Genomic DNA, 72,089 nt, shown 5'->3' with positions numbered 1-72,089 from the left:
AATCAACTTCAGCATGTACAGAATATTGTACTTAAACTGATAGATGTATAAATATGAGTTTGGTTTCTTGCTTTTTAGGAGTACAAACACTTTAAAAATGCAGCTTGGCATGGCACACATGGCATGCAAATGTAGACTTAAATTCCCACCTTATACTGAAATTTCTCTCCCTCTCAAATTTGGTCCAGCACAAGAGAGGATGAAAGTTGAGCTGAGAGGAAATTATGGTTTGACCTATGCTGTTTTTGGCTCAAGCTGAGCCCTACTAATCTTAATGTGGTGTGTAACATTGCTATTTTTATACCACATCAGTGATGACAAAAGGACACACACTCCTCCATGTTTTGGCTTTTTATTTATAGAGAATGCTAAACATAGAGCTTTCAAAATGGTGATGAGCAAAACATAATTCCAAATCAACACAAAAATGGTAAAAACACAGAATTTTTTTCCATAACTGTATACACATGCACAAAGCTAAGAATATAAATGAACTTACATTTTCTTGATGGAGGAGTGGGTACATGTCATGGCTCTTACAATCACCACTGAAGATTTTCTGGTGGCTTTTGGTAGCTCAACACCAGCTTATTTATATAAGGCGTTAGTCTATTTGGGACCTGGGTGAAGCTACCTTATGAAACAGATCAAGAACATGATAAGTGAATGCTAAGCTTTATCAGGAATATTGTTAAAAATGTAGAATATATATGATTTGTTTACTGCTTTTTTCACACTGCATGATTCCATTTGTTACTTCATAGTATAACATTTATTAGTCTTTTTTTTTATAAAAGAAATATAAAATTAAGAAAATCCTTCTATGATCAGATGTATCCATATCCTATTTTAATGTTATCGCCAACTAGACATCTTGTAAAAGTTAAAAAGCATTAGGGGAGAGAGAAAACAAGCCCTTTTATCTTTGTTATTACAAGTGGTCGTGTGCTGCAGATCATTGTCTGCTAAAACTGTCCTCACACACACCTGAGTCCTAGTTAAACGATTTGCAATAACATTAACCAAAAGAAAACAACCAGGTTGAATTAAATCCAGGCTCAAAGACTCTGTGAAGTGATTCTGTGTGTGTGTGTGTGTGTGTGTGTGTGTGTGGCTCTTGTGCCTGTATAAACGGGCTGACCTTTGGCCCTCCCATACCCCCGAATCCTTTGCAGCTGTTGGTGAGGCCCCATCTGTCACTAGCCTCCTGTGGTGAATGGGGCAGGGTCTTCAGTCTCATTTGATTAACCTGAAAGATACAAGCATTTTCTGTGTATCACAAGACACACTTTCATTTTACATACACACACACACCCACACACACACCAGAGGTACATACAAAATTCCACAGAGAGCCCCTGATTAATTAATGTTCCTGTGTTTGATACAACTAAATAAAACCACAGTTGACTATGCTTTTCAAATGAGCAAAATACCCTTGTCTGGTTTTGCATGTTTGCCTTAATGAATGAGCAATTTGGAGCATCACCTTAAATGTCACTTTTCACAATTAGCATTGCCAAAAACATATATTTGTTTTTGTTGGCAATTCTAAATTTTTAAGATGGTACACCTATACCCTGCATGATGCAGTGGATTAAGCCAAGACATCTCACAATTATCATACATTTTGGTAACTTGGTAACACTTTATTTAAACCATGAGTACCTACATTGGGCCTTTATAATACATTCAGAAGCTCAGAATAAATATTTTCAAAATCATTAATGGTGAATTAATGTCAGGCTTATGTCAAAACCCAAATATAAGGAGATCATTATCTTTAGTGTATTCGAAATTTATTATTTTATCTTTACTAACAACACATTCATGAAGTATTTACTTTCTGTAGGTGTATGGGATTTAATTCTCTTCTGCTGAATTGCTGGATGTACTATTATGAAGCATGTTTCCTTTACCAGAGCACTTACTTAAGACACCCGCACGATGGTCAAACTAATGATATCAAAGTGGTAAAGTATGTAGATAAATATGGACCAAAGCATATGGACACCTAACCCTAAAACCTGTATGAGGGTTTAGATAAGATTTTTTAATGACAGTAACATAATCAGTTTTTCCTACTCTTCTGTCTTACATGTAAAGAAAAGTGACATAGAAAGTGACATAGAATCACAAGTGTCAGCTCATAGGTTTTGACATAAGCTTTGGAAAACATCTCCAGCATTGTTTTAAAAATAATTTATGCAATACTCATTAATGAGCTTTAGAAGCAAATAAAGTTGCTAGTAATTTCCTAGTAACTTTAACTGTGTATGTGTGTGAAAGCTCAGCTCACTTCATGATTCTAGCAACTGGTTGTGAGGTAGTAATGAATGTGTGACATGTCAGAAGATGCCGAGGAGCTCAGAGGCCTGTGGGTGGTTGTGAAATGCCAGAAGAGACGCTGTGATGACGCACAGAAGCTCAAGGTGTGAGGAAACCCCACTCACAGAAAACTGCTGCATGTGGTATGATACTTGCAGTTGCTATGGATACACACATTGTCATACATTTCTTTGCACGTTCAGACTTGCCATAAACACATGCAATCACACAAACAGTCACATGATTAATATAATTTATCTCTAACACACCTAAAACTGGGTGTGTCTGCTTTTTGTTTCCTTTCGATGAAACATTTCGTACACTTTTACGTTTAGGTCTAAAAGGTTACATGTTACATGTCAGCTGATTTTAGGGATGAAAATATTAGGAATTATATTTATATTTACAGTTCTTAATCTAACAAAGACTGTAGCAGAATTACTAATCTAATCATAACCTATTAAGTCAGATGAGAGTTTTACAGACAAAAATCAAAACACTTGAAGAAAAGACAGCAGGTTTGGAGGAAGTGCCAGGATAAACATTACTCGCACTGAAGTCAGACTCTGAATATGCTCATGTCTGCTACCTTTGTCCTTACCTCCTTACTAGGAACACCTATATTATTAACACCTTATACCATGACTATCATGAAATTCATTGTATATAATAAAATGCTGATATACCTTCTTTTTTCCATTAGATGCAATGGAATATATCTTCTATGCATTCGTTCCATGCATTCAAAATCAGAGATTTCTAAATTCAAATGTTTTTTTTCTACACTTATACAATTTTATGTCATTACTAAAAGCAATCCTTAAATAGTGATTAGTTAGTGCAGGCAAAATTGATATTTAAGGTAAACCATTTATACAGAATTACATTTTTATTTGCTCATAAAAACTCATGTTTATGAGCAAATAAACATTCTCTGACATTAATTTATTATAGGATGTTTAGTAGGTGCCATGGAAAATTTAACATTTACCTTAATAGCCAGCTTTAAATAAGTTTATTCATTCACCTCACCTATCAGCAATTAGGATGTGTTAGGAAAACCTCCTAAAGGAAACACACACAAAGTATGGGAGAACATGCAAAACTCTGCAGATAACCTGACCTGAGCTCAGGATTGAACAAAGGAATATACAAGGAATACAATTTGTAAACGTAAACCACAAATTTAATTGTAGTTATTAAAGCAGACTGTGCAACTGTGAGAGTTAGAATAAAAATTATACTTATTGCATAACTAAATTTCCTCAAAACCTGTTCAGAATACTTTTCCACTGCTACAAAAGTGCTGCAGCCTGGCTACTAAAGCTATACTATAATGCTTCATGCAGCACTTACTTACACTTACTTACTTACTTACTTACTTACTTACTTACTAAAATTCACTAGCAGCTATGTGTAACCGTTATGTTTATGAGCACTGACTTCCTGTATCAAAACCACCAAAAAAGCAAAACAGGTTTTGTTTTGGCTGAAGACATTTGTGGTTGTGGTTCACTTTCCAAAAAAATATTGACATTTCATACATGCCTATCTAGGTGTGACTGACACCACAAGCAGATCTAAACAATGTCTGGCTCAACTGTGTGCGTCAGAAAGCTGTGAAGCTGTGAAGCTAACGAAGATGCAGCAGTGTAGAGCTTCCTGAAAATAACTAATACACTATAATATAAACCTTCGTCATATTGTGGCGAAGGGGGGAGGGGTAGTCATATTGTTTTAAAGGGGAAGTCATATTGTTTTAAAAATATATTCAAACTTTTACATATTGTAACAAATTTGTTTCTCAGTACTGTTGGAAGATGTTATAAATATCAATATTAACTGATCAAGAATGAGGAGAAATTCTGATCTGATGGGTTCATAATTAGAGAGTTATTGTTTGGATCTATATTCAGATCTCTGTAAAGCTGCTTTGTGATACTTTTCATTGTTAAAAGCAGTTTGTAACATCACCAACAACTTCCACAGGGCAGGGGTAAAGGTATCACAGTCTACTTTGTCTGTCTGCCAATTTACAGAGAAATGTACCAATCTAATGTACTAATGGACTTCATTGAGAGAAAATGGAAGGTTTTCATTTTCTTTAAAACTGTTCCTATACTTTTGCTCACCAAAAACCCGTCTGGTCTGCCCACTTGGGCCATGGCTTGGGCAGTGCAACTGCAGGTCTGTAGCATGTTTAAAATAATCATTTTAAAACGATTAATTTAAAAAAAACCATATTGATTGATTTCAATGTTTTAGTGGATTTTATGAAGAAAGACTTAATTGTAAAACAATATCTGAGCTATATAAGGCATACTGTTATATGATGTAGCACACAGTCTACTGTACTTTTTGGCATGTGAAAACGTGTGGAAACAAGGACTGAGTATTGTGAAACAGAACAGGATGGTGAGCGGGGAAAAGGTGCAGGAAGAGGAACATGTGGGCCTGGTTGAGGTTGTCATTCATCCTGATGTAGAAAGAGATGTAATTTGTGGTGCTGCTAATTTGTGTGAAGCTTTTTCCAATGAGATGTCTACGATGTTTCTGGAAAGACAATGTCCATGCATTGAACTGATGCATACTTGGTCAGAATTGGTTTTGTGCAGTGAAATTCTATTTGTGTGTATTTGATCAATGTTCCGGTAGTAGTAGTACTAATTATCTTAAATAACATTTGATATTAAGATGACAGAACTGAGAGCTAAGAAGCATCCCTCATCTTCTAGCTCACATCGGACCCTGTCCTATGCTAGGGACAGCCCTGTCTGACATGTTCTAAGTTGTTTAACATATCTAGATGTAAATATCATGAAATGAAAACTGAAATTTTATTCTATTGTCTCATATTCATCTTTTGATCTCAAATCAAAATGTCTTGAGAGTATAGCAAGAACTGGCCTTGTCATTGAAATACTAAGATCTATCCTGGCTATCCTGCTGATTTCACACTGGTTTCTTTAGTGGAAATGAGTCTGTCAGAACCATGCCATAACTTTTGTTGCCCTTCCAGTCTGGTGTCACCCTGAGCTAAATGTACAGGTGGTCTGAAATGGAGGGTAAAAGTATCAGAGTGGCAATACAGATAGATTAGCATGACAACAAAAGCCCCTCCCCCTCAAGCCAAACATCCCCTGCTACTTAATAAACATCTATTCAAAGTCTAACAGATGCCACCTGAGACTGAGTGAAAGTCTTCAAAGACATGAATTACTAGAAGTGCCCAGTAAAATACATCCAGTATTAGTCTGTGTTGAAGTCTTGACTGTATAACAGGTAAGACATGTTAAGACATAAACTGATTAAAAATGGTAACTGGCAGAGAGGTGCAAAACTCAAAACCTTGGGAATCCTGTCTGAAATGTCCTTACAGAAAACAAAATATATGACAATATATCACTGTACATTGAATTGAATAAGAGTAATACAACAGTATATTACAAATTCATGTTGCCATTTACAGACAGCAGCCACTTATTTTATGTTTACAATATTTTAATTACCCTATTATATTTGTAATATTTATCACAACTTTTAACTGTTGCTGTTTTGTAATTGCCAAAATGTCACTATTTAACTTACAAGAGAAATTCTTAACCTGAGAATAAAATCCATTTGCCTTCCTAATTATTAGGTCTGAGCAGCATATTATTTCACAAGTTTCCTTTCAAGTGTTATTTACTCAACTGTTTCTGAATGTAAAGTATTTAAAATATGTGCCTTAACCACATGCTATACGTTCCTAGCATTTCACTCTATCAACTGAAAATACCTTTGATAATATCTAGAGCTAGAAATTATTTTCAGTTGCACAGGACATAGAAGAATAAAAAAGTAATTAAATACTGTTTTTAATCTGTTATCTAGTATTGTTCATGTGATGAAGTGAAAAACACAAGTCTGTTAATTTTGCTGGCCACGGTGCAGAACCTACACACACACACAGCCTCTTTAGAGAGAGAGACACACACACTCTTGAGAGAGAGAGAGAGAGAGAGAGAGAGAGAGAGAGAGAGAGAGAGATGCAGAATGCATGTGTTCCACGAGTCAGGCTGTCAGTGTGACCAGTTTTCTCTCAATGCTGATGGAGTGCTGCACTGCGCTAACTTAGCCTGATTTGCTAGGATGAGAGCTGAATGTGCCAATAAAGACCCACCTGCCAATTTAAACAAAACACACAGTGCTGAGTTTGTTTGTGCATAAAAATGCATGCTCTTAGTGTGTGAAAATTACAGCCCCCACCAGTTATCCACTATATAGCCAAAAGAATATGAACACCTGACCCTCACACCAATACGTGGGTATAGAATTACTTCTTATGCCATAGCATTACACTTTTCTTTTACTGGAACAAAGGAACCAGAAATGTTCCAGCCTGACAATACTGTGCACAAAGTGAGAAATTTCAAGACATGGCTTGAAAACCTGGGCCTGCACAGAGCCCTGACCTCAACCCCATGAGCCATATAGTGTATATACTTGTAATCACACAGCATAATATTCTGCAGATCAGCATGTTACACACAGTCATGAAAGTACAGCCAATATAGTACATCAAACTGTGACTATAAATAAAACTGACATATTCAGTTGTAACAGTGCATGCATTGGAGTTAAACTGCAAGTTCATCTATGTAGGCTTTATGAGGGGTAGTTGCAACTTGACCCCATTTCTAAAGCATTCCACTGGAAACTGAAAACAAACATCCAAGCAGATTTATTTACAATCTGTTTGATAAAGTAGTTGCTTGTGTACCGTTTCCCGCCCACATAAGAGTTTGTACTAGTGCATTATTTTCTGGGTAGTCAGTTTCCTGTTGACGTCTGTGGTTGTGCAGTGTGATCTGCATTAAAGCAACATTCTTAAAATAGCATGTTATATTTTTCCGACGACTACCAATTCCATCAACACATTTAAAAATGGGGTTTGATGATGAGAGGTAGACAACTTTGCATTTGGATGTGAATAATTTGAAGCCCATTTATATCGATTCATGCATGTTAGGACCACAGATCGGTTAATAAGAACAAAACATACTATTTGTATTAACACAATTCTGACTGATCAAAATAAAGACATGTTTAATTAGATGAGTTAAAGGTAAGCTGAAAAAAGTGATGGATGTGATTCTTTTGACATCAACACCTATGAGTCTATTTTACCAACACCAAAGATTTGAAAGTGTGTGATCTCAGCTTACAAGAACACACACAGCAAATGAATATAATAGTGTCAGTCCCTAAGTAGGACTTCAAAGCTCTCTACAGAAATGAGGAGGTAAAGAAGCAAAATGCAATGTGTTAACGTCACCCAAATGAGACATGAGACAAATCAAAACCTTGCACATATTAGAATTTCCTACCCTTTGATAAGCATCTTGTTCCATGACTCTGAATGACTGTTTCATGACACATGTTATAACTTGGTACAAAAACCAACTTTTCATAACTGTGTTAATACAAAGTATACTGTATTTTAGCTGTCATGTTATTAGACTAACATGCTAATTACCTGGCAGCAGAAAGTACAGAGTGACATCAGGGATGATATATAGATGAAACAACTGCCTAACTAAAATGCTATTAAAATGGTCTTCTGAAGTATTTAATTATTTATTACACTTGTATACATTTATAGCGGTTTCTTGCTTTCTTATGTGTAAGGCTACTTTACTATTGCTATTTGGAGTTAATAACTCAGACCTCCTCTAAGAGTTCAAACAAGCTTCCCTTGATCCAATAAAGTATGGGAATGGCTGTGTTGGAATGCAGTCACTGATGTAAATATTAATGCAACAGGTTCATATTGACAGAGTTTCACACTGGTCCTGTTTATTCACATACAGTATGGGTTTTCATTCCCAAATAACCTGCCTAGTGTGTATTGGAGGTGGTGGGGCATTTTAGTCCATAGTCCATTTTAGTGGCTGAAATTTTCTTCTATTATGTCATTGCTCAGCACAAGCCCTGTATAATGAGAATCACTGCATTATCATTGTATTTCATAGTATACACACCAGTTAGACATTACAGGCTCTAATCATACAGTTGTAATGTAGAGTAAAGAGAATGAAATTATATGAATGAAGACTGTGGGGTGCCAAGCTTTAATCACTTTGTTGGTTCTGATCATCCTTCTCATAAATATATTCAGAATGTGGTGAAATTCAGCCAGAAGTCTGGCTTAGGACAACATTCATTGGAATGAAGCTAGTAATTACCAACGTGGAAGAAAAAGGGAAGCTGTGGGAGTGTGTGATGTCAACCCTGGATTCTAGTGTAATTAAAAGCTAGGAGGTCGCCTGAGAGCTCTTGATGTGGGAATCACTGTTTGTGTTGAAAAGGGGGGCTTTTCTATTTCCTGACCGCTCAAGTCTTCCATCAGAGACCCTTGTTCTCATTTATATTTTGTGTATTTGAGGTAAATATGTTTACAAGGGTGTTTAATGCTAGGGCCTCAGTGGATATAACAGATTAACAGCTTCTTTACACAGAATACAGAATAATGAGTCGAAGATTTAAGAGACTAAAACAATCTTTTAAAAGAGCATTTAACAATTTACTTTAGTGATAACAGTGAAACTGCAGAATCAAGACAGACATAACATACGATTAAGATCCTCTATACTTGAGCCTGCTGCTCTGTGTTTGTATCAAATCTTAGGTCTTGGTATGCCCAGCACCATTAGTTCTCCTTGGTTAAGCACAGATGTTGTTTTGTAAAAGCAGTCCAGTGAGGTGAAACATGGCTTTAACAGTTGGAGGAAAGACAGTGACATTCTGAAGCTGACTGTTGACAACACAGGGGATACAGGTGCTGCTTCTAACTGACACTGAGGCACAAAGGACATCTTGTCTAACAATAATGACTGGATGAATATTTTCTTGGATAAAAGACTTTTTTGCTGCTTTATATGAATCTAGTTTAAGGGATGTATCTTTAGAGACATTCTTTCTGTGGTTGAGACTTTTTAACATTTTATTTGAAGTATTTTTAGGATTAAGAGTGCAATATACATGTGTGTGCAATTGAAAGACATTTCTCAGACCCATGCATTTGTAACTTTCTTTCTCTGCATTTCTCCCTTCCTCTCCCTCCATTTGTCACTGCCTGTACTTTAGTTTACAATAATTACTGCCTTGCAACTTCAGATGCTACAAAAAGGATTCAATTACAGTGGTAGCTGTGGGGAAATGGTTATATGTTGACAGTTATATGGGGAGACTACAGGCTTCTACATCCCAGCTAAACCTTCATATTTTTATTTTAAAACACTCAGTGGGTAATATCCACATTCAAATGCTCAAACTAATTTCCAACTGCTTGAAAAATGTAGGAAATAATCTTATATCCATAAAAAGTTATTTGTAGTCGAGAGGAGAAAATGTTTTTAGTTTTGCTCAGTGGGTTCCATTTAGAGGTGGTTATCTTCACAACCTATTCTCTACATTCAGATGATCTTGTATCATTTTTGGATTTTGGAGGATTTTGATAGGTGGATCTGATCCTAGGTGAGCAATGAAAATCAACATCTGTCCAAATATGACTAAGCCCATTACAATGTTTTTCTACTCTGTAATTTCATATACATATTTAACAACAAATATGCAATTCAGTTCAATGCAATCTTTTTATAGCACTTTTGACAATAGACTTTTGTCACAGAGCAGCTTTACAGAAATCTAATTTAAATAGATTTAAATTCTTAACAGTGGCAAGAACTAAAAAAACAGAAAAAAATCTTGTGAAATCTTGTGAACCAGAATCCTTGTTAGTATGACAGGTTCATACAGCTAGGGTCCTTATGGTACTGTTTATAAAGCCCTTGCCCAAAAGCATGACTCATCTGTCCATGGACATTTTTTTGTTTTATAAAACAATACTGCCCCCACCTGGAGAACACGAGCCTTTCTATAAACACTGTGGAAAAACTTACTGTAAATTAAGTATCACCATGAGAGTCCTATACATTTACATAGTAATGTCTGGAATTAAGGTTTCAGGTGTCAGTTTGTTAAATAAATAAATAAATAAATAAATAAATAAATAAATAAATAAAATAAAAAAGTGTGAAATGTCTGAGCTTGTGTGGGGGTTTCTGCATGGTCAGGTGATGCAATATCACATAGTCATATAAGATGTAACGTCTCTCTACAATTGTACCACAAATATTATCCAGTGATAATATTTTTAATATGAAATAAGCAGATAATAGTCTATCTAAAGAACAAAGACTAGAAATGTCCCTAAGATTTTTGAAGTGAGATTTCTCTGTGGACCTTGAAAGGACATCAGGGTTTACAGACGCATTTTATAAGATATATTTATAAACAATGATAAACTGAGTGTCCAGAGAGGAGATATCAAACCTAGGTTTTATGTTAGAATGGAAAAAAAATAAATAAATAAAACATATCCAGGTAAAAGTCCCCAGAGGACTTGTCCACACCTGTGTCCCTATTCCCTATGCCTCCATCTCATCAGCCTGCCTATGCTTTTGCCACTGCTGAGTTACTTCTCAATCATGTATTCCATTATTTTGGTATTCCTGTGGACATTGTGAGTGATGGGGAACCCCAGATCACCTCCGAGATGTGAGCTAGCTTCATGAAAATGTTGGAGTGAATGGCAACCTACCTCCGTGCGCCATCCAGCTGGGAACCACAGGTCACTTCTCATCACACAGACAATCATGGCTGCACCTGACTCCACTTCCCACAACACCTGTACTCCCATGTTCACAGTTACCAGACTTCTGATTGTACTCACCTATTCCCAATCTCTCTCTCTCTCTCTCTCTCTCTCTCTCTCACACACTCACACACACACACACAGTGAGTGCATTTTAAAAGCCACTTTTAGGTGCAAGGTATATGCACAGTTTCTGTCATGTTATGTCATTTACCAAGCTGTTTTCTTGTCACTGTTGATTCTGGTATTTATGTTTGCACTGCTCACTGTTTTGATCTTACCTGCCCTTTAAAAGTCTATTTGTAGATCACCTGACCTGTGCCTGTTTACCTTTTGAGGTTGGCTAACATTTTGGAATTATCTGTACTGGAAAATAAACTTGAAGCTTATCTACACCTGCATCCTCCCCAGGGGGTTTCTGTTCAAACAATATTCGAATACTGTATCAAGAAAGTAAAGTAATTTGACTACATAAGCTGGCCTAAGTAGAATTGTGTAATTCATATCTTCAAGCAATACCAACAAGATAAGAGCTTAGAAAATCTTTTCTAAATTCATTATCAAGGGTTTCAGTATAATTCAGTATAAGAGAATTAAGTAGATAACCATCACTAGAAGGTGAGTCACATCATAATTTATTTCATGTAGTAACAGCAGCATTGTACATGATTAATATAAAAGAAATGTTAATAAATTTAATGAATGCTGTGCACTAAATAAAGTATATGTATACAATAAGACCTAATAATGCTCTATATTACCATTTACCTTATTGCACTGCTTATTAAGATGCTTGATAAACCTTGCAGCTCCAAATTATCAAAACATGTTGGCAAAATACACATATTGAAAAGATAGGTACTTTACAGGAACTAACTTTTATTGCTTATTTCACATTAGTTCAAGCGTTGTAAATATCCATCAGTAAATATATGTGAAATTAATAATTATAGTAAATATATGTGAAAATATTAATAATTTTCATAACTTTATGAGGGAAAAAAACCTAACCAAATCATGTTTTCCCTTCCCCAAGATGATTGGAGTCAGCTCCCTGTTTGATATGGATCACATCAAGCATGTTATTATGTTATGTATTTCTCCTCAGGTGTTTCTACTGAAAGCTTTAGCAACAAAGTTTTTTTCTTTCACTTATCACACAAAGTAAATGCTAGCTGTTCCAAACTAATTTCCCAATTCACCTTGATTATGCCCCACGTTTTAATACAAGGTTAACATTAAAAACACTAGAAAAATATGCAGACACGAAATTGTATTGTCGTGCATTCAGTTATTGTACTGAGTGTGTTTTACTGAAAGTTTTCAAAGTAGGAAACCTGATAAAATTAAATAACGACAAAGTGCTTTATAACACTTATCCTACCTAACTGTTCTGTCTGCTTCCTTTCTAATCTGAAAATCAAATATTTTGATGTTGTACAACCTCGCTATTATTTTGATTACAGCGATAAGCTGTACACAAGGTAAGAAAAGGCTAGCAGGACAGCTTGTACATGTTTTATTTTAGCCAGCAGGTGTCTCAGGAGTTCAATATCATACAGCTTTGTGTTGTACCAGCGGTGAGTCTAAAAATATTACAAATAAAATAATCAGAGTCAAAATAAGCAGATTTGCCCAGAGGTTTGGCAAATGCCCATGCTTTTTTTTAAATAACAAAAATACCGAAAACTGATTGATGAATACTCTCTGCGTACCCCTTAAACATCTGTCCGTGTTCATCGACTGTTTCGGATATCCTCTGATCGTCCCTGAATCCTGAGCAGAGCCATGTGATCGAGCTGGGAAAGCGGACTGGCTTTTTAAACCGATGGAAAGCTGAAGTCTACTCTGATAGTCACTGGCGTGAAAAAGCAAGAGCAACTTCAAACAAAGTCTCGACTTGAAAATGCAAGCGCACATCTCGACGGCTTTAAAATAGCTACATGGACAGAAAACCCGTCTTGTCGTCGAAGGCGAAGGAAGAAGAAATTGCCGTGTGGATTTGTTCTGCTGAGGAAAGTGCTGGTTTATGAATAGCAGTAGGAGTCCTTTAAGCTCATCAGTGTCCGGCAGACGGGGCGGAAAACTTTGTTAGGAAAACTTTTGACGTTTTGTATCGATTGTGAATTGGGTTAGAGTTACATTTGAATAAATCTTAGATCGAATCAAGACGTTTGCGAACTATGTTATTTTCAGACAAAAGTAATAATAATAATTTTGTTCAGCACCAGTGCAGCCTCTGAGTTTACACTGTACAAATCGTGTCTTTTCTTCCTTCTTTCGTTCTGTGTGTTGTTATAATACTAAGAAGATGAAAAGGACTGGAAACTTTTAGTTAACGTTCGGACAACGAAAATACTACCTCCTGGGTTGTTTTACGCACATCAACAAAATCGCCTTTTTGATTTTATATATCCGTCCTGCCTTATCAACCGGATGGTCACACATAGCCTAGCTAACTGCTAGCTACATTACTTATCCATGGTAAATAAACACCAACCGGTGCTGACGTTAGTTAAGTCGGCGTTGGTTCTTTTCTATGGAAAACGCCTTTAAAAAACAGCTTGTCCCGAGGATGGAGTCTCTGTCAGGAATTTACAGTGGGACGGTATCCGGCATGGAGACGGACTCGGTGACCGGAGACGTGGACTCCGTTCAGGGAGTCTCTTTTTCTGTAGACCCGGTGCTCGACGGCATTTTGATGGACTCCTTTTGCCAGCAACAAGGATGGATGCGCGTATATGGTAAGTTTCGTATACCGTCACCTCACCGTTACAAATTCGCTCTGTTTTCTAACAGTCTGTCAGTTTCTAAAACCCTGATTTATTTCTGACCTCTTCACCCTACGTTTCATGAAGCTGGAATACAGGGAATGACTTCTGACCTAAGGACTTGAAAATAAATTAGGCAACAAAAACGTTATGCTTTATTCACTAAAAATTGATTTTACATAAATGCTAGCTGGCTAGTCACCATATCGCTGATTGTGAAGAACAGTAAACAAAGCAACATGTTAGCGTAAAGCTTTTCCTCCTTATGAAGATCAGCTTCACTGTAACTCTTCACATCTCTGATTAGACTGTAGTGTCATCATCTGATCTCTTGTCCACTTCCAGATCATATGCTATTGATGTGCTTGACTGATCTATGTGTGTAATATGATTAAGAAAGACAGTGCTATAAAAAAAAGTGCTGGAGTGGATGGCTATCAGTGAACTCTGACACCGTTTAAGTTTAGGGATTATTGATTCATTTTTATTAAATGACACCTAGAGGGTTGAATCAGTCACTTTACATGTGTTTTATTTTGTCACCTATTAGATCCCATTTTTTAACCTGACACTGAAATCCTTACATTAATCAAGCATTGCTGTTTTCAAGCATTTGTTGCCAAGTAATGTGAAACATCAGAAGCAGGTTCTTATGATAAATATAAGATCTGTTGTCAATCAGCACCAAACACACAGCTTAAAATAATGGGCATGGTAAATCTTCTCTGATCCAGGATTTAAAGCCAGTATCACCCCACTGTCTATGCCTTGTTCTTATTTTATATATTTATTATTTGAAATAATATTGCATGGTTATAGCATGTAATGTGTTCTAAGAGTGGGTCAGTGTTGGTTGTAACCATGTGTTTGTAGTCCTGTTATGGAAATTGCGTTATGGAAGTCATATGTTTAAACAAAAAAAAAGTCTACCTGCAGATGCCCTCAGTCCTCCAGTGTTTAATTTAATCTCCTAAACCTACATACTGGAGAAAAGAAGGCAGAGTTTAAATAATGATCTTAATATTGTTTTAAAGTTTTGAAGGCATTTTCAGCAATGCCAGATTTGTTTTATTTTCTTTTTCTTTCTTTCTTTTCTTTTTTTTTTTTTTTTTTTGAAGATTGGCTTTATGTTAACCTGCTTCCTCATATTGCATAATACTTCTGTTCATCTTTCCAGATCCATTGTATTGTTATAACAATGGTTTTATCACTCTGATTTTCAGCTGTATTGGTGCTGATTGAAACTGGTATAGTACTGAGACAAGGATGATGAGTCATAGCCAGATCATACCAGTGATTACAACCTTTTCCATGTTTGCTTAGCTTTAGTAATTCTACTCAGTGACAGGACCCAGGAAAAGTTGTTTTATTGTGTTCAGAAAGGAAGCTAAATAAATGAAAGATGATTATCTAGAGCATATTGTTCTTAGGGGAGATATGAATGTCACATAATGTCCATTTCTATTTATAGTCTTGTTTTTTTTTTTTGTTCCTGGAAAACTGATAGAACAGCTTCATTAAAGTAGACAGCATGATCTTTTGTAGGATTCTAAGGCTAAGTGTTTGTGTCTATGGGCAACTGTTTGCAAATGGACAGCTGTGTTGAAACTCTCTCCCACACAGCCCTATACAGACCTGGATATTCAGTGTACCTGATTTTACAATGAAAAACAAAAGGTGATATGACAAATTCAAGTGTCCTCAAAATCCTGCTTTTTAGTTATTGGCACATTCCCAGTCCTAGTCATGTTAAAAGCATGGGCCAGTGGTCTTCTAGAGATTTAAGGTGAATGCCTTCCTCTGTGCAAACGTATGAGTCTTCCTGCTGTATTTAAACCATCATTACTCATGTGTTTGGTCTTATTGATGAATCTAAGAAAGCACTGGGGGAGGAAAGTTTCATTTGGTACAGATGTGAATAGTGTGATTGTGTAGATCTCCTGCCCCGTCATCTCTCAAGATGAGTGTCCCTGCTGTTCCCCCACCTTCTTCCCATCATCCCTTCCTCCACCCTTAAAACCCCATCAGACTCTCTGTTCAGTGGGAGTGTCATAATCCAGGATTGAGAACTATGATGTAAGCAACCCGTTCTGTCAATGACCTCAGTGGGCAGGCACCGATGGGCTCGTCACTGCATTCCAGAGCCAAAATAACTCAATAAGGCCCGTACAGCAGCTCCCTCACTCTTGCTTGCCTCTTTTGTATGTCTCCTTCCTCACTTAGGAAAAGCATGGCCCACCTCTTGGCTCATCTTGTCAACATGACTCATGTGAAGTCATACAGACATGCAAAAGGAATGTTTTTTTTTATTTTTTGTTTGTTTGTTTTCAAACCTAGCTTGGAATTAATTTTGTTGCTCTTAACTTCATTGTTTGAAAGTAAAGATTCTGTGGGAAATTTTGTTAGAAAGTACGTTTTTATTTGGAAAACATGTTTTTATTCACCAATATCATCTCTTTTTCAGGCTATTAAACACTGAATGGATCCTTAGCCAGCATGTCAATCAATATTAGTCAAGTTGTGCTTATGCTTTTGAATGGCACATTATTCTAACAAATTTATTAATGTCTAATTAAAAGAGGCAATAGGTGGATTGACTTCATTTAACTGGGCACAGGTATAAAAAAGTATGTGAATGTGTTTGGGATTGGCACCAGATCCACCATGGCTCTAAGCATTATGCAGTTACTGTAATAAATGAATGAATGTATGAAAGTATGGGCATGGGTTGAATTTGTGTTTTTCTGCTTTGTACAAGTGACCATAGAATTATGATCACAGATATTGATGCAAATCTTGATGATTTGAAGTCATCTGATGTTCTACAAAGGCTTAAGGTGAAAAGGCCTTAAGCAAGTAATTCAAGGATTTTGCCTCATTGTAGTCACAAGAACTTCACATGGTCTCATACCAAGTTTAGACCTGCTTCTTCCCAAGTCCGGTCTCAAACGTTTCTTTGTTTCCTTTTATAATCGTCAACAGAGTGTGGTGGGATGTAGGCTAGATTACTTTTTATGATAACTTTGTTTCCAACTGAGCAATGTTTTCAGTTCATCAAGAAAACTTAAGGTCTTTGCTGAGTTCTGTCTTCTGTAGTGAAAAAAATTCAATTGTCCACTATCTGTATGCATCAACTATACTTTATGCTTTGGCACAAAGCAGCTTCATAGGCTCGAAAAGAGTGCCCTAACAGTGAACAGTGAGTGTATTTATACTTATAATTACAATGGACTAAAACCTAGCATTTAGTATTCCTGGCTACTTGGACACCAAGTAAATTGACTATCATACTAGATTCAGTAAAAATTAATGTTGTTTTGAGTGGGGTTATTTGAATGAGGAGGCTCTCTGGAAGCTCACATAGCCTCCTTAGGCTACTGTTACTGCCATCTTTGTTATACAGACATTTATTTCTAATGAGGCAGGTCTCAAAGCAAACATAATGGTTATGTTTGCTATTGATAAGCTGAATTCAATGACAAAAGAAGCACATTGTGTTCTTCCTGTATACTTTCTTGCAAGCAAACCCACTAGCCTACCTCTAAAGACCCATGCTTACACTTTGTATAATGTTAGTTTGTTCTGATTTTGTTGGTTTATCTGCAGAAACGCACCAAAACTCCCATTTCTCATTTCCCATTTTTTACCCATTTCATCTTAAGTACAGATTTGCCAGGGAATTCATATTAATGTATGTCTATAATGTGATCACACCAGTTAGACACTGAATTGTAGTTATAGTTTAGTATAAGTTATAAGTTCAACCAGTATTCTCTGAATAGTCTTCAGCATTAAATAAATGTAAAAATTTGTATCTGATTACAGAATGTGGAATGTTTTGTAGGCGGGGACTGCATGCAAAGATACTGTCCAATATCATCAAGACTTACTGAACTTCTTTCAGAGTTCATATGTGCTACAGAGTGGGGAAAACAATGGATGCCTCCTTGTTCCTCTCTTTGTTAAGCTAGCTGATGTATGTGTTTCTCTTCAAAACAACACACAAAATTGTACAGTATAATCAGGGACACACCAAACAACCTCTAATCAAATGCAGATTTAGATCAATTTCACATGTGTACTTTCACATGTAGTCTATTAATCAGTTAAAAAACTCATTGTAGTTTTAGCAAGAAAATGTATGCAGTAAAATATGGGGTAAAACTTTAATCAAAAGCTGTATTTATTGTTTTATTCCTAGATGGATGGATGGATAGATAGATAGATAGATAGATAGATAGATAGATAGATAGATAGATAGATAGATAGATAGATAGATACTTTATTCATCCCAAAGGGAAATTCACATTTAGTGAAATAGTGACATTTAATGCTATTAACATTAAAAGATATGTAAAGTTATTATGCACCCACTAAACATTTTAATATGAACGCTATACTAATACTTTGTAGGGCCTCTTTTGCTCTCAAAACAGCCTCATCATGGCATGGATTTCATGTTGGAAACATTCCCTTGAGACAGTTCTTAAGTAGACAGTTTAAGCAGTTTAGGTTTTTTTTATATAGTTATGATTGATCTCCGTCAACTTAATAACACATTGTTTTTTTTCCTGCATCTCCATCATCCTAATGAAATATGCTGATTGGAGAGAAAAGCTCTCAGGCATCAGACATGTCTCCATTGCATCCAGACTTTCAGATGGCACTGGTTTTAACCTCCTAATATTAATCTAGTTGAGCTCCTTGCTAGTCATTTTGGTAGTTCAGTATTGTTGTACATCTCCAAAGAAAGAACATAGGGTTACAAGTGTAAAGCATGATTTTAATTTCTTTTTTTGTAAATGTGAAAACGTGTTTAGCATGTTCACACGTACATATTTGCTCTATATATGTAGTTAAACACACAAAGTGGAGCAAAGCATTAGGACATGGCACTTGGAGATGAAGACTGCTGCCAAATTATAGCAAAGTGATAGGATGGAGACAGTCCTACTTTTAGGCCATTGTAGATTTAGACGAGAGCTCTGCAGGAGCAATCTCACACACACTCACTCTCTCTTGTCCCGCACATCCTTTTCCCATTGCATTCTGACGCCATGACCGGAGAAGCAATACTGCACACAAAGGCTCATCAGCCACTTTCTGGAAGAATGAAGGTCCTTCCTGCAATTCCCTCAGAATGTCTGTCTCTTATAAAGAGATGAAATACATATTTTAATGTTCTTGTGCTGTTTTTCTCTCTACCTGATTCCTCTTAATTAGGAAATGTGGGACCTGCTATTCTGTTTAAGCAACTATTTTGTATAAAACCTGTTTGCTTTGGCTTGGCTGTATAAGGAAATGGAGATCTCAGTGTGTCCCTCCCTTTGCCTCTGTTTAGGCCTGATGGCCTCTGTGTTGGTGGGGGTGGCAGGATTTCCCTTGGCTGAGCTAGGAAACAAGAGTTTTAATCTCTTGAGTTGTTTAAAAATACACTCCCACATATTTTTGGGGAGGAGGTTTCCCCTTGTTAATGAGAAAAGCATATGGTGCAACTTCCTCACATTTGTGTGATCACTACTACTGTTCCCTGTCCAGCCATGTAACTGGTAACAAGTCATCTTAGTTATGCTGGTGACGGCATGCTGGTTTTGATTTCTGCATGTGGGTTTGAATCAGAAAAATAATTCCCATGTAAGAAATTATTCACTTAAACCAGATTAGATATAACATGTTTCATTCCCTTCTAATGCTGATTTAGCCAGTCTTAGCATAGCTTTGATCCTCCTAATGTAGTCTTTATATTTGTCTGCTTCACCTGACTTCCAGGATATGTTTTTGTGAAGAGCCATTTACAACTTGCGTATTCGAGCTCAGCTAAGAGGGATTTCTCTCTCAGCTGGAAACATTACAGTGTGGAAATTTAATTCTGTTAGTGCTGGATTGGCCTGCAAGCATACCTTTTAGCCTGTTAAATGCAACCTGCAATGCATTCTCTCTCTCTTTCTCTTTCTCTCTCTCTCTCTCTCTCTCTCTCTCTCTCCCTCTCTCCTCATATCAGGATTCTTAGGACACATTTGGAAATTGGGTAAAATAATAGTTTCTTTCTTGAATAATTTCAGTGCATGAATAAATACATGAAATATCATTATTAATCATTTACATAGATATAGGCGTCTTTGATTTAGGCATCTCTGAAGCAATATAGTGCCTCTACACTAGAGCTTTTAGCATCCATAATATTTAGTGTTTAAGTGCATATTAGTAAACCTAATATTTTATTTTTCCACTCAGAACAAACAGCGTAGTTTAAACAAAGAGAAGAAAATATTAATATATTAAACAAAAATAAAAGTTCAAATTTTTAATTGAATCTTTGACATTTTTATCTTGTGAAAATTGACAATTGATAATTAATTGCATTATAGTCTTCAGAATCAAAATTTAGTTGATATGTGTGTATGTGTGTGAGGTCCTATAAGATTCCCCTGTTCAGGAAAGATTAAAGGATGTGAAACACAGAGATTTGGAGATTTTATGATGCTGGAATGCAATAAAATGGTGATTAAAAAATCTAGACATTTTATGGATAACTAATCCAAGCCTACATAAAAATAAAACACATAATGTAATACTAAATGGTGGTACTGTACAATGACTTACTGTTTAGCTGTGTATTGTAGCCTGATTTGTTTAAGCTGGTGTGGTACTCTTGCCATTTTATTCAGCTTTGTAGTATAAAGTTCGTGACCAAGCTTTTCTAAATAATCTTCGTGAAACAATAAAAAGAAAAGTGACCTTTAGCCTGTATTGCTTTAGATCCTGTGGGTAGGTGATGTTCTTATTGTTCCTGAGCACTGGAGCTAGAACTATTTCAGTCCTGCAGCAGTGCTCAGGGGGTGCTGGTGTTTAATGACCAATTTCACACCAAGCTTCTGGGGACCTGGTTGGTGCTTCAGCTGTAACAAGGTGTTAATTGCTACAATCCATACACAGCTCCACCTCAGGGCTTTCAAAGCACCAGAAATGCTCAGTATGACAGGCAATCATGTTGTTGAAGATAATGTTCATGTTCTAAACAATAGGATACCTGAATTCACACTTAAACTAATATAAACAATAGATAAACATTTTCAGGAGTGAAATATAAAAATATATTTTATTTTTACGTCCACATATGTGACACGTTTTTTGTTTTCAGCCAACTACTCAGTCAACTACTTGCGTTAGGGTTTCTTCAAGGATATCATCACATTCCCAGCAGCAGATTTGTGTTGGTATCTTTAAAAGGTGTAAAGTGCATGTAAACAGGAAACAGGAGTAAGGAAATAGCTGTGTCCCTTGCTGGGGGTCCTACATTTGCACATAACAGCTGTTTCCATTCAAAATCCTCTCAAGATTAACAAAGAATTAGATTAGATTCAACCACATTTCAGTTAAAAAAAAACCTTCAAGGGCTATATTGTGACATGTGGTGAAATATAGTTCTTTAAAATAGAATTTCCCTCATGTTTTCCCAGTTGCTTCTTGCATAGGTTGAACATTTATCTTGGTTAATAGCATCTGAGTACATCCAAATGATTGTCAATCCAAATGATTGAAGTTTACCCCCAGAGTGGTGAAACTAGCATAAAAAACATTCTAAATCTAAAATATCCAGGGTGTATTTGGCCTGTAACAAAGGTAGGTCAAAATAACATCCACATGAATGCTAGGAGCCATGGATTCCCAGCAGAAGCATCACACTGTTCCCATCCAGGTGCCTTCTCTTACCCAGATAAGCGATACACTCTCACCTGGCCATCTAATAGAAAACCTGAGTCATCAGACCAGACCACTTTCTTCCACAGCTTCATGGTCCAGTTCTGATGCTCACATAAATAAATGTTAGGGATAAATAGTAACTTTAAACTTTAAAAAAAAAAATTTATTATATGATTCTGTACTTTTGTAAAGCTGCTTTTAGACAATGTCCATTGTTAAAAGCACTATAGAAATGAATTGAATAGAACATACATATTGTAGGTGCTTTAGGTGGTGGACAGGGGCTCAACATGGGCACTCTGATCTGTTCCTGCTCTTGGCTGACAAGAGCAAAACCCAATGTAGTCTTCTGTTTTGTGCATGTTTAGATGCTTTTCTGCTCATCACAGTTGTAAGGAGTAATCATTTGAGTTTCTATTATCTTACTGTAAGCTCATGATTGGCAGATTTGATAACAGCATAAAAATGGAGATGTACATTTTCCTATTAAAGTGGACGGTGAATGTATTTTACAGAAGTTGCTATTGAGTTGTATGTTGTTCATTGTAATGTAGTGATTGACTAATGTATGAATCTTATTTTCATCTGCTCAATTCCAATCATGTGTTCTTGTTTTTGTTATCTCTGACATGTGGATTCATTTTGGGTTTAGATCCATTTTGACCCTGGATCCCAATTTATACACAATAGCTCTAAAAATGAGATCAGATAAGTGAGAGAAATAATCTGCTGTTCTGTCAATGACAATATTATACATTCAAATGTATACAAGTAACTAATTTGATAGCAAATCTACGTTTAAGTATAACTGTGATTTGTTGTAAATATTTTTGAAAATTCACCTTAGGAAACACTCTGAAATTAATAATCACAGTACAACTTTGAATGTGATGTGAATAGTATAAGGTTGGGCTTAGAGTTTCCCTTATAACAAATAAGATTGTTACGGGGTTACTGATTGAAACTCAGTATTTTTTTTTCCAGATATTTTTGACATTGCTGAGCAACTTGTATAGCTGCAAATGTCAAATAGTATATTTTATACAGGCACATATTCAGAGCTTGCAAAGTACACTAATATCTTTAATACAAGTTTGCATCGTTCAAAAAATAAAAAACAAATAAATAAATGAGTAATTTCTTTTTACATGTATTTAATATGGATTAGCTGCATGCTAAATCTATGCTGTCCAGTAGGGGGATTTTTTGCCAATTATTATTTTTTATTTTTATCACTTCTTTTTACTCTTTCTTCACATTGTTTTTTCTTAACCTAAAATTCAGAAGAATTTCATCAGTATAAGGTATAAATTATCTAATCCAGTGGCACTGTTGTGGGGTTATGCTGTCTGATTGGATAGCATGTGTAAGCGTCAGTGTCTGTATTTACTCCATTTCCTCCCAGGAAGCAGCTCAGCAGTACTCAAAGTAGGAAGTGATAGCGGAAGCAACACGTAGCAGACGTGTCCTTCAACAAAGTGGAGCCTGAATCTTCCTTTAAGATTTAGTCATAAATAGGCAACAGTGGTTATACCAGTTGACTAGAAAAGAAAACTCTGACAATATTGACTGCAACAAAGGTATAACAATCAAAGATTTCTTCATTTCAATTTAGAGACTTCCTTGTCTTGCTTGTATATTGTGAGTCTTTCCACCTTGTGCGTTTATCTGCTGGACTTCTCTTTCATCCAAATGAGTCTGGAACGAAGAGCTACTCTTGGTGATCGGATATGGTCTAGCAGAAAGCCCTCTGTCTACTTGACTGACAGAGAAAGTCCTCATCGATGGGGCATCCTCAGGAGGCCCTGGCTAAAACATCGCTCCAACTCAGCCCCCATGGGCACTCTAGAGAGCAGAATTCAGTCCAAGCAGCCTCTGCTCATCCAGGATCTCACCTGTTTTAACAGGAGCAGCTATACCTTACCTGCCAACCTGCCTGATGTCAGTAAAGTCACTAGCTCAGGCATGCTACTGGAACATGTTCCACCTGACCTGCACTGCACAGCCTTCAAAAGAACGCCATATTTACGCTCAGCTTCTGAACCAGGTACAAGCATTACAACAGAATCCCAGCCTCTAAAGAGGAAACAGAGAAGCCTCCCATTTTCTGGGATAGTCTTGTCAATGTCTCGTCGCATAAGTAGGATCCTGACAGCCAAAGAGGAGCCAGAATCTGTGGAGATGGCTGAAACTGGTAGGAATTTTTTATCACTCAACACCATGTACCAGTGGCTTTGTGTCTTAGACCCATGTTAACTTTAAATTCAGAGAATTATTCTGGTTATATTGTAGATCATGGATTACATTAGTACTCGCTGATATTAATTGTCCATGTGAACTAAAAGACAACACATTTGTCTAAGTGACAGTGCCATAAGAGAGATTATTTTATATAGGTACTTTTTCGCAATAAGAGCTGTCCATATTACAATGCACAATCTTGGATTACTTTGTTAGATTGTTTTGATGAAACAAGCATTTTAAAAACAGAACATGCATTCTGTCTCTTCAACAGTCATATCTGCATGTGAATTTTGAGAGTTTTGAGACAGGAAATGAGTAATTCGTATACAACTATTTGGATGGACTGTAACTCGCCACAAAATCCATCATGTGAGTGCATTGTCATCAGAAAAAAAGGGGCTTTTTCTGATGTTCCACATAGCCACCTCCTGAGGTTTAAAAATGAAAGCTTTATTTTAATCCGATTTCACAACTATTTTTTTTTGTTTGTTTGTTTTTTTTTTTTAACTATTATGCTTATGGCGTTATCATTGGTGTTTCACTTCACTGTAGGTGAGCCCTCTTCCTTATTTGATGTCAGTGTTTTCTCCACAGCAACTAACTGGATTTTCCCTTCTGATTTACCAGAAATAAGAAGTTCCTTAAACAAACAACAAAAATGTCAAACTTGCTGAAATTGAAATGTCTCCCAGTGCCATGTTTGATGCAATAAATTTAATTTGGAGTGACTTGGGTTCCTCAGAGTACCTAGCAAATATCACTGAGCTTTAGTGGGAAATTAGCCTGAGGTTGGCTGTCCATTCCATCCCCCAAATCTGCTCATTGCTCCATTTCTCTTTTTTTCCTTGCAGAGGGAGGAGGGAATGTGCTCTGCTCCTCTTTTTGTATGCAAATAACTGTTTCAGCAGGCACACAAAGAATAAAGCCACACCACCTGAAGCATTATTATCTTTACAAAGACTGGTCAGCAGAAGTGATGACAAATCACAAAGCTCTCTGCTTTTCAAAGAGGAGCCCTCTCAGTCGCAGCAGGATGCTGTTTGATTTCAAGAAAAGAATGGATGTGAAAGTGTTACTTAAGATTTTTATATTTAGCAAACATGATTTCATCAGAACAGATTGTTGGGAATAGGAATGTCCCTGAGTTAAGAAGAGCACAATGTGAAAACTCTGCAGGAAAGTGCTTATATCATCTCACTGATCTTGCCCTCATACCACTTGCCTAGTTTTAGGATATATAATGGAGCCACAACACACAAAAAACTACCAGTGTTGATTCACTGTACAGTTCCTGATTGAAGAAACATGGGGGTGGTGACACAGGGAAAAGAAAAGCTAGAGAGATGCAAATATGCTGGGTGCACTCAGCAGTATATTTAAATATTAAACGATGTTGCTGGTGAAGTGTTTAGGTGACTTTAGGTGAAAACCAAAAGGCACTTCCCTCTCCCTGGCCTCAGCCACTCAAATCAGAAACACAATGAAGGAAATGCTTACCAAAAATGCAATTTATTTAGCATAACAGATGTTCACCTCTATATGAAATACATGACTCATTTTTGGCAACACAGGTTTAGAACCATCAAAATACATCCAGTGAATGACATTTCTGCAATTAGAAACACCCAGTTATTGAGAGAGGTTAGAGGAGATTAGACAGGTTCAAGATTACTAGAAGGGTAGAGTAATAAACATCTCGAACCGTGAGGCAGATTGGCTACATCAGAACAAGATTACATCAGGTTCACCTCCTGTCAGTCAGACAATTCAAACTACTTTATAAATAAATAATGATAAAGCCTAGGCAAATTTCTGTCTTAGGGAGATTCTAATGAGCAGTAAATAATAATGTTTGTATTATACAGCATAATGTGTGTAACCACAAATACCAATTACTAACTTGGTTCAGTCATCAGAAAGTCCATGTCTATATCAGTTTCCTGTGGTTTACTCCATTATATGTACCAAAAAGCTAATATGCACAAGCTGCACAGGATCATTGTGGTGTATGTGACATGTTGAGCTTTGGTCCTTTATGAAGAAATTTGAGCTGGCTGACTTTTCTCCCCCTGTGGTGTCTTACATGAGTGTCTTCTCTCGGCACACCTTTCTACTGCAGCAGCCTGTGAAACATACACACTCTTGCACTCTGCTGAGCTGTCGTACCACCAGCTGAGCTGTAAGAGACAGCAATGTCCACCTTATCTAATTATTTATTTAGTAAGGAAGCCAGTCTAAAGCCATTGTTAATTTTAGGTGTAAATTCATGTAAATTGAATGTAAAATGTAAATTCATTGATTTGTATAGTTCCATATAGGATGAATGGTTGTTTGTTGCTTTACATGCAGGAAAGTATGAGTTGGGGTGCACCATTACTCTTTATAGATCCCTCCCTCAGTTTACTGATTAACTAATCTGCCCATTACAACCATTCGCATCAAAACAAAGCCCAGTGTCCCTCAGCGTCCTCCATGTTCATTCTTAAGCTAGAGACAACAAACACACACACACACATTCTCACAGAGAAGCATCAATCTGCCGACCTGTTAATTGCAGCCATTTTCTTACTGTATACACATTGCCCCCCATCAAAATTAAAGCTGCTAACATACAGTCTGATAAATACACTATATTGCCAAAAGTATTCGCTCACCCATCCAAATAATCAGAATCAGGTGTTCCAATCACTTCCATGGCCACAGGTGTATAAAATCAAGCACCTAGGCATGCAGACTGTTTTTACAAACATTTGTGAAAGAATGGGTCGCTCTCAGGAGCTCAGTGAATTCCAGCGTGGAACTGTGATAGGATGCCACCTGTGCAACAAATCCAGTCGTGAAATTTCCTCGCTCCTAAATAATCCACAGTCAACTGTCAGCTGTATTATAAGAACATGGAAGTGTTTGGGAACGACAGCAACTCAGCCACGAAGTGGTAGGCCACGTAAACTGACGGAGCGGGGTCAGCGGATGCTGAGGCGCATAGTGCGAAGAGGTCGCCAACTTTCTGCAGAGTCAATCGCTACAGACCTCCAAACTTCATGTGGCCTTCAGATTAGCTCAAGAACAGTGCGCAGAGAGCTTCATGGAATGGGTTTCCATGGCCGAGCAGCTGCATCCAAGCCATACATCACCAAGTGCAATGCAAAGCGTCGGATGCAGTGGTGTAAAGCACGCCGCCACTGGACTCTAGAGCAGTGGAGACGCGTTCTCTGGAGTGACGAATCGCGCTTCTCCATCTGGCAATCTGATGGACGAGTCTGGGTTTGGCGGTTGCCAGGAGAACGGTACTTGTCTGACTGCATTGTGCCAAGTGTAAAGTTTGGTGGAGGGGGGATTATGGTGTGGGGTTGTTTTTCAGGAGCTGGGCTTGGCCCCTTAGTTCCAGTGAAAGGAACTCTGAATGCTTCAGCATTACCAAGACATTTTGGACAATTCCATGCTCCCAACTTGTGGGAACAGTTTGGAGCTGGCCCCTTCCTCTTCCGACATGACTGTGCACCAGTGCACAAAGCAAGGTCCATAAAGACATGGATGACAGAGTCTGGTGTGGATGAACTTGACTGGCCTGCACAGAGTCCTGACCTCAACCTGATAGAACACCTTTGGGATGAATTAGAGCGGAGACTGAGAGCCAGGCCTTCTCGTCCAACATCAGTGTGTGACCTCACAAATGCGCTTCTGGAAGAATGATCAAAGATTCCCATAAACACACTCCTAAACCTTGTGGACAGCCTTCCCAGAAGAGTTGAAGCTGTTATAGCTGCAAAGGGTGGACCGACGTCATATTGAACCCTATGGATTAGGAATGGGATGTCACTTAAGTTCATATGCGAGTCAAGGCAGGTGAGCGAATACTTTTGGCAATATAGTGTATCTCTAAGTGGGATCATGATGTGCAACTCTGTATTCAGCATCCTGTGTAATTAAGAGATTCTCCAGCAACATTTAATCAGATCTTTCCCCACTTATGATGAGAATATAGAAAGCTGGTTACAGCTAGGGTTTTTTTATTTATTATTTTTTTTTATTATAGAACATAGACTGCAAACAAATTGAGGGTCATGTTGCCTGTCATAGCATTTAACTCTCCAGCCAAGGAAACAGCATGTGTCCACTTGTTACATATTTAATTTCATGAAATTCTAATAATAGAAAAATGTCTCAGAGATGTTTGTGAGATGATGACTGCACAGTGATTTAATTTTTGCTTTTTATTAATCAATCTTTATAGTCAATAAAATGGCCAATAAATCACATGTGAATTTCAGACATGTCTCCACTATACTCAGTGAAAGACTTCTTTTTGTTTATATTCATTGTATAACAACTCTGTGTAGCTAGTATGTTTGTGGGATTGAAGTAAACTTATTTAGAGCAGCAGGCAGTGACGGCAACATTAGGGAAGTCCCAGTACTTTCTTACACACACACACACACACACACGGTATACAGTGAACCAATCCCCTTACTGCATAATGTACTGTATGATATCCCCCACCCACAGCACACTCCATGCTGATGTAAGAGCATTGTCATTGGATGAGCTGTTTGTGTTTATAGATTGTCGTGACAACCATACAGGACAAAGCATCCTCTGTTCTCCTTTAAGGGTGTGTGTGTCTGTGTCTCTGTGCGTCCACACCTGTGTGTGTGTGTGTGTGTGTGTGTGTGTGTGTGTATTTATATTTGTACATTTCAGTATGCACCTGTTTGCACGTGTGTGTGCACACCTGGCATATACTGTGGGAATTTTGCATAGCAAGGTGGTGAAACCAAAAAGGGTAGACCAAATGTAGGGACTAATTATGAGTTTGTGTGTTTTTATTTATTTATATATATATAATATATAATTTCTAGACAAGTGTGTGTATATATATATATAATATATATATATATATATATATAAATATATATATATATATATATATATATAATATATATATATATATATATATAAATATATAAAAAAGTGTGTATATATAATATATACTTGTCTAGAAATATGAAGACAATGTTTTTCTGTGGAAAACCATTTAACTGTACATCTTTGATATGCAGGCCTTATAATGAAATAAAGGTTATAACTTTTATTTTGCAGGAGAGAATGTTTATGGAATCCTGTCTCGTGGCAGTCAGGTTGTAAATAGGTTCTTTGACCAGCAACAACATCCATATTTTGAGTTCCCAAACAGCTGCTTCTTCCCTGTTGTCTAATACTATGTTTTCCCCTGGCTTTCATGCAACCGTTATCAACATTTCTGATTAATTTTTCTACGGAAAGTAAAATCTTCTCGCATATCTTTAAATTGACTGTTGTGTAAAAATGACTGTTTCTGGTGAAGTTCTATGGTGTTTGATTTATTGCTTCGGACAGCCACCAGAGTTTTGGAAGGGATTGCTTCAGTCTAATATGAATACAATTAACGTTGTCCTTTTTTTGTAATAAAAATGCCAGAGACATTCTACCCTGTGAAACCCCATCCTGGACAGGTGGCACAGCCTCACCCCGAGTACGACACATTCCGGACGGCACACAGACCAGACTGGGGCCCTGTTTGTGAGCCTGGGAAAGTACTGAGATGCACCAGGGTGACTTTCAGGGTCATATGTGCATGTGTTCTCTACATGTGTATGCAGACATACACATACAGGTGGATGCATGTCTTGTTGCTTGTACGTATCAGTCATGTTTGCAGCTTTTTGTATAAAGGGAAGTTGGTCAGCAGATAAGTTTTTTGCAGAGGAAGTTGTGAGATTATATGTTGCGAGCAATGTCTGTCTGAGGTTTTTAGTTTCCCATTTCTACTGTTTTGTGTCACTTTTAATTATTTTGGACAAATAAATGTAAAAATATAACAAGAAGCATGTTAATGTTCTTATTTTTCCATATCATTCTACTATTGGTAGTGGCTTTTCATTATATATACCATAATATATACTGATGCTATGTTATGTTGTCCTTCCTCTAACCAGACACTATAAGAGGAAGCAAATGTTAGTTCTCTTATTGAATGTTAATTTAATGACTGTGGTTGGGTTGTGTAGCATGACAGACTAGTCACTGTGGATTATTTAATCAGTGCAGAACTTAAAAAGTCCACCTTTAACCACATGCAAATTGTTGACTAGTCTAAAATACTGAGATACTATTGTCTACCCCCTCACTCACACAGTCCTTTACATTTCTGACGAACTCTTTCCTGCCCTCCCTATTGCAAGCTATTTGTGGATTTCAACCCCCTTCAGGGTCACAGACTGGTGGCTCTTGTGTTAAGCTGGCACACACCCCCTTCCGTAATTGTTTTCAGGCAGCACAGCCACACAAATACACAGAACAGTATGCAGCAGTGTCTAGGCAGTGTAGTTTTGGGCAAGTGAAGCCAAACTGATTGGCAGTTATTGTGAAACAATTTGTCTTGATGCTAAGTGAATATAAGGAAACGTGGAACAATTTCAATAAGGCGCAAACACTGTGTTAATATTTTTCTTTCATTTGAAAGGGTCACTTGGACAATTTTTGGCTGATATTTTAAAGTGGCACCTATGCAAAGCATCCCAAGTTCACAGGACAATTATCATTTGCCATTTTATTGAGGCAAAACTCTGCTTTCTATGGCATATTTTGTGTAATAATTTGAACAAATGTTTCCTTTCATGAGTTCTGCCTCCAATTTGTGGTCAGGGAGGCTCCCGTTTTAGAGAGCTCCAAGGCTGAAACAGAATTTTTATTTCCAAAAACAAAAAAATGTGGCCAGCAAACTAAAAAAGGGGAGAGATTCTCTCTGGCTTACATCCAAACTCCACAGCCTCAACCCTAAACTACAGTGCCCATAATGCAGTGCACCTAAACATTAACCCTTTAGTCTCTTACACTAGCATAGTTAATGTGCAGTTTTGCAGAGGGCTGAGGTCTGTTAAAATAATCAGTGCTAATGTGACTCGATACATGACAAGGTAACATTATCTAGGGACAATGAAATTGATGTAATGGATGAGCCTTCTTCTGTCAGTTATTTTGAGACAGATGTGTTGAAGCTTTTCATGCTTACACACTAAACATTTATAGCACTCAAAAGCAACCACTTTAGAAACTTTTTTTTCTCGACAAATGTATAATGTTCTGCCTTTTTCTTTTTTTCTTTTTTTTTTTTTTTTTTTTCTTTTTTTTACTGACAAAAAGTATGCAGACAATTGACTGACCATCGCACCAATATATGCTTCTTTCCAAAATGTTCCACAAAGTTGGGATCACACAGGTATATAGAAGGGCTTTGTATGCATTACAATTTCCCTCCACTGGAACTAAGGGTGGGGCCCTGTTCCAGCATGGCAATGCCCCTGTGCACAAAGTGTGGAACATGAAGTCATGGTTTGCTAGGTTGGTGTGGAAAAACTAGAGTATCCTGCAAAGATCTTGTGTGAGTGAGTGCCAAATTGGGGCTCCAGCTTTCCTATCCTTTTCACCTGTACTGAGCCTTTCCACTTCCATATGTCTGTATTCTGCACTGTCAGGAAATGTACTGTGCTATTTAATTTTGCCTTGTATTTAGGTCTGCCATTCATAATTAAGCTCTGTTGTTAATAGGCCACTCTCCTGATCACTTGTAAGCTCAGCCTCCTGAACTCTGTATTTATAAATAAAAGGCAGTTATATTCAGGAGTACACAAAAGTTTACTGATCCCGTCAGCAGATATGATTTACTCTTGCACCAGTAACAATGTACCTACTAGCTGATTGGATTGGGTTTTCTGAAATATCTGACATCTCCCTCCGTTTGTACCTTTTCCTCTCTTTGTGGTCCCTGGTATTTAGGTATTGTATTGAGTTGCTCATTTGCAGTTAATTGTCCAATACTGCCCCCTGCAGATCATATTGTATACACACTCTCCACATTGCATTAGAATGAATTGAATAGGACTTAACGTTAGTAATATAATTCTTAATGCCCTCTGGTCACAATTTGATTTACTTGACGATAAACACTCCTTTATTATCATTGTATATTCAACAATGCAAAGCAATGTGTTTTTGTCTTTCTTAAATGAATAAGAAGTTGGTAAGAACAGTCGATTTATATTGCAAACAGAATGCACTACAAATTGGTGGCATTTACAATGCAGAGCTGTAGGTCAGTGTGCTCTCTATAGGTTGTGCAGATTGGTACCCTGGTGTACAAAAGGTGCAATTGCATAATCAATAAAATGCCCCTAAAAAGAATTTAAAGTGCATATTTTCACATTTTGTCACAATGTATCATTTTGAGATCATGGATTTTATATTCTGTATTCTAAGAGCATTGAGTATTGTGTTTCTGTTTACCAAGGAGTCTCTTCTTTCCCTGTGTGCAGATGTGAAAGGGCCACCAAGCTACCGCTTCTCCTGTGGCCAGTCACCCTTCTCTGAATCCAGTGTCTGGGAAAAAAAGTACTGCATCCTGACTGACAACCAGCTCATCCTGCTCAACCGGGAGGAAGAAGTTAGAACTTTTTCTGCACTCCTTTGTTTCCTTACTTTTCTCGGGGAGAGGATAAGGGATATGGAGAGGAACGGGATGCTGGGGCACTGAGTTTTTATTTCATCTTTCCATTTTAAAAATTAGGTAGTGCTGAAGGTCAGGAAGCAGTTGACTGGGGCCATTTCCTTTAAGACAGTTCTTTGGTTTGTCTTGTTCTGATTAAACTTCCTATTCTGGAGTTAGGTAAAACAGTGTCATTAATCTATAAGACTGCTACTTATTAGTGTTAGTATTCAGAATTTGTAAAATGTTACAGTACTTAGTAAAAACAATGATGTTGCCTTATTTTATGTAAATTGATGAAAAGGAATATAATAGGAATGTGAAAGAGAACTTTAAGGTATTTTAGTTTAATGTGTGTTGATGTGCAATGGCACAGGGTGCATTTACTCCAACCATTTGATTCGTTTATATTGACTTATAATGGGTTGAATTGAAATACTGTCACAGTAACTGGCATTTTACTTTCTAAGGGACCTGAATATTTAGTTCATTAGTAGCTGTCACTGAACTGACCTTTTTCTGCTATGAAAGAGCAAGTGCACACCCCATATGACCTCAACCTCTGACCTTTACCCAGATGCCTGCAGAGGTTCATGAAAGCCCCACAGCTTCAGGGTCCAAGGGCCGCAGCCTGAGGAGAACAGTCAGTGTGCCCTCTGAAGGACAGTTTCCAGAGTATCCAGCAGAGGGAGCATCCATGTTGGGTGAGACGCTTCATGAAATCTATAATTTTTTTCAAATCTTTGCAAGAATTTCCATTTTTATCCTGTCATAATATAACAGTGATGAGACATTACATATACATTCTGCTGCCACAATTCGCCTAACTGCTCTTCTTTTAAATCCTACGTCTTTTCTTTGTGCTTGGCTGTTGCTACTACAGCCGAATCATGGGTTTTGTGAAATCATACTGATGGATTTTTCATGAGTGTTGTAGCAGCGGTCACAATTAATTACGAGAATGCAGTAGTGTAACACCAAATAATACAGCAGTAACACCAAGCATTTTTGGAAAACAAGATGACTGCATAAGAAATTCAAAGCAGCACTGTTTTTTTCCCCCTAAACATATCTCAGCCTAACGTGGGCTGCTGGACACTTGCAAGTAGGGGAGGGTTTTGGAATGTGAAAAGAAAAAGCCTGTGTATATCAGTATTATATCAGTACTATATCAGTCTCCGTCTCTCTCCCTTCTTCCACCTCCCTCTTTCCCTCTGCAACTATGACATGTGCATGCCTCACTGTGGCTACTGACCCTGTGGGTGCAAAACAGGACACTGGGTTTTGTGGATGAGGGCAACGGCTGCAAAAATGCCTCATACTCCTGCATGTGAGAGTGCTATTCTTTCCCCTTGACCTTTCCAGGTCAGAACAGAGGGAGAGGGTTATTTAGATGTTAATGTATGTGCTGTTTAACAATGACTCATGCAGGACTGAGAGAAAAGAGTGGATTTCTGTGGCTATTCACACAAGTATGGTGAGCCTGCTGATAAAGGAGGAAAACTAATGTTGGAATTTCCGGATAACTCGTGTTTTCTAGGTGTAAAAACACATGGTAATGGAGCAGGAGAATAGAGATTTGTGTGTGTTTGCAATTCAGTATCTGTTTATTATATTTCTGAATTCAATTTTTGACATTTAAGTATTGAGTAGTACATATCTTCTATTATTTTACTTAGAAAGTGATCTTATTCAATGTTGTGGAATTTCTGCTTTTTATTGTCTCCTTAGCATAGTGTAATATTGTATTTAAAATAATAGTTGAGTGGCACAGTGGGTAATGTTGCCATGTCCACAGCTTTAGGAGTTGTGGGTTCAATCCTCAAGGTTATGGTTTATCATGTTTTCCCCAGCTATGCTAATTTGCCACTGGTTTGAATGTACCATCAAGGTGCCTAGTGTTACAAGAATTAATCCAGATAAGGTTGTTTCTAAAGACGATTGAATGAATGAATGAATGAATGACAACTGTGACAGCTGTAATAAGGTAAATTTAACTCCTTAGGAACTGAGTAACAGCTGAAGTAGACTGTTAAGTAGAAAATAATAGCATGTAGTGCAATGTTTTTGTGGAATAAGTAGTTCCACAAAATAACTATTTGATACTGAGTCTTGCATTTTTATCTGTCTGGCTTGGTTGCTGCAGCAGTGCTTTACTGAGCTGCAGCTTGTGTGCGCAGGTTTAACAAAGTGCTGGTTTTGCTGGTTCACACTTTAACACTGCTTTTGTTTGCTTCAATTCAGTAGTCTGACAGAAAGCCTGTGGGTTTGACTGATCCGGCATGCTGGCTTTTCTGCATTCCAGTGTAGGGTGAAGGACGGAACAGCACAGAAATAGACAGTGGCTTTGTTAATTACCCAGTTACTTGGGTTTGTTTGGTCTAAGGGATGTAGGAGAAATTATGGGCTAAAATGGAGTATATGGGTGAGTTTTCAAATTTCCCAGTTAAGAATTTTATCAGTAAATTACTGTTTTATGAATGCTGACAAAATTTGACTACTTAAACTGATTTTTAGATATTTTTTAGCTATGTTTTCTAAATATAAAATATTTTAGAAATGTGCATCACCAGTAAACACTGAAAAGAAATGAACTGAAAACCTGAAAAACCTGAAGAACTGAAAACCTTGTGATTGCAGTGGGGTATCACTCTGCTTATAGACCATTTCACTAGACCATTTCACTAGACAATTTCACAGTATTTATGAGTTGAAACAAGTAACAAGATGTAGGAAGACAAGATTCTACTAAGCAAAAGTCAATGAGGGCTGCAATATGAGGCTTTCCTGTAATCCATTCACTCTGTGGTTCCATAGAGAGATGGAAGCTGTACTGGGCAGAAACCTCAGTATGGGTGGAGGTTCACAATGGCTTCAGCCGATGTCCCACTGAATATAAATAATTTATTTGTGCAGTAGTACATTTAATATCAGGTGTTATCTCATCATAATGAATGCAGAAAGCTGGTTTAAAGATTCATGTCTTCTCTGACATCACGTTGAGGGTTGATCCATCCTGAGAGTGAAGATTTTGCCCCTCATGGCTGTTGTAAATTAATTAAGCCTCTGTACTTGGATGGTTTCTCTGGTTATATCACAAAAGTCACAGAAATCTTTATAATGAAGCAACTTTGATAAAAATGCTTAAGGGGGAGAATTAACTTTTTCCTCAAAGGGAATTAGTAGTGGTAATGAAAGCAAGTTTTGATGTAAATAAATACAGAATCCCACCACCCCCACCTCTTCCCCCACAACCGGCCCCTATCTAGCAGAGTTTCCTACTCTTTCCATGGTCTTTCAGACTTTCCTATTCCATATGGTAGTTTGCTTTTGAACACTTCTGCCTTCTCCAGTTATCCATTACTGTTAGGCCATGGCCAGATCAATTAGTAAGTGGCTTTTGAGAGGGTAGAGGCTTTGTTTAACATCAGGGCTGTTCAACACTGTGCCAGCTTGACAGATAAGGAGTTCACTAAATTGCTGCAAAATGTTTAAGAGCTGCTTATTCAGGGGAGAGTGAAAGGAGAGATTTAAGATGAAGCTACGTGCATGCTTTTACAGCTAAGCTAGTTACAGATGCAATAGAGTAGTGTACATATGCCTATATGCCTATAATATAAGAAAATTTTACACATTTTGGCTGTACACATTGGCTGTATTGTCACTTTAGGTTGTTTTAAAATTTTGAGGTCCACTCTGTTAAAGTCCTGATACCTTGACGCTGCACAGTTTTAACTGAGCGTCTGGGCAATTAAGCCACAATTCGGTTTGGAGTGATGTGCATCTAATTTTAATTCTCTCAAACACTTCAAAAGTAGAATACAAAATGCTATATCTTTATGTTCTTTTAGATCTTTTAGAACTAGATTCTGAAACTAAACAGATATAAGTGGAGGACACATTCTTTAAAAACATGTACAGGTGCTTTGGTGTCAAAAAAAACTGTTCTTGCCTTCACTGTGCTGATTCCATCTAGCAATAATGGTAGGTATTGTATATGTTGTATACATCCTGCCATGTTCTGACCTGTTCACACATGTTACAATCAAAATGAGCTCAATGATGGTTTAACAGTAGATTTACCTCATTAACTCTCTTGTTTGTACAGCCTCAGTTTGTGTGCTTTGACAGTGTGAATCTCTTAATTTGTCCAAATGCTCATTCATCTGAATTTTGTGTGTGTGTGAGCGAACGAGCGAGCACACACGCATGCGGGTGTGTGTGTGTGAGAGGCTACTGCAACAAGAGCCTGATGCATAACGAGAAAGAGAGGGTGGGAGAAAGCCTGTGTGTGGTAGACTGATCGAGGAGCAGAGAGAAAGGAAGAGCTCACAGTTCTGCTGAAAGGAACAGGGGAGTGAGGTTACAGCGATTGATTAAATAAATGCGGTAAAATCTCTTCTGCTGGTGGGCCAAAAAGCAAAATGAGGAGAGGCCAATGGAATGAATGCTCGAACTCCAGCTGAGAGAGGTAGAAGAGGATCTTTGGAAGAGTGAGTAAGACTTCATTTTGGAGGAAAGAGAGACACAGAGATCTACAGAGAACAGAAGAGGAGATATGACATGTCTGAAAGAAGAGGCAAAAGGCAGAGGCTCTGTGAAGAGGCTACTCATAAAGAGTCTATTGGAACAACGGACAATTAGGAAGAAAACACTACAGCTGATTGGATGAGGGACGAGGGTCACGTTCTGGCTAGTGCAATGCTGACCTGGTACATTTACTGAGCAGGTGATGGGCAACAGCTGCGATAGAGGTATCTCTCTCTCACTCTCTCTTGCTTCTCTCTCCCCACTTTTTCTCCCCTATAGATTCTATTTAGTGTTCTGTTGTGCTCCATTAGATAATTGTTTTTATGCCTCCTTTTCTGTTCAGTGCTAGTTGCTTATTGGGTCGTGTGGGTCATCTGCATCACTGACTCTCAATCTTAGTGATGTCCCTATTTTTCGTGAACACTGCAAGTATTAGGCATGTTATTGCTGAGTCATATGGCTGTTCTCCTTTCTCAGGTTATGCACTGCTGAGAGTGTAGACACACACACACACACACAAAGTCTACAGAGTAGGAGTTCTCTCTGCACAGTATGGAGACTGTGAATGATACAGCAGGCACTCTCTTAAGTAAAACTGAGAAAGAGAGAGAATTTGGACAGTTCACGTTTTGCAAAGTAGTGCTGACTGATGCATCTCTTCCCTCATCAATCTAAATTTAAATGTGAGCTATGAATTTCCCCAGGGAAGGAGAAAGACGAGTCAGCTTAGCTAAGTTTCAGTGCTTTGACATCAGTCCATTTTCTGTAAGGCAAGTTACAATCACACACACTCTGGACTCGGGAAGTAAATTGGAGTATCAGGAGGAAACCCCCAAACAAAACGGAGCACATGCAAATTCCGTGCACAATGGAGCAAAGGTGCAAATCAAATACCCACCACTTGGGTGGAAGGCAAACATGATAACCACTAAGCCACTGTGACCCTGTGCCATTGTGTCCACTGTGTGGACAGAAATTTGTATACTCAATGTCATTAAGGTGTGACAGGCTACCAGGTATAAAAGATGACTGTCTCTGTTTAGAGCACCACTGAGCGCCAAAGCATTCAGATATTGTGTAGGATCATTTGGTCATGGACACTGAAACTCTAGCTGCCCCATGGGCTCAAGGAAACAAGCTATTGGCAAGTGCTTCTTTTTAGAGTGCTGACGGTCCATTGCAGCATCCATCTATCCATTTTCTGTATAAAGCATATATTATCTTATCCTTGTGGATTACCCTGGATCATATACCAGAGGACTTTGGGCAGGAGACACTTTGGACAAGGTGCCAACCCATTACAGGGCATAACTGCACACACACACCTATTCACACACTACTGACAATCAACTCTTTGGATTGGGGGTAACTGGAGTGCTTACAGAAAACCCCCAAAGCACTGGGAGAACATGCATACTCCACAGACAGAGGGCAGAGGTTGGAATCAAACCCACAAACCTGGAAACATAATAAACACTAATTCACTGTGCGTCCTTATGTGGCTTCTGATCACTAGTTACTAATTAAATATTATCTATTTGTGAAATTTAACCTCAAATTTATAAGATGTACTTCAAGCATTGTAGACATAAAGTAAATATATTAGGATGCTCGTTGGGGCTTTAAATCTGCACTGATTGCTCCAGGTTTTATGGTGCTATGGAGGTGCTGCAGGGAAAATAGTGTAGATGTAGGTTGTGTCCCTGTGCATCCTTGACACACATACAGTGGATATCTGTTTCCAAAAAAAGATTTTACTGCAACCATCCTCTTTAAAGATGTGGATTAAATCCCCACATTAAAAATACTACTAGTCACAGATAGATTTAGGATAGTTTAGCATCAGAATTAGGCTCCCAGGTGTCCAGGCCATTTTCTAGCTTGTCTGTCATGTTTGTATCAAGTATATAACTCACAGTTCTCTTTAACTGATTGGTAGTCTATCTGCTGTATAGCTATAGCATGTGGGTGTGTGGTCTGTGTACTTTGCATTACATTCTATTTTTAAAGTGAAATGGAAAAAAACGCATGGTTTAATGATTTAATAATTAGAGAATAATTGTTTTCCTTTCAAGCTATGTGTAAATCCATTTCAATATCTTTCTTCTCCTGGTTATTTATTAAATTAATGTTCTGAAAAAAAATTAAATGTAATAAAGAAAAAAACACTACACTGGCACTCTGAAGTAATTTAGACCTCTAGCATCAGCTAGATATGCTGGTGAAGATATGAATAACTAGGGATCACGTCTTCACTTGAGTCATTTGCTGGTGTCACTGTAGATATGTTGTGGAGACGTGCAACCAGAGACAAGAAGGAGTTTTACACTGGGGTGCTGGAATTTTAAGCAGCAATTTTAAGCATCATTTCTATTTTAACAGAGAATGTGTGTTGATTTCAATGTCGTTAAATTCTTACAGCAGCTCTAACATTGCAGCTTCTGCAGAAAATTGCAGGTTTATATCACAGGTTTCTATAGAAACAGTGTTTCTCTATTGGTAGAAACAGATTGAAAACTTGTGTAATCTATGATTTTAGTGACGTTTTCTGTTAGGAGGCATATATGGAAAGAGTCTTGTAAAGATCAGTAAGTTTTCCTACAAGGAAACTTATTTTAAACTTATTTACTTATTTAAACCTATTTTATTTTAGGGGCTTTATACAGTCATTCCCACATTAGGTTCTGTTTTTTGTTATGTTCCTGAGGAACTGGAACACATGATCTCCATTGTTGTGTACCCTTGATTCTTGTGTATGAAGCACAACTTCAGACAGCTAAAAAGCGTATCGCTCATTAATAAAAAAGAAAAGTATCATTGTAAATGATCTCAAATCACTGAGGTATATTAGGAGTACTATCTCTGCCATACAAACTGAAAAACTATTAAGCTATTATTATTGTTATTATTATCAGTATTATTATTATTATTATTATTATTATTATGTCAGAAAATGTCATGAACATAAAAGTACAAAGACCATGTATATGTTTTTGAGGTTTTTTTGCTGTTATTTTTTGTAATGTTTTGATTTTATTTTTGATCACTAATTCCAGCTTATTTTTGGTAATACAATTAGTAAAAATAAGGAGGATTGATGTCTACTAAAGTACCAGGCCATGGAAGTGTGGAATGGTGAAAGCCATGAGTCACAGTATAACCCTACATTTTAGTGAATTTTGTAGCCAAGTGCTGGAGCACAAAGAATAAAGCCACAGAAGACGATCACTTAATGTTAAAATCAGATTGAAGTGTTTGTGTAGTTAATTGCATGCCCAAATTAATCAAATTGAATAGGGACTTGACAATTACTTAATTAGTCATATATTCATGCTTGTCAGTAGTCTGTATAGAGTTGCACCAGAAGCACCTCAGACATTGGCCCCTTTGAAGTGCCTTTTTCCTAGCTGGGTGTGTCTCTGGGTCTGAAAGTGTCTCTAGATGTCTTTTTTGGACATTTTCTTTTATTCTGGCCCATTAATTCTCTACGGTCATATCTGACCAGAACACCCAGCAGTTTAAGAAACCTTTTGAAATTCAACAAAACCAATAATTATTCGGTCATTAAGCATTTCAGATCAAATGAACATTAGCTATTTTGGAAAATAACAAATTGACTAAATTTATCTAGAAAAGAATATGAGGGATAAGCAATTTGCTAGATGTAAAATCTGCTTAATTGGCTGATTTAATTGCACTGGCTATACAGATTAATAGATAGGTGATTGTACATATGCTAAGGTAAACAAAGAGCGGGAAGTAGGTTAGATGAATAATAAATGAACATAGCCGCATATAAATTTTATTTCACAAGTAGTGTCACCACAAACATTTGTGTCTGTTTTTAAAGCTGATGAAGTGATATTATCTCTGGTCTGGTAAGTAGGCAGCAATAAGTATTTAATTTTTTTTTGTTTTTCCACCCAGACATGTGCTGGTGATGCTAGATTGTGGGTTTAAAATATGTAAATGTCTACTAATGTTAGATTTGCCAATGGCTGTGCTGATCTGTATATATTTTTTTACCTGGGAATTTCAGTATAACCTATTTCATATAATTCTAAATTCTCTGCTATTGCTGTCAGTGTTCTAAATATAGCAACTTTGAAAGAGCAGTCACATGACTAAGACAGGTTTATTTGTCTTTAGCTGCCATATCACTTTTTGTCTTCATGTCTGTTGAAACACTACTTTTCTCTGTATAAAATTTCTGTTTCTTTCACATTTTTTCTTGTTCTAATTATTGCTTTTCTTCATTCTGTCTTTAGAAGTATCCTCAGACCGCTCACCCAGAAGGAGGAGCATCTCTGGCCTTGGCAGCTCTGAGAAGAACATCTCAGTGGATGGGCCCAACTCCTCACCCTTCAAAGTGCCAGTGAGTAGCACTGTATCCCATATTTCAGTCAGCAACCAATGAGACCAGATTTGTTTGAGCTGGAAAAGTCAGTTTATCGTTATAGGGAAGATATAGTGATTTACAGTTTATCCATTGCAGAATTTAAAACTGCACTAGACTGTTTTTTAATCTTCCTTACACAGTTATTATTTTTCGCACCTGCCTTGTGATATTATGTAGTAATTCTATAAGTAAGTAGACAAATCCATTGTGATAGAAAGCTGAGCAAGTTGGGCAATATTTTCATATCCAAGCCATTGTGGTAGAGTTAAAGTGATAACTCATGTGTTTGTCAGACAGCCTTAAAGATTGTGCTGTATAATGAGTCGGTTCTTCTAGTCCTGCCTGCTTGCTGGAATCAGCTCGATTTAATCAGGATAGCTTCAGGAGTGTTTAAATCATTAATGGAGATCGTGGTAATGGCCAGCCTGAGCATGCTGAACAGTGTCGGTTGAGTGTGGTTGTTAAGAGCACAGGTTGTTGTGAATTGTGTGCACACAACCTAACCTTTAATAGTTTTTAATGGCCTGCTGAAATATTTAAGAATAATTTAAAAATGAATGAACTGGAATGATCTATTCTCACATCTATTCTCAACTTCTAAAATTTCACTTGACTTGAGGGAATCTGAAGTGCCTGCCTCTGTTTCTCCTTGCTTGAGTGACAGTTCAGCACTTGCAAATAGCAATATGATGGGTCGCCATCCTTACACTACCTATTAACATACAGTTTAAACATCATACAGGTCATGGAAGCAAAGGTTTTTTTTAAAATAATAATGCTCAGTTGGTAAATTAGCTCTGATGTAGATGCAGGGCTGCTTCAAGCCTTCAGTGATGGCAACATTTATTGAATAGTAATGTAATGTATTTATGGAAGGCATGAATGTCATACATGTTAATCATAAATATTCATAATCTATAATCAGGCTTTTAAGACACAGAAGCACTGGGAGAATAAGATGGAAGTCGTAATGAAATGTACATGAGAAGCCAGATAGGGTCTTGTCATAGTTAAAGGAAGGTAAAGAAAACCAGGCACCAGGAAAACTGTTCAGGGGTTTAGCTGAAATTGAAATGTACCATGAATATTATTTTCTTTTTGTACCAATGTGATTGTAAAATAATTTCCTTTAATTGGAGCCTTTTCACAGCACCTTTAATGTTTTATTTGTTGTTAAGTATCCACAGCAACAGTGGATACTTGGTCAGAGACTTATTGTAGACATTGTTGACATGTACCTTTGTAGACATTATCTCTCTCTCTCTCTCTCTCTCTCTCTCTCTCTCTCTCAATCTCAGGGTTTTTTCAGTAAGCGACTGAAAGGGTCGATCAAGAGGACAAAGAGCCAGACCAAACTGGACCGGAACCCAAGCTTCAGGCTACCATCACTTCAGCCTACTGAGAACGACAGGTACGGCATTTGCTTTGTCTACCGTTCAAAATTATTTGTGTATGAGCTCTCCTGTTCTATGTTTTTCTGAACTGCAGTTAAGAAAAACATACTTTAGCAATGACAAAGCTGTTTCTGACATTGTACAAATAGATACATTATACTCTTAATTAAGGGAATATTATTGTAAAGCTAAAGTCTGTCACTTGTTGCAACATATAGTCATATTTGAATTCCTCTATGAAACAAGTTCTGCGTTACTGGTTTGGTTAGTTGGTATTTAGAACAATATGGTCTTTTGTAGTTCTTCAGACTGGAGATATTGTAACTGATAAGCTACTTCAGAAGACTGAGATTTGATCTTGAAAGCTTGACTTTTGTATTTTCGGAGTTTGAGTCTGATCACCAAAGTTCTTAACTGCCACCTTATGGAACCATGACCTGTATCAGTTTAAGCTCTCTATTCTATTGTAATTCTGGTTTATTTTATCATTGTGTGAACCAGTGAAAAATCTTACCATTAAAATGAACTATTGAAAATAATCACCACATTAGAACATGGTATGAATACGTTCTACTAGCCTTCAAAGTGTAGACTTTCAGTTTTAATATTAATTACATCCAAATCAGATTAATGGTGTAAGAATTGCAGCACTTTTTATTTCTGGAGACTTTGTTAACAAACATCATAGGAAATACCAGAGTGATGATTCAGGTCAAGTCATTTTGGAGACTGAGTAGAACCAAATAGAATCTGTAGCACCTCTTTGTGTGCATGATCATCATGTTGCTTACTACTGAGATCCCTTACAAGTCACTGAGGTCATACCTGTTGACAGTCACTAACATTATTGTTTTTACACATGTATTAGTGAGGTGGAGACACTTCTTTAATAAACAGTGAGGTTTGAATGTGCTATGTAGCAACAGCAGGCACCAGCGTGTGTGTGTGTGTGTGTGTGTAACAGCATTGTTTGAGATGTTTGTGCACACATCTCATTTCAAACACCTTGGCCACCACTCCTCTTAAGAGCCATCCCCATAGTGACATTCTCCTGAGCTTCAAGCACATTTCTCTTGTTTATCAGCTGCTGCTCAGCAGAATGGTGAAGCCCAGTCACCTTCCTGCCGCACCTTTATTGCACTGTAGGTTCCAAGTGATATGAAGCAGCCAACAGAAAGCCATTTATTTCTGTAAAGACGATTGTGGATTCCACAGAATATATGTGCAACTGATATGCTCTGGGGAGCCTCTCTCAAGTGGATCTTTAGATGCTTTTCGTACGTATTAGCTTTCTCTTCCTGGAATACAGCAAGGTCCAGCTATATTTGATGAAATAAGGAGAATGTGCATTTGAGCATTTGAGAACGTTTAAGAATTAGGTATGTTTGAAATAGTGATCTCCTTCTTCCTCCTACAGTCATGTAGTTCGCTCCTGTAAATTATTATTGTTTACCATTTTGTAGCTAGAAAAGCAGCTAAACAGAACTGTTTTCCTTTTCACTTTGAGTGTCTCAATTATTTACAGGGACAGAAGCAGAATCATATATGAGAATCAGATAAAATAATTAAATTAATAATGCACAATGCTAATGTTCCAGCTAGTTCACTAATGTCTGAATGTGGTTTATTTTAAGCAAATCAGTTGAATACGTTTGTAATGGCTATAGGTCACGAGGCCTGCCGAAGCTGAAAGAGTCCTGTTCACATGAGTCTTTGCTCAGTCCAAGCAGTGCTGCAGAGGCACTAGACCTCAGCATGGAGGAGGATGTGTACATTAAACCACTTCACAGCAGTGTGCTTGGACAGGAGTTCTGTTTCGAGGTATAGTCTCAGAAATGTCCTACTATAATATAATTTTATAATATTCATATTATTACGTATACCATTCAAGTTATTAATGTTATTTGGTTCCTTATAGCTTTGAGACTTATTTTCAGGTTTATAGATTATGTATAGATTTCTTAATCTTGATTCTTATCCAAGTGCTTCATTTTGACTATGAAGTCTCTAACCGCCCCCCACCCCCACCCCCCACCCCCATAGGTGATCTACTCAGGGGGCAGTAAGTGCTTCAGCTGCTCCTCAGCTTCTGAGAGAGACAAATGGATGGAGAACATCAGGAGGACAGTGCAACCAAATAAGGTACCTGTTGCTTTTAGGTCCAAACTTTATTGAGTTTTAATTCGATTTTCTTTTTAGTAGATAAAACTTAGTGTAGTTCTTATCTCTGAATTTTCTTCAGCATTATATATATATAGCTTTTGTTACTTTTTGCGTCATAGGATTCTGTTACTTTCTGCTGAAAACAAACAAACCTTGTGCCTGTTTCTCCTGATATTGCCAAAACAGGCAAATAGAAGCAGATCAAGTTATCTTGTTTTTTTAAAAGCTTCCTTAATGATAATGATAAATTGTGCAATAATTAACCTTAGGACAACTGCCGGCGTGCAGAGAATGTGCTGCGCCTTTGGATCATTGAGGCCAAAGACTTGCCACCCAAGAAGAGATACTTCTGTGAGCTGTGCCTAGATGATGTACTGTACGCACGCACCACCAGCAAAGTGCGCTCAGATTCTCTATTCTGGGGTGAGCACTTTGAGTTTGGTGGTCTGCCTGCTATCAACAGCATCACTGTACATGTATACCGTGATGCTGACAAGAAAAAGAAAAAAGATAAGAGTAACTACGTTGGACTGGTGAACATCCCAGTACAGGCCGTGAGTGGACGCCAGTTTGTGGAAAAGTGGTACCCAGTGAGCACACCCACCAGCAGCAAGGTGAAAGGCGGAGGCCCCTCCATCCGTATCAAGTGCCGCTTTCAGAGCATTGCAATACTGCCCATGGAACTCTACAAAGAATTTGCAGAATTTGTCACCAACAACTACACTATGCTGTGTTCAGTGCTTGAGCCTGTTATAAGTGTGAGGAACAAGGAGGAGATGGCCAGTGCACTTGTGCATATACTCCAGAGCACTGGCCGGGCAAAGGTACATGTCCTTTATTCTCTCTTACACTTGTTTAGCACTGGGATTCTTTTCAGAAATATTAATTGTTTATCAGTTGACATTCAAGTAACAAGGTTAGTCACTTGAACATTCCTTTTACTTAATTTGTTTGTCTTCAATTTATAATCACTTGTCACTTTGCCTCAGGACTTTCTGACAGACCTGGTCATGTCTGAGGTTGATCGGTGTGCAGATCACGACGTGTTGATCTTCCGAGAGAACACACTGGCGACCAAAGCCATAGAAGAGTACCTCAAACTTGTAGGTCAGAAGTATTTGCATGATGCCCTAGGTAAGAAACATGAGAGCATATTAATATAACACATATTAGCATTTGTATTTACAGTTTAATTAAATTCTTGTCAACCCATTACAAAGTACAAATGTTGCTAATACTTGCTAAAAAGGTGTCAGGTTAATTTCACTGTAAGGCTTAGTAAGACTTGGTAAGTTCTTAACACAGACTGATCCTGTGAAGCTCAAATAAACTAAGGGAATTGCGTTCTAAAAAGATTCTCACTACTATTCCAATGTGGGGTGAAGTGTAGAAAGGCTAAAGGATTGTAGAAATTAAAACCTTTATAAGAATGACATTAAAATGACAGATTTTGATAAGACAAAAAGAACATGAGGAAACAGTAAACACTACTTAAATGATCATTTCATTTATTTTAGGAACGGGATTATGAAACATCTATATATCATTCATGTAAAAAAAGTAAACTTAAAATAGTAAGCTGATGATAAGATATTATTTTCTTCAGAATGCTTTTTTAGCTTTATGTCTAAAAAGAATCCCAAAATTCATGGGGGCCTTCAGGGTTTTTGCTTGGAGACTCTTCCACCAACATACCAAACATCTGCTAGTGTTTCTCTCCATTGGTCCTTGGCTCTTGATTAGCACTGGGTTTTTTTGCAACTCTCACATGGATACCATTTTTTTGCCCTGTTTTTAGTAGCACAATTATGAATACTGTCCTTTTCTTAATCAAGTAAGTCATGCAGCACCTTATGTTCACTTGGGTCTTCCTTAATGTTTACCTTAATGCCTATAGGTACTTATAAACTCATAACCTCTGTTCTGACTGTGAATGTTACAGTTGATGTTATATTCTCATAAACTCAAAGTAGGGCATAAGCTAATTTTTTAGCAGCTCATTCGTTTTGTTAATTAACTACATGTTGTTCACACATCTAATGATAACATATTATGATGCTGTGGATGGATCTGTGTGGACTAGGAGACAGCCATGGACAGAGCCACTTGGGGACTTTCATACAGTCACAGATCTGCCATTATATCTGTCAGCTTGTGACAGCAATTAGTGTCTATTAGAAACTATATACCTATATACCTTAGAAACTACACTGACCTAATAGACATTGATTATATGATTGTCACAAAATCGTGCTGCAAACTGACCCTACAGGAGCTTTGATTTTGATCACTCTGGAACAATGTGAGTGCAATGAGTGCAATGCTTTGTTATAATCAAAGCATTCATTTCTCTCAGCCTTTTGCCTGTGGAAGTGCTAGCACAGTGGCTAGATGTTGGACTGCTGGTCGGTCTCAGCTGCTCAAAATTAGATAAAATATAAGTCGCTCTGGATAAGGGCAGCTGCCAAATGCCATAAATGTGATTTATCTAGGCAAGCATTCATGCTGAGAGGATTCAGGGTTCATGCTGAGAGGATTTTGTGATTTAGGTAACTGATATCATCATATTGTGGGAATGGCTCAGGATGTGACAGTTTCACAAAAACAGGTCAGTAAAACGTAATTGTTAGCTAGGCTCCCCTATATTCTGACAGGCTGCTTTTTTCCTTTTAAGGAAAACATTGCTTTCAGAAAAATTGGAATTAATGTCATTCTCATTGGGACAACAATATGTTGTCTGTGGAATTTGGGGTTTACTGTAGGCTAAACCTACTTCAGAGGTTTCTTAAATTTTATCTCACCCTTGTTACTGTCATGTTATAGCTGAAGTTACCACCCCAAGCATGTCACCAAGCACTGATACTGCAATTCGTGGTCTACCTAATTGATAAGTCACAATATTGTCTGCCACACTACTAGGTGACCGGCTGTCTAGCAATCCCCTGAATCAAGTTTCTCTTTGATGCTTTCTGTGATCTATTTCAGTCAGGTGTTTGGCCTCTGGCCACCAGAGGTGAAGGGGCATTTTTTTGTCATGTTCTAGCAAAGGTAGAGCATTGACTAGAAATTCCCATCATTGAAAAGCAACCTGAAAGGATCTGTGTTCCAGAGCAATGCTCGAGCCTTGGGATTTATCATTCTGTTTGTGCTTCTGCCCAGAAGAAAACACCCTTCTTGTTACCCTAACTTGTACGTGGTAGCAGTCGGCCCATTGTTCCAAGGACTGGGTCAAAGACAGAATTTAAGTTTATGCTTCCAAGTCACTGTGAGACTGAGTAGAGCCAGCTTGGAGGCTGGCTGTGTCATGGGTGGCCTGTTCCCTCATGGGGTACCACATGAGCCAATCTTCCCAATGACACTTTTTTTTTAAGGAGTGAATGGATTCCTTGCATGCATCTTCTGAATATCCTGTGTTAGAGAGAGCCCAAAGAGTAGAACTTTGGAATGGAATCTGTCCCAGGGAGGTGAATCTCAGACAATATCTGTGTTCTTGAGCAATTGGAATATGAAAGTATGCATCCTACAGCTCACCTGTTGTGAACCTCTGGGTGCAAGGCTACACAAGGACATCTGACAATTTCTCTATTGTGTCTTTGTCCAGGAGGGGGCACACTTTTTTGGGACAATTTGGCAGATTTGACTTGATCTGCAATTGGCAAGTCCCTGAGCTCTGAAAAGGTAGGGGGCTGTCTGCAAAATATAAACCTGTATCCTTGTGCCAATTGCAATAGAACCCACAGATCAGACATAGGTGGTTGCAGCCCAATGATTGATGTTTTTGGCCTGTAACACTAAGAATATGTAGGAGCATGTGTTTCCTACAGAACACTTTCTGTGGGAAAATTCTTTACATGCTAGCCATCTGTGATTGCAGTTTTGACAATTTAGTATCTATCCCAGGCTGAGGAAACCTGACCTGCCTGGGTTGTGGTGACTCAGAGGAGTCTCTATTCTACCCTGCCTCACTGACTGCCTCACTGACTGCCTCACTGACTGCCTCACTGACACTTTTTTTTGCGTGTGGCTTCACTTTACCATCATATACTATATACTGACCATTACACACCCACAAGTGAGCCATAACCAAATGGGTACCAAAAGGTTTGAAAAATTCAATTGTCTAGAATGTCATTTTCATGCTGTATCAGTAAGATTTCCATAACAATTTAGTGTTTTACTGCTAAGCATTCTATTCCGTAAATGTCCTAAATTAAACTACCACAATCTATTGTAAATAGAGTGTCAAAATTCCACAATTCAAGCACTTTTTTTGTAATATGTCTCTGACATTAATCCCACAACTAAGATCAGCATTCCTGATAGCAAATGTCAGGATTGTCAAACCAAAGAAGGCACTGTGGAAAGTGGAATCAGAACTCAGCACACCACTTAAGAGCATTGTTCCAAGAATAGATTTATCAGTAGATCAACCCTAGAAAAGAAGTGTTGCTATGGGATGTGGTATGCTATTGTGATTGTATAAATCTTTGAGCAAACAGAAAATGAAGCCAGCAGTTAAAGTTTACAACTAGTAAGGTTGCAGAGAGATTCTAAGATTACTTCTGTTGCATTTATGTACACTACCAGTCAAAAGTTTGGACACACCTTCTAATTCCATGGTCTTTCCTGATGTTTATTTCTTTCTACATTGTAAAACAATGCTGAAGGCGGCCGAAATACACAATAATGTCCTTTGAACAGTTGATATTGAGATATGTCTGCTACTGATGCTCTGTAAAGCCGTCATAACAGCTCTAATCTGAGGTGCTGTTAATTGGTGATTTCTGAGGCTGGCAACTCTAAATGAACTTCTCCTCTGCAGCAGAGGTAAGTCTTGGTCTTGCTTTACTGGGATGGTCTTCATGTGAGCCAGTTTCATCATTTACATTTACATTTCTGGCATTTGGCAGACGCTCTTATCCAGAGCGACATACAAAAGTATTTTAAGTCACTATCACTGAAAACATTAACACTGATTCAATAGGTTACAGACTTAGGATACCATTAGCCTAAAATTGGATTTTTTTATTTTTTTTTAACCATATAACAATACATAAACAAGGAAGGATAAGAGCTAGATTAAGTGCCTCAGGGAAGGGTAGGTCTTAAGACATCGTTTGAAGACAGTCAGAGACTCTGCTGTACGGACATCTAGGGGAAGTTCATTCCACCACCTCGGTGCCAGAACAGAGAAGAGTCTAGATGAATACCTACCTTTTACCCTGAGAGATGGTGGGACCAGTCGGGCAGTGCTAGTGGATCGGAGGGAGCGAGGTGCAGTGCGAGGAGTAATAAGGTCTTTGAGGTAAGATGGTGCTGGTCCATTCTTGGCTTTGTAGGCAAGCCTCAGTGTTTTGAATCTGATGCGTTCAGCTACCAGAAGCCAGTGGAGGGAACGCAGCAGTAAGGTGGTGTGGGAGAACTTAGGAGGTTCCAAGACTCCTGAGGGTGGACAAGAGAGTCTTGTGGTGCTCATCATGGTGCTCATCATGGTGCTTGATGGGTTTTGCAAATGCACTTAACAATACTGTTCTTGCAAGAACTATTCCAGAACACCTGACCTTCGTGTCTTAAAATAACAACTGACTGTTTTTGTCCATGTGTGTTATTTCATAGTGCTGAAATCTCCAGTATTGTTCTAGAATGTAGAAAATAAATCCCTAAACAAAAAAACATTAAATTAAAAGGTGTGTCCAAACTTTTGACTGGTAGTGTATGATGCACTTTGACCTGTATATGCAAGTTATTGATCAATATGATCATTGAATTACAAGAGCAATTACAAGAGCAATCCACTCCACTACATTTCTGCCATGCCATAGTAGTACTCTAAGGGCTCAGTGACATGCCTGGCTGTGATTGTGAGGCAAGTGGAATGTACATTAATCCAAAGCTCATAACCAACTAATAAACCAGACTAACAACATGTTTGAAGAATAGTGTTGAAATATGACCCTCTGTTAGTTAGGAGTGGTAAAATTAGACTGCACAATGCTACTGCTATTCATGATATTTTTGTATGTGGTTAAAAAAAATCTCTTAAAATAATAAAAGGTATTGGTAATATTAAGAAAAGTCTCATTCAGAAGTGAACTCTGTAAACTGTGGTTTTATTAAATCATTAAAAACTAGAAGATTAATCTAATTTTATGCTCTTGAGCAAAAACTAAACTCGCCTCTTACTGCAGCTATTATGTAGTACACGTAGATCACACAAGAAAATAAAAATCATAATACTGGTATTGATCATCTACTGATTTACCCAAAATGCATATGTAATTTGTACAGTAGAAATGTGCCTGTTGACAGATAATCAGTACCTATCAAAACATAACCCATTCCATTTCCCTGCTTTTCAGGAGAATTTATCAAAGCTCTGTATGAGTCAGACGAGAATTGTGAGGTGGATCCATCAAAGTGCCCCAGCGGTGAGCTGCCTGAACACCAAAGTAACTTAAAAATGTGCTGTGAGCTAGCCTTCTGCAAGATCATCAACTCCTACTGGTAAACTCAACTCTCAACTCAACAATCTAGACTATGTATAGGGTGTAGATTTGTGGTCTTTATATTATTAATTTTTCTTATTCACTTTTGACCTGGAACAAGTGACAAGTTCATAGAAATGGCAGTGTCCTGGCCAATAAATTAGGTATAATCACATTGGGGTTAACAATGTTGAAGTTTATTAACTTTTGTCATCCACTTTCCTTTCCGAAACCTTAGTATACAAGCTGTTTTCTTTATTTCAAAATGAAAATTAATTGAACAGATTATACACATATTATGAAAGCCCCTTACTTTTCATTGACTTAATTTTCTTCTATATTTTAATGATCTCTCCCATTTAGTGTTTTTCCACGTGAGCTGAAGGAGGTGTTTTCCTCATGGAAGCAACAGTGCCATGCTCGGGGGAAACAAGATATCAGTCAGCGTCTAATCAGTGCCTCACTGTTTCTGCGCTTTCTCTGTCCAGCCATTATGTCACCATCCCTCTTCAACCTCATGCAGGAATATCCTGATGACCGTACATCACGCACACTCACCCTTATTGCTAAAGTTATCCAGAACCTCGCTAATTTCACCAAGTATGCAACAGTTCTTTACATGGATTATATGTATGCCTTAAGTAATTATATTTCTAGGGTTTTACATGGTTTACATAAAAGCCATGTTTATAAATCCCTTAAATCATGTATATCTCAACATGCTGTCTTCAGGTTTGGCAACAAAGAAGAATACATGGCTTTCATGAATGATTTTTTGGAGCATGAGTGGGCAGGCATGACCCGCTTCCTGCTAGAGATCTCCAACCTTGAAACCATTTCCAACACACCAGGCTTTGAGGGTTACATTGACTTAGGCCGTGAGCTCTCTCTGCTGCATGCACTGCTGTGGGAGGTGGTGTCTCAACTAGACAAGGTACAAAACTGTCAGTTAAGGCACTCAAGCAGCATCAGCTATACCAATGTGCATTTATGTCTTTCTTTTTATCCATTTATTTCATTAAAAATCTATGACTCACCTTGGTCAAAGAGGGATTTTTTTCTGTGGGGAGAGGTCTCAATTATTATTGTAATGATTTGACCTTTTTTCCCCAAGGTCATCATTTTATCATTGCAGCCCTACTCATGTTTAGGCTTTATGCTAAATGATAAAATACATCTTGTCACTTTTACTGTTTATATTAGATATTATTATTTTAATGCGTACATTTTGTGTTTACATGTATACTATTACATTCAACACAGGTTGCAATATGTTGTCAGTCAAAGTACTCATATAAACAGGATCAAAATGGGTGGTACTCTTCTGGTTCCCAATCCTCTATCCCCAGCTCTAACCTCTGCCAGTCCTGGGCCTCAACTTTGTAGCTTGATTATGTTTTGACTTCATTAATCGCTCCCTGTGATATTTTTTACCTGTGATGGCTCTTCCTATATCACAGACATTAAAAGTTTATATTTGGCCTTGATGCATGTACTGTTTTTTGCTTTTCAGTCCCACCATTTAATTGATTGTTTTGGAATGGCTCATTCATTTGCAAGCATGTTTTACCTTTTCTATTTTTATTCTTAATTTTAATTCTTTTTTCCCTGTGTCCCCATCCCCATCTTCTGTTCTCTATCTTTTTCACCATCTTCTGTTTACTCCCTCCATCTCTCTACCCGACTCATTGTGTTCTTCATGGCTCTGATATGCCACCACCAATGCATTATGGTGTCTCTTGGCCATCTACTTCCTTAAACTGCTCGGGCTGAAAAAACACATCAACCCCAGGGTGACAATTCCTTCCTGCAGGTGACGGTGGCCAAACTAGGGCCTCTGCCACGTATCCTGGGTGAGGTCACACGCTCACTGTCCAGTCCCACACCAATCCAGCAGCAGCTGAGACGTTTCCAAGACCATGGCTCTGCCCACAACCTCACTGGCAGCGTATCTTCAGGACTGCAGAGGATATTTGAGGACCCAAACGACAGGTAAGCACATCAAAGCTTCTGCTATTGGGACTTGCCAGCCTGAAAAATTGTTTTTAATAGCTTTTATATGCAATGGCAGCTGAGCAGTTGGAGTTCTTTGAGGCTTTCCTTATTTTTGTATTTTTCCACAGTGAAATTCAGAATGCCAAATCTCCATTGCAAGAACATCCAGAAATTCAGCTATGTGGAAAGCCCCCATTATTGTGCCAGCAGCCATCCCTACACAGCATGAGCTTCTCCGACAAAGAGCGAGATAGCCACCTTCCTAATGGGCGCAGCATCTCCCTGATGGACCTACAGGACTCGCACCTTCTTGATGCCCCACCAAAAATAGGCCGTGTAGGTTCCCAAGCATCCATCGGCCCACTGCCTCCCCCTCTTCCACACCTCCATCACCACTATCCACAGCAGCAGCAGGCCAAAGTGGTCACACTAAGGGAAAATGTACCCCAGAGTGCACCACAGGTCCGCCGGCCTTTGCAACTATCTTTAAGCCAGCAGCGCAGCCAACAGCCACTCTGCTTTCAGAACCCTGTATACCAGCTAAACAACCTGCATGCACTGCGCTCAGCTCATGCACCACTGCAGGCCCACTCTAGCTCAGAGAACCTGAGCACAGCAAGCTCACACAGTGCCAGCCCCAGCACTGCATCTAGGAAAATGTTGCCCTTCACCACCAGTCTCAATGAGGGGGATGTACCCTCTCCCTGCTGGCATACAGCCTTAGTTGATGCCCAACCAGGGCCACAGGTAATGGCTGTGGCCAGGCAGAGTGGTACAGGGACAGCACATATTGTAAGGGTGGAACAGCAAAGTAGGACAAATGGAGGGGTATCGCACTCACTACCACATAGCAGCTCACTACGCAGCAGCAGCAGTGTCAATACAGACCCACAACAGCAAAGTGAAGTTAGCTCCCGACAACAGTCCATCTGCTCACGAGATGGCCCTATCCTAAGCAACAGAACTAACAGACAGGTATGTGCATTCATTTTGATTTTCACTGTATGGCAAGTATGTGGACACCTAATAACTGAATATATAAAATATATATATTAATGCATATAAAATATACATACATATAAAAAAGGTGTGTGTGTGCCTGCAGACGCACTCTCCTGTAGAGTCAGTCACCATGTCTCCTGTTGAGCGAACAGCAGCATGGGTGCTGAATAATGGCCAGTATGAGGAGGACGAGGAGGATAGCAACAGCAAGAAGGAAAGCAAGCATGTGGAGAAGGTACCTGCCAAAGCAGAGATAAAGCTGTTTAAAAAAAATTGATCAAAAATTCAGATATGTTCTTAATATTATGACACTAAACAGACTGAATTTATGAAATATATATGAAAATATATATTTATTATTTTCTTTGAATTCTTGCTATTCCTAAAACATTGTCACTCATGTAGTATGAGCAAGAGATCACAAAGCTGAAAGAGCGGCTGTGTGTGTCTGGCCGCCGCTTAGAAGAATATGAACGGCGGCTTGCAGCACAAGAGCAGCAAATGCAGAGGCTGCTGCTGGAGTACAAGACTCGCCTGGAGGACAGTGAGGAGCGTTTGCGGCAGCAACAGGAGGAGAAGGACAGCCAAATGAAGAGCGTTATCTGCAGGTATGTGTATACTAAAAGCAATGCAAAATGAATGTCAAACTTTATTTCTACTTGGGTCACTCTGTCATTTGTACATGAAATCTCATTTTAAGAATTTATTAGCATCCAGCAAACACATCCAAATATTTGATATGATCTATGTCTATGATGCACTGTCTTCTTTTGGCACAACAGGTTAATGGCAGTGGAGGAGGAGCTAAAGAGAGACCATGCAGAGATGCAGGCGGTTATAGATGCAAAGCAGAAGATCATAGATGCACAGGTATATCAAGGCAAATCACAACTCATGTACACCTTTTCTGGAGCTTTTGTGTAATTCTGTGTTCTTATGTATTAATGTTGCAACTCTAAATTTTGGCTATGTGAATAATCGTCGCCTGTGACCTGTGGATTAGTGTGGTAAAGGCAGAAGCACTGTTCATCTGTGGCCTGAGAGAGGCTGCTGACTGTTTTGTTGTAACTGTGTCCCACTGAACTGCAGGTATCTAAAGGAACTGAGATTAAACAAGCAGGCAAGTATGAGCAGTGCATCACATTTTGGAGCTGCTGCAGGACAGTTATGCTTGTGTGAGCATCACCCAAACCCAACACCCATGCCTGGCTACAACTTCCCTTTTTTGTGTTTAGGTTTTAACCCCTGAGTGCAGAATATTCCTTGAAGATTTTCCTGCAATGAAAAAAAATAAGGAAGAAGTAGGGTGACAGAGTAAAAAAAATCAGTAATAACAGTGCTCTGTTCAGTAATAACAAATTCATGGTTATTCTTGTAGTGCTTTTAACAATGGATATTTTCACTAAGCAGATTTATAGAAATATACAAATTCTAGATGTAAATTTTAAATGTATGAAATTATCCATAATAAGCAAGACAGAGGCAATGGTGACAAGGAACGATTCTCTGAGATGGTATTAGGAAGAAACCTTGAGAGGAATAGTCCTAAGGCTATACAAGGAAGGCCTTGCTTTTTATGTGGTACCATCCACAATAATAGCATTGATCTTTAGGCTGTCCATTTATGGGTTAGAGGGCAGGATTCAGGATCAATTATCATGATTTTTAGACAACATGCTATGCAAGGTGCAAGCAGGGAAATGTACAATACTATGTCCAAATAATAGAGAGAATCAGAACCAGAAGATAATACAGACATTAGGGTTCCCAGAGAAATTAAACACTCCACTGTCGACAATCTGAGAAATACTTCTGAGCGTGAAGGAAACAACATCCAAATGCCCTCCAGATCTGTCATTTTATCTAAGGAAAAAGCTATTAATAAAAGTGTAACCCAATAAATACTTAAGTCTGGACTGAAAACAAAGACTGAGTCCCAAACACTAACTGAAAGGCTATAACTTTTGCTATTTGAGGTATAAACAAAGATCCTGCATTTTTATCAAAGTAGGTATGGTGGATTATAAACCCCAGAAATTCACTGAGGTGTTTTGTAATCAGTTCAAAATTTTATTGGGATGTTGTGATCATATATTCTGGTTCTAGTCAGGATTCTGACTGCTGCATTTTGGACTGGAGTTTGTTGATCCTCACTATGCGGCATTATAAAAATCTAATTAGCTTACAGTAACTCTCTTCATGTCCATCTGCATGTAGTTTCATTCTATTTTATATATATATATATATATATATATATATATATATATATATATATATCTCATATAAATATTTATCAGATAAAAGAAGAAGAACCAATCAAGTCGTTGTACTGTTGCTCATGATATAGCTGAAAAGCTAGCCAGTATTAACCAGAATTATCTAATTGGTCAGAATTAAGTAGAAGTGTACAATGTCAAATGTCCTTTACAAATTCCTTATATTTATTGAACTGGTTTTTCTCATCTGGTTTTGATAAAACATACAATTGTTTTTCATGAATGCAAACAGTGGAAGATTTTACCCAGTGGTAGTATATACAGAGAAAAATATAGAGAATCTGTCTATGATTGGACAGCTGTCAGGGCACCAAGTCATATTGCTGATACTTTAGAGGATTTAGATACATGGAAGAATAAGGATAAAAATATATATAAAGTTAAAAATTAGTTTTGTAAGAGGTTTGAATGCTTCTGTAGGATATGTTTGAAGAAACACATGAGTGTAATGGAATCTAGTATACCTGTTTTAATGAGGAAATTAGTGAAAGTGACAGTTAGTTCTCTTAATTGTTAGTTATCAAATAGGCTGGTTTTAAATAATTGTATTCTAAAGATTTTGCCTGATATTTTAAATCTTGTCATTTAAAAAAATCATGATGTCATTATTACTACACATTGATGATCTGCATGCTTCTGTGGTGATCTTATTCCTTATTAATTTTGCTACATTGTTAAATAAGAATCTGATTTTTTTTTTTTATCTTTCACTAGGGTGGAGAGATGTTGAACAAGCAGAAATAAGGGCTTTCTATAGCACATGAGGCTCTCCTATTGTTTGGCAAATTTAGTATACACTGATCAGGCATAACATTATGACCACTGACAGGTGCCGTAAATAACAATATCTCCTCATCATGGCACCTGTTAGTAGGTGGGATATATTATATAACATTTTGTCCTCAAAGTTGATGTGTTAGAATCAGGGGAAATGGGCAAGCGTAAGGATTTGAGCGAGTTTGACAAGGGCCAAATTGTGATGGCTAGACGACTGGATCAGAGCATCTCCAAAACTGTAGCTCTTGTGGGGTGTTCCTGGTCTGCAGTGGTCAGTATCTATCAAAAGTGGTCCAAGGAAGGAACAGTGGTGAACTGATGACAGGGGCATGGGAGGCCAAGGCACATTAATGCACGAAGGCTGGTCCCTGTGGTCCGATCCAACAGACGAGCTTCTGTTGCTCAAAAACACATGGCACCAGGATGCACTACGGGAAGAAGGCAAGCCGGGGGAGGCAGTGTCGTGCTTTGGGCAATGTTCTGCTGGGAACCTTGGGTCCTGCCATTTATGTGGATTTAAAAGATCTACTGCTAACATCTTGGTGCCAAATACCACAGCACACCTTGAGGGATTTAGTGGAGTCCATGCCTCAATGGGTCAGGGCTGTTCTGGCAGCAAAAGGGGAGACCAAGACAATATTAGGCAGGTGGTCATAATGTTATGCCTGATTGGTATATATCTGTGCGTGCTGCTGTCTCATCCATCCTGTTTGTTATACAGATATGATACTTGCACATTTATAGTCAAGAACTACCATATGCATTGCATAGGTAACTTGATGTCACAGTTTGCCATCATGTGACTATTGAACTATTTTTGCAATTTTTTATAAAATGCTCAAGGGGAGCCAGAAATCTTGCAGATTGATAGGGGATCAAATACCTATTTTACTCATTAAAATGCAAATCAATGTATAATTTTTTTGAAATATGAAATGTTTTTCTGAATTTTTTGTTGTTATTCTGTCTCACTGTTCAAATAAACTAACTATTAAAAATTATAGACTAATCTTTTCTTTATCAGTAGGCAAATGTACAAAATCAGCAAGGGATCAAATAATTTTTTCCTTCACTATAAATCCATAGAGCATCGTGGAGAATCCTGTGGAGAAAAAACTTTGAATAACGAGTGTGTATTTGTGTTTTTGTTTCCCACTGGTGAAATTGAACTAGATAAAATCTGCACCGCTGTGTGCTTTCACCAGAAATTGTTTATTCATTGAAACGTCAGTGCACTTCTGTAAGTCACTGTGGATAAAGGAATTTGCCAAATGCTATAAATTTAAGTCTACTTAGTTGTACCTATTTTACTGTGAATTGTACATACTAATAAAACACTGATATTTAGGAGTTGGGTGTAGGATATTTAGGTGTTGAATGGGGTGCTCTTAGTAATTTTACTAATTGATGTGTGTGTGAGAACTTGAGCTTTGGCTGCTTTTCCCCATCCTGCCTCTCCCAGCCCCCTCTGCCCAGTTCTCTGCAATCTCCAATGAATCATTGATCTTGTTCTTAATGTTTTTTTGTTTTGTTTTTTCATTTTATGTATTTTTTTATGTTTAAACATTATATTTAGATCCTTTTTACTGAGTTCACTGTAGGTTTTATTCAGACTTTGTGGCATTCTCACAAAGCACCTCCTGCTTTTGCTGAATTGAATTTTTTCTTTCAGGTTTTTTTGTCTGCAAAATATGTAGTTCTCTGCAAAGGATTTGGCCAAACACTACTCCTGTGATTGAAAGAAATATATACAAAATGTTACTTTTCCAGTCTTGTGACTGTATTAACTGACGTATCTGTATTTACGTTTGTGTGTTTGCAGGAAAAACGAATCAGCTCCCTTGATGCAGCTAACTCTCGCCTCATGAGTGCCCTTACCCAGGTCAAAGAGCGCTACAGCATGCACAACCTTCGCAATGGCCTCTCACCCACTAACCCCACCAAGCTCTCCATTACTGAAAATGGAGAGTTCAAGAACAGCAGCTGCTGATTACACTGCTTGCATCTGTTGAACGGTGCTAACTCAGTTACAGCATCTCTGGCACCAGTTAGACTTTGGACTAAGATGCATTGGCAGTGGGCATGTTTTCTGACTACTACATAAAACCTCGCAAGAGATGTCTGGTTACAATGTATAGAGACTGTGTCTTGCATTGAGCTTGTTACAGAAAAGGGAGTAATTCAGCTGAAGAGTTTCAGATTGGTTTAGAGATGTACTGTCCACTCTGCTTCATTTATGTTATGTTTTTAATATTAATAGTACCGTACATTAGGGTTACGATTGCAGTTCAAAAGATTTTAAGTATTGTTAAAGTACAATATGATAAACTGATATGTACATATCATATAATAGAACTGTTTTAATGGAAGGTGCCAAGAAAGCACATAGAAAAGGTCTGTAGCTCTTATTAACAAACAAACAGAAGGCGGTTTTATGCACTCAATTTTATAGGTCATGTTTTCCATGTTTTTGATCTCCAGGTGTTTGTTTTTTGTTTAACTTTAACTTTTGTTATCTGATTTAATGTAAAATTCAAATCAAGTGGCTGGGTTGGGGTTGGGGGTTCATATCCACTTCACACCAGTCAAAAAAAAAGTCAACGATAATTTGTGACTTAATGCAGATATAAATATATCAATATTTTTTTTATTCTGCACTCTGTATGACAGATATCCATATGTGCATTTTGAACATCCCATTCCACTTTTTTGTTGTTATAATAACTTCAGCATTTCTCTCAAGCCTTTCCACAATATTTTTTAACATGGCTGTGCAAATTTGCTTATTATTCAGCAACAAAACATTAGTGCAAACATGTACTGATTTTGGGTTTCAGTGTTCAGTTGGGTTGAGTTCAGGGCTCTGTGCAGGACACTAGAGTGCCTAGACCTGGTTTGCACTAGTGTCCTCCACAGAGCCCTGACCTCACACCAAACTTTATGGCAACAGTTTGGTGAAGAATAACTTTGTATGAGATGGTCAGGTGTTTGCATACTTTCAGCCATAAAGTGTATTATGTTTTCAGATTTGTCACTCTGGTGTACCCCTCTGAATTTAGCACCAGTATTTCCAATTCATAGCTTAATGAATACATTATCAGACCTAACTAATACAAAGTACAAACTCATGCTGCTTTTTATACAGTGGTCCAGACAGATAATCTGTTGGATCATCAGTTACTTTCAAAACCCCCTGTTCTTTTAACATTGTATTTAATGATTGCCAGTGACTACTATTAAACCACACTGTTTTGAAATAATGGCCTCACTCTGATATAAAGAATATTTTGTATCACAGAGACACTGAATGATTTTGCCGTTGTCAATGTTCTGTAACATTTTGACAAGACTGTGAGGAATAAAGATGTTTAAGACTCCATTTTATCTTTCCTATTTTAAACTCTGTTTGAATTAAATGTGTTTTATAATAAAATGAAAAGTGCTATAACACTTTTTGCCTTTAAACCATTAAATTCCTTCCTTATTTCAAATGTCTTAGGTCATTTCTGTGGAAAATTGTTCTTGTTAAAGTACACATTCCACCTACCTTGCTATTTAATTATATATTACCTATTTTCTAAAGTTTCATATTAACAGAAACATTTTACAGTCTGTTTTTCAATGTTCTTAAATTCCTTCTGATTTCAGGGCTAATTTACTTCTGTTATAACCTTGTAACATCTTTCTTCCTGCATATCCTCATTCAGAACTGTGTGGAACAGTTTGGAAAAACTGAGCACTAGTTAAGCATTATTTAATAAAGCTTTTATTTTTTCATTTTTACTAAGTGTAAATGTTATAGTAGATACTGACATAACTGTTGGTGAAGTTGGAAAACGGTTCAGGTAAAGTGGGATTTATATTCATATCTCTATATTGATCATAAACTTTGGAACAAAATGTTTCTTCAGGAATATGTGACAAGCTGTATGTCTGCAATGTAAACTGGCTGAATGTATTTATTTCAGTTGAAATAAATTACTGTAAAAGAGAAACCTCATGGAACAATTTTGACTAAGAGTTTTAAACTAAACGTAAATTAACAAATGCATTGAACTGAATACGTTGAGTCACGTTAATTGGACTTTCTAATTAGATCAAAACGATTCACTTCAAGATAAACGCACATGAAAGACTGAGAATCTTCACAGACAAATACATTTTTAGCGTTTGTCCTGCACATTTGCAGGGTCCGCTGTTTGTAGCGGATCAATCGACACGCGCGATTTGGCACAGGTTTTACGCCGGATGCCTTTCCTGTCGCAACCCTCCCATTTTTATCCAAGCTTGGGACTGGCATTGAGATTCAATTGGGGTGGCGCTCCGCCCGGGAATCGAACCTGGGCCGCGGCAATGGGAGCGCGGGAGCCTGCCGCTGGACCACCAGGAGGTCCACGGACAAGTACGTTGAACTGCAAATATCTATGAGCAAGTGAATGTAATATATCTCAATAACATTTTGTACATCTTTATACTATGAAGACGATGAGAAAGATGGTTGAGTTACATTAAAATGCATAATAAGATTAAGTTGACTATGTCATTTCTGTAACGAAGAGAGCAGATGGTACCAGTGTTTGGGAATGAATTTGAACTTTCTAAACATTTATAAAAATAAAAAAAATAATAAAAAAGAAGAAGAAGAAGAAGAAGAAGAAGAAGAAGCTGCACCCCTTCCCCAAGCCTGTTCGATGAAAAATGAAAAATGTCTTTATCCTTTTTTCCTGCACCTCTTTTCCTTTTGGTAATTTATGGCTCTTTTATTAAACTTTCATGTCTACAGCTATTTCATGTACCTCTCCTGTCCTTCTCTTAGCTTTAACCCGCTCTCAGCTAAACAACATCCTATCCTCCCTTGATGTCCTTCAATGCAATGCAATTTTGATCAAGGCTCAATTCCAGTCTTCTCGAGGTACCAACACTCCTGCGAGTGGACAAGATGGTCTTGACCACAGCTGCCAGAGTTAATGCTCCAGTACAAGTTCCATCCACTTCTGAAAAGGCCTGCCAGACCGATGCCGCTAAAACTGTCACTCTACACTGGCCGTTCAGTCTTTGGACCTATGGAATAAAATCACTGTCAAAAATGATCGTACGTAATCGTACGCAAAAAGTACGTCATCAAGGCCACATGCACAGGCATTACTATCCGATGGAAGATGAATCGATTCCACGAAGCGCGCAAACCACTGGCGCCCTGAGAGCCAATCTTTTTTTTTTCTTTTTTTTTCTTTTTTTTTTTCTTTTTTTTTTCAAATTCGGACATGATTAAGGGTTAGTTATCACTAATAACAGGGAGGAGTATTATTACAAAGATAGTTTAACTATAGTAGGTAAGATTATCTCTCAGTTATCACAGTACTTTTTGTTGAAAATATAATATTCATTGTGATTACAAGTAATATAACAGGGTATTCCAACTGAATTCCAAAGGCCTTTGTACTGTTGGTCAGTAATACAGTGCCCAGTATAACTGAAACTCTTCATTTACCTTCTATAATAATAAATGGGCAAGATTTTATTAGGTGTAGCCTGACAAATAAATTAGTAAGAACTTCATTGACCCAAGATAAAGTCTCTCCTTTCCCATACCCCCCCCCCCCAGCCAACACTTTAAAATTTGTAATGATATCTATATCTTTAGAGTTTCTTAGATATAGATTTAATATAGATCACAATAATTGTACCTTTTGTGATGTTGATATTGAAACGACTGTACATTTATTGTTTGACTGTTCATTGAGTAGAGCCTTTAGGTCTGAGACATTCGAGTGGCTTAAAGTTTCAATCAATCAAAGTTTCTCCATTTTCTAAACATTATATAATTTTTGGTTTATTAATGGAAGATGTACATACTTAATTTGTACTGGATATTATTTTCATTTTGGGCAAATTTTATATTCATAAATGTAAGTGCCTTAAAATAAAGCAATAGTTGTCTGTTTTTCAAAAGGAATTTTGGATGTACTGTAAATCTGTAAGATTGTTAAAATGTAAAACTGGAAGAATACTGTTTAGTTTATTGCAGAAATTTAAACTATTAGAAGACCCTACTGTGTCATTCTTTTCCTTTTTTTTTTCTTAGTTTATTTTAATTTTTATTGGTTCTCTGTTCTTAAGGTTCTTCTTATGATCTTGTATTGCCTTAATGTATTTGTGGGGTTTTTTTCCAATAAAAAACGATTCATCTTCCATCGGATAGTAATGCCTGTGCATATGGCCTTGATGACGTATTTTTGACAGTGGTTTCACACACCGCTCCTCGTGGGCGTAATTTCTCATGTCGTGTGTGCAACAGAGGTGTTGTGAAAACTAGCGCTGTGTCTGTAAACTGTCGTGGTCGTAGATTTTGGATTCCAGCTCGGACAAAACACAGAATTACATGCAATACTTTTAAATTACGCACGAGTAAATTAAAATTACACACAAATGTTCTGAATTACGTACAATTATTTTTGACAGTGATTTTATTCCATAGTAGAGCGCTGAGACTTGCGGAATCGCATTTTCAGCGCCAGAGAAGCACAATGCAGAGAACACACGGCGCTGAGGCAGGAAACATGTCTGTTCTATGAAAAATGATGAAAGTTGACTTTGTTAAGTGGATTTTCATGGAATATCAGTATAAATATTGCACTTTATTGTAAAAAATCATATTTCATATCAAAATTCATATTTTTTATCACTTTCTCATATTTCTTATGAATTTTGGCATTTCAATTTAAACAATCACATTTCATACCATAGTTGACCCCAAACGTGAAAAAAGTCAAAGAAAACTGCCCCATTCAGCTGCAAACAAGCGTTTGTCAGATTAACAAACCTCACATGGACACAAGGGTGCGAGTCAAAGCAAAGAGATAAGAAAGGAAATTTTATTTTGCCGCAGCAAAAGGCATCTCAAACACAGTGCAATGAGATTACACAGTGGAGAGGCGAGGCCCACTTTCACAGGACCCCTTATATAGGGCTTTTTGGTACGTCCTAAACTAAATGTATGCTTCACCAACAGCACGAAACTCTTGTAGAATGGTACATCTCACTTCCATAATAGGAGCTATAGCATATAGAAAGACAAGATATACAATGTTCTTGCATTCCACAAGTAGAGTCGTTCCTGGTACTGACAGCCACCTGGTTAATATCTTCCTCTCCACACACAAACACACAGCAGAGTTCCTAAAGGGTTACTTGTTCATCTGTTACTTGTTAAAATTTCCAGTACATTTACAAAATTGTAAAATATTTACTTTAAGCATTTTACAGACAGTTTTAGACCATCATCAGACATCATCTTTCCCCTTGGCTTTCCAATTGCGTCTTCATCAACTATAAGCTAATCCACTGATTTTATTTAGGGCTACTGTAGTTCCTCCTCCTAGAAATACTGACCTTCCTATATTTTCTGACGGGCTAGTCCACGGATCCGCTAACACGTATTTGTTATATTTGGATACTGCTCTCTTCTGTCTAGTATTCTTCTCGTAATCAGGTATGTACACTGATGTACCAGTAGTGAGGAACGCTGGATAGAAACAACCCCTCCAACCCTTCGTAGGGAGTCGGTAGAATCCCTTATTGCCACACACCCATACTGCAGCAGCTGATGAAGTGAATCTTGTGAAAGGGCATGTGAAATTCACCTGGGTCCCGCCATGCAACTTCGCTGTGCAGCTGGCCGGCCCCATGTTGGTGCAGTCACCTTGCTTTGCTGAAAAGTCGTCGTTGTCCAGAACATACACGTTCAGCTTGCACCACGACATACCCATGTTTGTTTTTCCCGAGTCTCTGCATACACAAGTATCAGTCTGCTCTTTTGTCACTCTGAACACTAGGTGTGTAGGATATTTTGGTTGCTTTTCAGTGCAATTTGCTCTATAGAAACTTACATTCCCACTAGTCAGAAGGCTTTCCCCCATCATGACTATATTACTGATACTAGCCGGGAGTTTGCAGGACGTCGACACCTGTTCTATCATGCTTGCAGTTATAGGGACAGTTTTGAACATCTGATGAACTTGAAGACAAAGCCAGCATGACTTATTGATTTGACGTTCTTTGTGTTGCATAAAGGCTAAAGCACAGGCTTAATTGTCTCCACACTTAGTCAGAGCGAGTTCCGTTCGTTTCTGCAAATCAGTGGCGTTAGACCCCTAAATGTAAAATGAAGGAGAAAAATTTACTGACTTACTGACTTACTTACTTACTTACTTATCAAATTATGTCTGCATTCAACCCGCCCTGTTCTCTAGCCTATCTTCACCTCTTTCTGCTCACCACTGTCAGTTGTTGCTCGTCAACCTTTCCCCACCCTTTTCCCACTCAACCAAAGCATCCCAGACCAACCTGGCCTTGGTCTGGGATCACGTTACAATCCTTAGTCTGGCCTTGAGAAGGTGAATGGTTAGGTATGGATATGGGTAGGATTTGGATTGAAAAAAAATCTGTTCTGATCATGTTAATATCTGATACGTCCTCTATATTAAACATATTTTTATAGCTGGGAGCCGGAAAAGGGCCATGCTAAATCCGCTCCGCGGATCGGCATCTTATTGCAGTAGTTCCAGGCTTGGTGCACCGTTGTTTGATGTAAAATGAAGGAGAAAAATTTACTGACTTACTGACTTATTTACTTATCAAATTATGTCTGCATTCAACCCGCCCTTTTTCCTAGCCTATATTCACCTCTTTCTGCTCACCACTGTCAGTTGTTGCTCGTCAACCTTTCCCCACCCTTTTTCCACTCAACCAAAGCAAAGGGGCCGGCCTTACCCTCATCGAGCATTGTGTTTCTCCGACAAGGGTTTCCCGGTGCTGCTCAGCTTTTTTTCTATATAGCCCTGGTTTCTCTTCAGTCATGCTTAAATCTTTCGAATTTTACTAAAGATTTCCATGGAGAGGAATATCAATGAGTTTGATATATTTTTTGTGAGCTTTGCTCTGGCAAAGCTGAGTATGCTACAATGTAAAATGGATAGTTTCCAGGAGTTGGGTCTTATTTGTTCATGTGATTTTATGCATGCCTGTATAGGTGTGGCCAGAGGCTGTCCATTAAGCAGAGGAGATAAAAGGTTATTGCTTCTTGGCCTTTTGGCTAAGATCAAGTGTTCTCTGGTCTGGTTTTGGGCTTTGACTGGGTTTGAGAAGGAGAATAGATGGAATGGGGTTTGTGTAGGCTCGCTTCTCGGGCTTTTTAGCTAGGATCTATTGTGTTCACTGGTCTGGCTTTTTGGCCTTGGTCTGGGATCACGTTACAATCCTTAGTCTGGCCTTGAGAAGGCGAAGGGTTAGGTATGGATATGGGTAGGATTTGGATTGAAAAAAAAAAAATCTGTTCTTATCAGTTTAATATCTGATACGTCCTCTATATTAAACATATTTTTTGAGCTGGGAGCCGGAAAAGGGCCTTGCTACGTCCCCTCCGCAGATCGGCCTGGAATTGCAGTAGTTCCAGGCTTGGTGCACCGTTTTCTGATGTAAAATGAAGGAGAAAAATTTACTGACTTTCTGACTTACTTACTTACTTACTTATCAAATTATGTCTGCATTCAACCCGCCCTGTTCCCTAGCCTATATTCACCTCTTTCTGCTCACCACTGTCAGTTGTTGCTCGTCAACCTTTCCCCACCCTTTTTCCACTCAACCAAAGCAAAGGGGCCGGCCTTACCCTCATCGAGCATTGTGTTTCTCCGACAAGGGTTTCCGGGTGCTGCTGGGCTTTTTTTTCTTTATAGCCCTGGTTTCTCTTCAGTCATGCATGAATCTTTTGCCTTTTATTAAAGATTTCAATGGAGAGGAACATCAGTGAGTTTGATATGTTTTTGTGAGCTTTGCTCTGGCAAAGCTGAGTATGCTTCAATGTTAAATTGGTAGTTTCTAGGAGTTGGGTCTTATTTGGTCATGTGATTTTATGCATGCCTGTATAGGTGTGGCCTGAGGCTGTCTGTTAAGCAGAGGAGATAAAAGGTTATTGCTTCTTGGCCTTTTGGCCAAGATCAAGTGTTCTCTGGTCTGTTTTTGGGCTTTGACTGGGTTTGAGAATGAGAATAGATGGAATGGGGTTCGTGTAGGATCGTTTCTTAGGCTTTTTAGCTAGGATCTATTGTATTCACTGGTCTGGCTTTTTGGCCTTGGTCTGGGATCACGTTATAATCCTTCAATCCTTAGTCTGGCCTTGAGAAGGCAAATGGTTAGGCATGGATATGGGTAGGATTTGGATTGAAAAAAAAAAGTCTGTTCTGATCATGTTAATATCTGATATGTCCTCTATATTAAACATATTTTTATAGCTCGGAGCCGGAAAAGGGCCATGCTAAGTCCGCTCCGCGGATCGGCATCTTATTGCAGTAGTTCCAGGCTTGGGGCACCGTTTTCTGATGTAAAATGAAGGAGAAAAATTTGCTGACTTACTGACTTATTTGCTTAAATTATGTCTCCATTCAACCCTCCCTGTTCCCTACCTATATTCACCTCTTTCTGCTCACCACTGTCAGTTGTTGTTCGTCAACCTTTCCCCACCCTTTTTCCACTCAACCAAAGCAAAGGGGCCGGCCTTACCCTCATCGAGCATTGTGTTTCTCCAACAAGGGTTTCCCGGTGCTGCTCGGCTATTTATCTATATAGTCATGGTCTCTCTTCAGTCATGCTTAACTCTTTTGCCTTTTACTAAAGGAGAAATATCAATGAGTTTGATATATTTTTTGAGGGCTTTGCTTTGGCAAAGCTAAGTATGCTTCAATGTAAAATGGTTAGTTTCCAGGAGTTGGGTCATATTTGTTCATATGACTTTATGCATGCCTGTATACGTGTGGCCAGAGGCTGTCCATTAAGCAGAGGAGATAAAAGGTTATTGCTTCATAGCCTTTTGGATAAGATCAAGTGTTCTCTGGTATGGCTTTTTGGCGTTGGTCTAGTATCACGTTACAATCCTTAGTATGACCTTGAGAATACTTCAAATACCAAAATTATTTATTACTTTACTATATTTATTATAAATTTTGGCATTTTAAAGTAAACAATCACATTTCATATCATAATTAACCCCAAACATGTGAAAAAAGTCCAAGAAAACTGCCCCATTCAGCTACAAACAAGCGTTTGCCTGAAAAACCGCTTTCCCTTTCACTGTGGCAGGAAACATGCCTGTTCGATGAAAAATGATGAAAGTTGACTTTGTTAAGTGAATTTTCATGGAATATCACTGTTTCAATGTTTCTTTTGAATTTGTGCACTTTGATGAAAAAAATCATATTTCATATCAAAAATAATCTTTTTTATAACTTTCCTTTGTTTCTCATGAATTTTGGCATTTTAATGTAAACAATCACATTTCATATCATAGTTGACTCCAAACATGTGAAAAAAGTCCACGAAAACTGCTTCATTCAGCTGCAAACAAGCGTTTGCCTGAAAAACCGCTTTCCCTTGCTCGTAGAGCGCTGAGACTTGCGGAATCGCATTTTCAGCGCCAGAGAAGCACAATGCAGAGAGCACTCCGCACCATGGCAGGAAACATGTCTGTTCGATGAAAAATGATGAAAGTTGACTTTGTTAAGTGAATTTTCATGGATTATCACTGTTTCAATGTTTCTTTTGAATTTTTGCACTTTGATGAAAAAAATCATATTTCATATCAAAATTCATATTTTTTATAACTTTCCTTTGTTTGTCTTGAATTTTGGCAGTTTAATGTAAACAATCACATTTCATATCATAGTTGACTCCAAACATGTGAAAAAAGTCCACGAAAACTGCTTCATTCAGCTGCAAACAAGCGTTTGCCTGAAAAACCGCATTCCCTTGCTCGTAGAGCGCTCAGACTTGCGGAATCGCATTTTCAGCGCCAGAGAAGCACAATGCAGAGAGCACTCGGCACTGTGGCAGGAAACATGCCTGTTCGATGAAAAATGATGAAAATTGACTTTGTTAAGTGAATTTTCATGGAATATCACTGTTTCAATGTTTCTTTTGAATTTTTGCACTTTGATGAAAAAAATCATATTTCATATCAAAATTAATCTTTTTTATAACTTTCCTTTGTTTCTCTTGAATTTTGGCATTTTAATGTAAACAATCACATTTCATATCATAGTTGACTCCAAACATATGAAAAAAGTCCACGAAAACTGCTTCATTCACCTGCAAACAAGCGTTTGCCTGAAAAACCGCTTTCCCTTGCTCGTAGAGCGCTGAGACTTGCGGAATCGCATTTTCAGCGCCAGAGAAGCACAATGCAGAGAGCACTCGGCGCTGTGACAGGAAACATGCCTGTTCGATGAAAAATGATGAAAGTTGACTTTGTTAAGTGAATTTTCATGGAATATCACTGTTTCAATGTTTCTTTTGAATTTTTGCACTTTGATGAAAAAAATCATATTTCATATCAAAATTAATCTTTTTTATAACTTTCCTTTGTTTCTCTTGAATTTTGGCATTTTAATGTAAACAATCACATTTCATATCATAGTTGACTCCAAACATGTGAAAAAAGTCCACGAAAACTGCTTCATTCAGCTGCAAACAAGCGTTTGCCTGAAAAACCGCTTTCCCTTGCTCGTAGAGCGCTGAGACTTGCGGAATCGCATTTTCAGCGCCAGAGAAGCACAATGCAGAGAGCACTCGGCGCTGTGACAGGAAACATGCCTGTTCGATGAAAAATGATGAAAGTTGACTTTGTTAAGTGAATTTTCATGGAATATCACTGTTTCAATGTTTCTTTTGAATTTTTGCACTTTGATGAAAAAAATCATATTTCAAATCAAAATTCATATTTTTTATAACTTTCCTTTGTTTGTCTTGAATTTTGGCAGTTTAATGTAAACAATCACATTTCATATCATAGTTGATTCCAAACATGTGAAAAAAATCCACGAAAACTGCTTCATTCAGCTGCAAACAAGCGTTTGCCTGAAAAACCGCTTTCCCTTGCTCGTAGAGCGCTGAGACTTGCGGAATCGCATTTTCAGCGCCAGAGAAGCACAATGCAGAGAGCACTCGGCACTGTGGCAGGAAACATGCCTGTTCGATGAAAAATGATGAAAGTTGACTTTGTTAAGTGAATTTTCATGGAATATCACTGTTTCAATGTTTCTTTTGAATTTTTGCACTTTGATGAAAAAAATCATATTTCATATCAAAATTAATCTTTTTTATAACTTTCCTTTGTTTCTCTTGAATTTTGGCATTTTAATGTAAACAATCACATTTCATATCATAGTTGACTCCAAACATGTGAAAAAAGTCCACGAAAACTGCTTCATTCAGCTGCAAACAAGCGTTTGCCTGAAAAACCGCTTTCCCTTGCTCGTAGAGCGCTGAGACTTGCGGAATCGCATTTTCAGCGCCAGAGAAGCACAATGCAGAGAGCACTCCGCACCATGGCAGGAAACATGTCTGTTCGATGAAAAATGATGAAAGTTGACTTTGTTAAGTGAATTTTCATGGAATATCACTGTTTCAATGTTTCTTTTGAATTTTTGCACTTTGATGAAAAAAATCATATTTCATATCAAAATTCATATTTTTTATAACTTTCCTTTGTTTGTCTTGAATTTTGGCAGTTTAATGTAAACAATCACATTTCATATCATAGTTGACTCCAAACATGTGAAAAAAGTCCACGAAAACTGCTTCATTCAGCTGCAAACAAGCGTTTGCCTGAAAAACCGCTTTCCCTTGCTCGTAGAGCGCTGAGACTTGCGGAATCGCATTTTCAGCGCCAGAGAAGCACAATGCAGAGAGCACTCCGCACCATGGCAGGAAACATGCCTGTTCGATGAAAAATGATGAAAGTTGACTTTGTTAAGTGAATTTTCATGGAATATCACTGTTTCAATGTTTCTTTTGAATTTTTGCACTTTGATGAAAAAAATCATATTTCATATCAAAATTCATATTTTTTATAACTTTCCTTTGTTTGTCTTGAATTTTGGCAGTTTAATGTAAACAATCACATTTCATATCATAGTTGACTCCAAACATGTGAAAAAAGTCCACGAAAACTGCTTCATTCAGCTGCAAACAAGCGTTTGCCTGAAAAACCGCTTTCCCTTGCTCGTAGAGCGCTGAGACTTGCGGAATCGCATTTTCAGCGCCAGAGAAGCACAATGCAGAGAGCACTCCGCACCATGGCAGGAAACATGCCTGTTCGATGAAAAATGATGAAAGTTGACTTTGTTAAGTGAATTTTCATGGAATATCACTGTTTCAATGTTTCTTTTGAATTTTTGCACTTTGATGAAAAAAATCATATTTCATATCAAAATTCATATTTTTTATAACTTTCCTTTGTTTCTCTTGAATTTTGGCATTTTAATGTAAACAATCACATTTCATATCATAGTTGACTCCAAACATATGAAAAAAGTCCACGAAAACTGCTTCATTCAGCTGCAAACAAGCGTTTGCCTGAAAAACCGCTTTCCCTTGCTCGTAGAGCGCTGAGACTTGCGGAATCGCATTTTCAGCGCCAGAGAAGCACAATGCAGAGAGCACTCGGCGCTGTGACAGGAAACATGCCTGTTCGATGAAAAATGATGAAAGTTGACTTTGTTAAGTGAATTTTCATGGAATATCACTGTTTCAATGTTTCTTTTGAATTTGTGCACTTTGATGAAAAAAATCATATTTCATATCAAAATTAATCTTTTTTATAGCTTTCCTTTGTTTCGCTTGAATTTTGGCAGTTTAATGTAAACAATCACATTTCATATCATAGTTGACTCCAAACATGTGAAAAAAGTCCACGAAAACTGCTTCATTCAGCTGCAAACAAGCGTTTGCCTGAAAAACCGCTTTCCCTTG

At 37.9% G+C, this 72,089-nt stretch overlaps 1 protein-coding gene, 2 non-coding genes and 1 pseudogene across 7 annotated transcripts; all 4 read left to right on the top strand.

Annotated features, from left to right (window-relative positions):
* The first annotated feature begins 12,817 nt into the window (after positions 1–12,817).
* rasal2 (RAS protein activator like 2) lies at positions 12,818–61,282 on the top strand. 5 transcript variants are annotated; one of them, XM_058394402.1, is made up of 18 exons: positions 12,818–13,770; positions 32,097–32,224; positions 32,844–32,970; positions 41,065–41,171; positions 42,494–42,606; positions 44,257–44,410; positions 44,633–44,731; positions 45,022–45,576; positions 45,742–45,886; positions 51,112–51,256; positions 51,601–51,837; positions 51,970–52,171; positions 53,030–53,229; positions 53,361–54,207; positions 54,338–54,469; positions 54,640–54,842; positions 55,017–55,104; positions 59,110–61,282. In XM_058394402.1, the coding sequence occupies exons 1-18, from the start codon at positions 13,566–13,568 to the stop codon at positions 59,275–59,277; spliced, it is 3,855 nt and encodes a 1,284-aa protein (XP_058250385.1). In that variant the 5' UTR covers positions 12,818–13,565; the 3' UTR covers positions 59,278–61,282. The 5 variants fall into 5 exon arrangements, with proteins under 5 accessions (XP_058250385.1, XP_058250384.1, XP_058250382.1 ...); XM_058394401.1 differs by lacking the exon at positions 12,818–13,770 and adding an exon at positions 22,934–23,695 and having other exon boundaries at positions 53,051–53,229; XM_058394399.1 differs by lacking the exon at positions 12,818–13,770 and adding an exon at positions 22,935–23,695.
* A 4,840-nt stretch (positions 61,283–66,122) lies between these two features.
* On the top strand, positions 66,123–66,238 carry LOC131356987 (U5 spliceosomal RNA). Its single transcript, XR_009205189.1, has one exon. It is a non-coding gene; the product is annotated as a U5 spliceosomal RNA (small nuclear RNA).
* A 352-nt stretch (positions 66,239–66,590) lies between these two features.
* LOC131357007 (U2 spliceosomal RNA) lies at positions 66,591–66,757 on the top strand (annotated as a pseudogene).
* A 261-nt stretch (positions 66,758–67,018) lies between these two features.
* LOC131356989 (U5 spliceosomal RNA) lies at positions 67,019–67,133 on the top strand. Its single transcript, XR_009205191.1, has one exon. It is a non-coding gene; the product is annotated as a U5 spliceosomal RNA (small nuclear RNA).
* Positions 67,134–72,089: the final 4,956 nt, after the last annotated feature.

The sequence above is a fragment of the Hemibagrus wyckioides genome, linkage group LG07 (genome assembly GCF_019097595.1).
Source record: "Hemibagrus wyckioides isolate EC202008001 linkage group LG07, SWU_Hwy_1.0, whole genome shotgun sequence".
In the NCBI taxonomy this organism is placed as follows: domain Eukaryota; kingdom Metazoa; phylum Chordata; class Actinopteri; order Siluriformes; family Bagridae; genus Hemibagrus; species Hemibagrus wyckioides.
The sequence above is the reverse complement of the archived record's forward strand: the minus strand, read 5'-3'. Positions and strand labels throughout refer to the sequence as shown.

Bases quoted from the DNA above. Each gene is read 5' to 3' on its own strand.
- rasal2 (XM_058394399.1), top strand. From the start codon at position 23,194: ATGAGTCTGGAACGAAGAGCTACTCTTGGTGATCGGATATGGTCTAGC. The intron at 54,208-54,337 runs GTATGTGCATTC...GTGTGCCTGCAG, and splicing joins GCAACAGAACTAACAGACAG to ACGCACTCTCCTGTAGAGTC. The intron at 54,470-54,639 runs GTACCTGCCAAA...TCACTCATGTAG, and splicing joins AAAGCAAGCATGTGGAGAAG to TATGAGCAAGAGATCACAAA.